The following is a 72,089-nucleotide window of genomic DNA, read 5'->3' as shown; positions in this document are numbered from 1 at the left end:
TGAGTTTGCAATATGTTTTCTAAGTGTTCCCACAATATACAAACTGACCAGTGAGTTTGTATAATGTGACCATTCTTGGGAGAAGAGTATTTCTTGAGCAACAGATGTTCTTTGTCCTTGATATTTCCCAGGGGTAAGTGGATGGTGGTGTCATGCTGAGCATTCCCTGATTGAGCCTTAGGCTTCTGTGAGGACTTGTACCTTGCTGTTACTGCAATGAAACTATAGAAGGTACTTGCCCAGAGCCACAATAGTTGTGACAGCAGCCAAATTAGGAACTCCAGAAGAGATAGTGCTGGGAGGAGGGACTTTCCAAAATACTTAGTCGAAGGATCATTTGATACAGAGCCCAGTTCAGACTGAGCTTGACATTCTGATGACTGGGTAGAGGTCAGAAGTGGCAGGTCCCCTGGATTGGAGACATCTGAGAGAGGAACAGCAGGAGCAGCGTCTGCTGTCCCTGCTCTGGCGTCCTGATGGTTCCCACTCATGTCAGCTCCTGCAGGGCCTGTGTTGATGTTTTGATCCCAGAGCTGAGTACTTTTATCATTGTTATAATCATTTTGCAGGTGGGTTCTGAAAGGGGTTGTGTTGTTATGTTGACCACAGAGCTGGGAGCTTTCACCATTTTCATGGTATTTTATCAGGTGTTCTCTCGTATGCTTAGTTCTTGAACTTTCATACAAAAGCTGTCGGTATTCAGTTTTGTCAGGACCCTTCCGCAGGTTGCTGCAGGGGACAGAAGACACAAGCTGCAGTCTGCAGTGTCGAGTAGCCCAGAAAGGGATGGACTCCTGGTACCCACCTGCAACCCAGGAGTCCCTGGACTGCCCCTGTGGTGACTTTACAAAGCTCCAAGTGTTTTTCCCTCCACACCCTCCCACCACCCAGGCTTTATCTATGCTTTGTTTCCTTGACTTCCCCACCTGAGTCAAACTTGAGGCTCTGGGAGGACATGGGGGAAGTTTCTTACCTGTGTAAAAGGTAGATTGGGTTTCGCGTTTCATTCCGTTCTTGCAGGTGGTCTCTAGATGCTGAGGATTGGGGAAGAACAACAAAGAGATCATCAATACCTCCAGGCAGACATGAAGAATCTGATTCTGTAGAGCCTCAGTGTCAGTGTACCAGGCCACATGGTCCCTGACACTCTCTCTATGGTTCATAGTAGCTCTATTTTGTCATTTCAAAGTGATGCTAATCCATTGCATCCCCAAGGCTTCAAACTGCCCAATGGGAAAGAAATAGTAGGGACTATGCCTCAGGTGAATCTTCACACACTAGGGATTGTGTTCCCATTCTAACCTGGAGGTCCCACCCCTTAGACCAGGCATTGCAGATCCACTCCAGGCACACCTGGAAGCAGTCATCTTCCTTGTAGTGCTCTTTGAACGGAATTAAGAGGTGTCTAGGTTTAGCCTACATTCCACAAGTTTTCCCAGGGATGTTTCCTGAGGATGTCCTACTGCTGGACCCCTTGATTATGGAAAGCCAAACCTCAGGGATAGGGGTGATGGGGTCACTCACGACACTGGCAGCATGGCAAAGCTCACCTCCCACTGTTCCAACTGTCATGGTGCTCTTATTTCTGGTCCTTTGCTCCTTTCCATGCTGAGAGGGGAGGGAAAACACAGTCTGGAACCCATGTCCCAGTTTATTTTCTACAGCAGCTAGAAACTATTAGTGTTCAGAACAACATGATGTTGTTGTCCTGCTATTGGTTCTGCCAGGGAAAAGTGACTCTGCACACCTGAAAGGAAACTGTTGAACCAGTACTTAGAGGATACACTGGCCTCCCTCCTTAAACCCTTCAGTTCTTGGCTGCTGCTCCTTGCCTGGAAATATCTATACATTAGGCACCAAGTCAGAGAGCTTTCAATAGGAATTCTAGTGCCCATTCTCAGCCCTGGTGGGCACCTGGATTGTCCCCAGGAGGTTGAGGTTCTGTTCTTTTCTGAGAATAGAAGTTACATCTCTTCTCAGCAGAGAATCTAGTACATTGAGAAAGGTGAAAGAAAGTAATACTAGAAAAGAGAATTACATCCTGTTGGGTCTGGACCTCGGGGTTCTTACCTTCCTGGAGCGTCTGCCTCTTCTAGGCTGTGGTTCCGAAGGAGCAAATGGGAGATAGGGGAGTATTAGGAAGTAAATTGCCACTCCACAGAGAATGGCAAAGACGACATCCGTCGCCCAGGGAGTATATGCGTAGCTCAGGCAGTATGCACTGAAGCTTTGCAGTGAAAAGGCAGAAATATCCATTTTGATTGACTGTCAAGTCAACGCCAATATTCTAGTTAGCACTAGACCTGGGAATTGCCTACAATGCCAGTACAGTTCTAGCCTCAACAGTCACAAAAACTGTTAAGATGAAAGAACCAGGCAAATAGGTGGCTTCCAGACCAATGTCTAGAACATCAACTGAGAGGTTGGGCCGACCAGGAGGTTCAAGTCCTGCCCTGGCCCTGCATGTCCCTTTGTGAGAGGGCAGCCTCTGTGATGCTGCCCAGGGCTTCAGTCCCCAGGTCTACTCCCTCCTGCTCTGCTGCCTGGAGATAGCCATAAGATTAAGGGCTTGGAGAGATGTCTGAAGGTCAGGGGATTTAGAACACTGCGTTCTGCTTTATTTTCAACTTTTCATCAAAGTTGAGTTTCTGTTATTTATAGTAGCTAGTGGTTTCTTATACACATAATTGCAGCATCACACCCAGCACCAGAGTACTCCCCTTTCTCCTCCAAGGACCCAAATGTCTCTCTCTCCTCATTGTCCCCCTACCCACCAGTTCACCGGTTTTGCTCCTTTTGGCCCTCGTTGCTCCCTTGCTTGGGAACTTTGATTCCCATATATGAGAGAAACCATTCTCTATAATTTTTTCCTGGCTTTAGTTGGCATGATATTCACTATGAAAATTTCATTTTTATTTATATTACATTTATTTTTCTTTTACCGTTTCTTGAGGACTGGGGTTTGAACCCAGGACATCCCATGCAAGGCAGTAGTCTATCAGCAAGCCGCATATTTGGCTATATTTTTTGGTTATTGATGAAAATACTGCAGTTTTCATTTACAGAATATTTGACTCTCTGATTTATTTAAAGGCCCCCTACTATTGCTCTCCAATTTCACTACATGATAACAAATCTTAAATCCCTCACTCCCTTTCACATATAAGTTTTGCATATAAGAAATATGAAGTAGTTTTAAAAAAAAGAGCTCAAGTTTTGGGGGGCAAGTGGGACACACACCCCACAGGATTCAGACCTTGCTCCTTGCTCTGCACTCAGGAATCACTCTTGGTGGGGCTTAAGGGGCCACATAGGATACTGAGGATCAATCAGATGTAACCACACACAAGTCAAGAGCCCTCCTTTTTCAATATCCCTCAATTCATTACTCATTTTAATATATATACATATATATAATCAGTCAGTGGAGAATTCATCAGGCTATATTATAATCAAAACCCTTAGAGAACAAGTATTGTCATTTTGGTACTAGGGCCAGACTTTGTTCCTGTGAGGTTGGGGAATAACATTTTATATATTTGGGGGTGAGAATTTGGGGAAGTACCTGGAGGTGTTCAGTAATTACTCCAGGCTCTGTGTTTGGGTTCAATCCTGGCCAATTTCAGGGCACCTTCCACATGGGCCGGGTTTGAACCTGGCTGATTGCATTCAAGACAAGGGCCCTGACCTACTCTGCTATGACTCCTGGGGGTCCAGAGCAGCAGTGGACTTAGCGAACAGCAGTGGTGGCAGTTTCTCAGCTCTCCCAGTCTCTCTGCTCATATCAGAGCGCAGCTGCTCTCAGAGTTTCTCCTGGGAACCGAGGCCTTGGCCTCTTAGTGCGCTCTAGGTGACAGCTTCACCTAGAAGTGAAGTTGACACCTAGAGAAGTAGACACCTAGACACCTTGACAGTCTCTCTGCTTCAGTCTCTTTCAACTTGCTCTTAGAGGCAGCACTGCCTCACTCTCCCTTGGCTCTTGCTCTCTCAGTGTTGGTGGTGCCACCAACCTCCTTCCATGTCCCCTGCTCCCTGAGCCCATCTCAGTGGCAGCAGCTGTCCTAGCAGTGTCTGGTCCTCACTGCGTCTTTGCAGCTACTTCAGTCAGAGAGCCTTCAATAGGAATTCTAGTGCCCATTCTCAGCACTGGTGGGCACCTGGATTGTCCCCAGGAGGTTGAGGTTCTGTTCTTTTCTGAGAATAGAAGTTACATCTCTTCTCAGCAGAGAATCTAGTACATTGAGAAAGGTGAAAGAAAGTAATACTAGAAAAGAGAATTACATCCTGTTGGGTCTGGACCTCGGGGTTCTTACCTTCCTGGAGCGTCTGCCTCTTCTAGGCTGTGGTTCCGAAGGAGCAAATGGGAGATAGGGAAGTATTAGGAAGTAAATTACCACTCCACAGAGAATGGCAAAGACAGCATCCGTCGCCCAGGGAGTATATGCGTAGCTCAGGCAGTATGCACTGAGGCTTTGCAGTGAAAAGGCAGAAATATCCATTTTGATTGACTGTCAAGTCAACGCCAATATTCTAGTTAGCACTAGACCTGGGAATTGCCTACAATGCCAGTACAGTTCTAGCCTCAACAGTCACAAAAACTGTTAAGATGAAAGAACCAGGCAAATAGGTGGCTTCCAGACCAATGTCTAGAACATCAACTGAGAGGTTGGGCCGACCAAGAGGTTCAAGTCCTGCCCTGGCCCTGCATGTCCCTTTGTGAGAGGGCAGCCTCTGTGATGCTGCCCAGGGCTTCAGTCCCCAGGTCTACTCCCTACTGCTCTGTTGACCAGTGTGTTCAGCTTTATTTTTAATTTTTCAAAAAGCTATTGAGGCTTTGTGATTTATCTATAATAAGAATGGACAGTTTGCTTTTCTCTTCTTAATACCTTTTACATATTCTTTGTGGCAATTTCATTTTGCATAGATCCAGTAAAATGGGGTATCTTACTGAAAGATGGTAAAGGGGTTTCCCTTTGTTGTTCGATTAACAGAGTAACTAAGTGCAACTTGTATATTTGGAAACCTCAAGGGGAGAGTTATGAACCCCAACACTCAAATGTTGAAACTGATCTTAAAGGACCCTGTTTGTTATATTGGCTTGACTTAAGCTTCAGTTGCTAAGATTGGCCTTAAATCCTAACACCGCCAAAATGTGCGTTCCACCGAGGGCCACAGATAGACCTCAGGGCAGGTTTTGTATCTCGCCCGCATGGCAAAGCCTGGCAAGCTACCCAGGCTTGTATTCGATATGCCAAACACAGTATTAATTGTGATAATGGAGATGTTACTGGGCCTGCTTGAGCAAATTGATGAACGGGAGGACAGTGACAATGACAGTGCCTGGCTATGACACGGGAGAACCCAAGAGCTCAAGTACAATGATATGAGGTCAGTGACTTAAAGCGACAGAAGAGAATGGCAGAAATGGAGTCTCTATCACCTTCAGGACCTAGAAGGATGCTCTAGGGTTAGGTGAACTAAAACAGACTGACCTGAGGCCTGCAGTTGGAAAATATGAAAAGATGCTTCATGGGAAAAGCCATCTTGTTCTAATGTAACTGAACCTAATGTTAAAAGCTACTATGCCAGTTCTTACTGTGCCTATGCAAATAATGGCCACTTTCATTTAAAGGCAAATAATCTGTTATGTTAGTTACACAGGTGGAGAGAAAACCATGCTTCATTTCAGGGACATGATTTTTTTTTAATGTAGTAGTACTGCTATTTATTCAGCCATTGATTAAGCTGAGTGAATTAACATGAACTGCGCATTACCTTTTTGTAAATTGAGAATGTTAATTTAATTTTATTATTATTATTATTTTCTCCCTTTTTATTGATTCATCACGAGATACAGTTACAAAGCTTTCATGTTTGAGCTTTGGTCATACAATCATCAAACACCCATTCCTTTATCAGTTCACATTTTCGACCAACAAAATCCCCAGTATTCCCCCCCACCCCCCTCTCAATCCTTCCCCTGCCTGTGAGGCAGACCATTTCCCCCATACTCTCTCTCTACTTTGGTTACATTCAATATTTTGGCATCAGTTCCACCACCACTCAAACATGCAGAAAAGGCAGTGCTAGATGATTTATTTTGTGTTGCTTGTTATGGATAGAATATAATGTCCAAGAAATTTTGTGTCATTCTCTTCCAGGAACTTTAGTTTATAGTCCCTGGGTCTTGGCTGTTGATGAGATTACATGGCGCTGGGGGCAGTTTGTGGGTGTGACTGCCAACCTACTGCAAAACTGGGGATCTGAAGGGAGGAGGCCAAGTCCCGATCCAAGCGGGTTTGGAGATCTCAGTCACGGATTCCTGTTTACCTCCACACTACCAGCCCTAACTGCATCTTTTGATCTCTTTTGAGATTTATGGGTCTCTGAAATAAGGCCAATAAAAGAACATGTATAGCTGAGCCAGAGGTGGTTTGTGGGTGTGTCTCCCACATACCTAACTTTTGGGTGCTTAATTTCTTGGTAAACTTGGCCCCAAGTTGTTGGGGTTTGGCCAAAGGCACAGCAGCAATTTGTGGGTATCTGGAAGTCTGGAGGCACCATCAGGCTGCTGATGCACTAGCCCAGCAGATACAGATTCACCTGCTGGCAACACCAGACCCCCGCAGGGGTATGACTTTGGCATAAAAACCATATTATTTGTCTATGGAGGGAAAATAAGACTTTCAGTTAGAATCCAGAGTAAAATCAGCCACATCTTTTTTTTTAAACCAATTCAGAATAAGTTTAATGTAGAATGATAACATCTGCTATAACCAACTTGCCAAACACTCTTTAAACCTTTCATTTTTACAAAAGGACATCCCACCCTCTTTGTTGCTGAAACTATCTTTATACCCTAACTTGTGTATTTGTGATAACTTTCCAAGAAGCTACACCTCATTTGTCTTTTTTTTTTTAAAAAAAATGGGTTACATAGCATTTCAGCTTTGATATAAAATATATTCATTTCAGCATTTCCTCTCTGCCACTTGAATGCTTCCCCATTTGATTGTCCAAATTGTCTTTAAACAGCATCCTAATAGGATGTATAGATAGTTCTCTGCAGAATAAATTCTTCACAATGAATTGCTAATCGAAAGTCTTTACCCTCCCTCCAGTGTCTTTCTCTTTGCCTCCCTGCATCCTTTGTGGTGAGTATTTGCCATTTACAGGTAATTATTATAGAGAAATATTACTATAAATGTAACTTGGCAGCTTAAAACATCCAAATCAGTCATGCAAATTATTTTCTGAACATCTTTCCCTTTTATCTTATGCTTACAAGAAGAAAGAACAATCTCTTATTTCACTGGAAATCTGGTCTGTTCCTTATCTCTTAGACAGTGCCATTGTCATTAATGCATTCATTGCATCAGGTTTGAGAAAGCTTCCCTTCGCATTCCCTACAGATGTGCTGTATTTGAGTGTTTTCTGTTTTTGAGTATATAGAATTTTGGAGCCAATTTTGTATAGAATTTCCTCTGGTAATCTGGACAGGAAGTTCTCCATTCACCCTTGGTTGGGTATCATTCGGACAGCCACATCTTTAAGGCTCGCAATAAGTTTGGTTCTAGGAATTTAGGCTCTATTCAAAGTTATTTTAATTGGGGTCTTGCTTATCTGTACTTCCTTTACTAGAAAGGACCCTTAAAAAGGGCAAGAATAACCTCAATAACCTTCAGGACCTAGCCTGTGTCCCATTTTTTTTTTTCTAATGAGATATCCATGTGCTTGTCCCACTCTCTAAGGGCATAGATAGGGAACAGGTAGGTTAAGCTCAGAAAATGACCCCTAAGAAAGGGAATCATCAGTATGAAATGTCACAAGGGTGCAGAGGTGAGGCTTAATAATTTAGATACCTAGGCCCAGTTGGGTAACCTATGACCAGACAGCAGAAGATACTGATTTCAGCACCCTCTAACCTATTTTAATGGCTGTGTTTTAGTGCCATACCCTAAAAGGGCGCTCTATACTTGGGAAAAAATTGGTCCTTGATCTTCAAATATTACATGAGGTCATTTCAGCTCATCATGTGTATACTATGCTTGGAAGGAAACATTGTTTCTTAGTGAAAAAGTCTAGATACATCCAAATCAATTTTCAACCTATAAAGAAGTTCTTTCAGTACTGGAAACAGGTTTGTCAGAAATTACTTTCAGGGGCTGGAGCCATAGCACAGCAGGTAGGGCCTTTGCCTTGCACGCAGCCAACATGGCTGACACAGGTTCGATTCCCAGCATCCCATATGGTCCCCAGAGCACCTCCAGGAGAAATTCCTGAGTGCATGAGCCAGGAGTAACCCCTGGGCATCGCCGGTGTGACCCAAAAAGCAAAAAAAAGCAAAAAAAAAAGAAATTTCTTTCATGGAAAATACTTGGTCTTGGGTCACTTGGGTCCTGACCTTAGCAGTCCCTTGGCGGGCTTCTGCTTGTCATAGCTGACAGCACCTGGCTTTATCAGTTTCTTGTCAGGTTTATTTCCTCTAGGCTTGAGTTTGTCACACTACAGATTGTGATCAATGCAGAACCATGAATGCAGGCAACGGAGGTATTGTTACTGTGAACCTCCAGCACCCCTCTTCCTAAGAATCCCTGAATGCATGGGGCCCTTATGTGAGCAACACTCCAAAGTCAGCACTAAGAAGCTCCATAGACTCCATGCCCCACTTCCTGATGCAGTCAGGGCTTCATTTCAGGAGGGGGAATGAAAGAGGAGGCCTCAGTTTACCCTTGCCAGCCTTTGTGAGCCGTCCCCGTTTTTGGACTTTCTGAAAATTCCTGGGATTCTTCTGATAAACAGAAAATTAAAACTAATCCATCATGAAATTCATCCCCAGAGCTTAGGTTCACAGGGAGGCAAGATTATGGGAAATATCTAAGGCAAATGGCCAGACAAGGAGCTGTTAGATTCTTGCACCCTCTGTAACCTTGCCAAGAGCCCAATTTTCATTTAAAGGGGTCTAGAAAATCCTTACCTTTAACTTCCCTTCATTCCCTATAACACCAAGACCCGAATTTCCTATTAAAAATCCCATAAAAGAGCCATAGTTAACTTTGTCTTATACTAAATTCCTCCCGACTTGTGCACTCCTTTTCTTTTCTACTTTCCAATAAATTTTTCTCCTTTCCCATTCTAAGTCTGTGCATCTTTTTTATTCAATACTTTCATTCTTGAAAATATTAAAGAACCTGGGAATTTTGAACAGGAGACCTACCACTGCCACTGGTGCATTATTGGCATAATTATTACATTAATTAACGTTATGTTAACAACATGTAGCATAGTATATTAACATTAACACACTGATTCTTTTATTTTTTTATTTTAACAAATCATCGTGAGATATGGTTACAGACTTACAAACTTTAATGATTGTGTTTCAGTCAATGTTCGAATACCCATCCCTCCACTAGATTTCAGTGGAAGGTCCTACCGATGGCCAATAGTCCCACCTTGTGCCAAAACTTTGTGGCTCAAGCTGTAGATCCCATAAGGTGCCGTTGGTCCGCTATTTATCCTATTTATTTATCATCCACTATATGGATGATACACTCTTGGCAGCTCCTGATGGCTCCCAACTCCTTGCATGCTGCAAGGACTTAGTTCTGAATCTGTCTGCATTTGGCCTTCAAGTTGTGCCTGATAAAATTCAGCTCGAGGTAAAGGTAAAGGCCCTCCCGTTGATCGTCGATTTGCTCGAGCGGGCCCAGTAACGTCTCCATTGGAGACTTTATTGTTACTGTGTCTGGCATATCGAATACTCTCGGTAGCTTGCCAGGCTCTCCGAGAGGGGTGGAGGAATCGAACTTGGGTTGGCCATGTTGGCCGCTTGTAAGGCGAACGCCCTACCGCTAAAGGACCCATATTTTTATTTGGGTTTTGAATTAAGAGGCTCCAAAATTTTCACACAAAAAATGCAACTTCATACTACTCACTTGAAGAAACTTAGTGATTTCCAGAAATTGCTGGGGGACATAAACTGGATTCTCCCTTATTTGCGTTTGACCACTGGGGATCTTAAGCCCCTCTTTGACATCCTTAAAGGAGACCCTGACTCTTCTTCCCCTAGGAAGTTTATGCCCCCTGCCTTGGCCTCCTTGCAGTTGGTCAATTTGGCCATTCAGGACCAAAATTTTTCTTTTGTCTCCCGTGAAAACCCCTCCTGTTTGTTACCTGTGCCACCTCTCATGCACCCACTGGGGTTTTTTGGCAAGAGGCCCCTATTTTTGGGGTACACCTTGCCTCTACTCCAACAAGAGTCCTGAATTCTTATCCATTATTGGTGGCTAAGCTTATACTGCTTAGGAGGATATGCAGCCTTCAGTATTTTGGGAAGGAACCTGATACCCTGATTATCCCTTATACTCAAGAGCAGTTAAACTGGCTTCTACATGCCTCAGATGATTGGTCAATTGCCTGCCTTTCCTTTATGGACACAATAGATAATCATTATCCTGCTAATAAGCTTTTACAGTTTGCTAGGGTACACTCTTTTGTTTTTCCAAAAGTTACCTCCTTCACTCCCATACAGGGTGCTTTAACAGTTTTTACAGACGGATCCTCTGGCCAGCTGCCTATGTGATTAATGGTACCCCCCAGCATAAAAAATACCCCGATACCTCCGCCCAATTGGTTGAATTGTTTTCCATTGTTCAAGTTTTTCAGCAGTTACCCGCCGTGCCCTTTGATTTATATACAGGCAGCTCCTATATCGCCTTTGCCCTTCCTCTCTTGGAAACTGTCCGCCTTGTTAAACCTTCCAAAAATGCCTCCCCTCTTTTTGCTCAGTTGCAAGAATTGATGTACTTATGATGCCAGCCATTTTATGTAGGTCATCTTTGCACTCACTCTAATCTTCCTGGACCTTTAGCTGCAGGGAATGCCTTGGCCGATGCTACCACTCAGTTGACCTTCCGGGTTCTCATTGGGTCAGTTACCAAAGCTCAGCAGGCTCGTGCCCTTCATCATCTGAATGACAATACTCTTAGGCTTCTCTACAAACTTTCCCAGGAGCAAGCCCAGCAGATAGTTAAAAATTGTCCTGGATGCGTTACTATGTTGCCCTCATCACATCTGGGGGTTAACTCCCAAGGATTGGTACCTAATGATATTTGGTAAATGAATGTCACTCAGTGCAATCAGTTTGGGAAACTTAAACATATTCATGTTACTATTGATACTTACAGCAGCTTTATCCATTCCTCATTACAATCTGGGGAGGCTTCCAAGAATGTTATCGCCAATGTCTTAACCTCCCTTGCCCTTATGGGGGAGCCCAGGATAATTAAAACTGACAATGGCCCAGGTTACGTAGGTAAAAAATTTCAGACATTCTATCATCAATTCCAAATAAAACACATAACTGTCATCCCCTACAAGCCACAAGGCCAAGGCATAGTGGAGCATTCTCACCAAACCTTGAAGGCCTACCTTCAAAAACTGAAACAAAGAACTATTTACCCAACGTTGGGCACTCCTAAAACATTTTGAGTCATGCTCTTTTTGTTCTAAATTTTTCAACCTTAGATTTACAAGGACATTCGGCAGCAGACCACCTCTGGCACCCATCTACTCAAAATAACCATGCCCTTGCCATGTAAAAAGACCCTCTTGCCTTTCAATGGAAAGGCCCAGACCACATGCTTATCTGGGGACAGGGGTTCGCTTATATTTTTGACAGCCAAGAAGGAACAGCTCGCTGGCTCCCTGAATGATTGATTAAGCCTGTGAATATATCTCCTAACAAAGAATCCAGGAAGATTCAAATCCCTGAGAATAGCTTCCTTTCTTTTCCCACAGATGGAGATGAAAATCATACTTCCCCTCCTGATGGCGCTGACACAGACAATCTATAGTAGAAAAGAAGACGCTGACTGGGGATTTCAGATTCTTGCTGTTGGGTTTGACCCACCCATGCTTCTTAATAAGTCCTGATATGATCCCCCAGTGGATAACCATGTAGATTTGTACTTTGGTGCCTGTTGCCCTGCAAGGGGTGCTGACTCCTGCGGCTCTTGGGAGAAAACTTATTCCACTGACCAGAAATATATTTGCTGTAAATACCAGCAGTCATCCTGTTCGCATGTCCAGCATGGATTTTGGCTGTATTGGTTTTGTTCTCATGACCATACCGGCTCTTCGGGGAGCGCATTGACACTTCTTTCTCCTCCTAGGAACTGTCAGTCAGGCCAATGTAATCCAGTAAAATATAGAACTTCTGATCCCTCTAATTCCCGTTGGAGCTCCAAGAACTATGCTGGAATCAGAGTGGGTGGAAAAGGGATGGACCCCATGGGTTTAATTATGGTTCAGAAGGTCTGGGTTCAGGCACCCACCCCTTCACCTGTAGAGATTTTTCGTGAACGGTTGACTCGTGCATCCCAGACTTTACAAGCTCTTGTACAACAAGTTAACCCAGTACATTCTTGGACCTTTGCCCTTTTACTTGAATTGTTGAAATACTCCTATCAATTGCTTAATGCTACTCAGATTGGGTGCGCTCAAGGGTGCTGGTTGTGTATGCATCCCTCCTCTGAGGTCCCCCTAGATGCCTCTAGCTTGCTGATTAACGACGATACCCTTAATTCCTCTGAAGTAATTAAGCCCTGTCATGATAACAGATCTTTGTATTATTTTTCCCCATCATGTGCTGTCTACAGTTCCAGAGAATCTTACTTGCTTTAAAAAGTCTAATTTAGCCAGTATTCCTACTCGAAAACTTTCCCTTGATTGTAAAAATTTCCTGGAATCCCCAGTAATGGATGCTGCCCTTAAGTATTGCCCTCCATATAATGCCTTGTTTCTTTGTGACACGGGTATTAACCCCTTTCTGTATGGAAATTGCACTGGAATTTGTGCCATTGTCTTTGTTTTTCCACATGTTAGTATACTCCCAGCATCCAAACCCATCCCAATACTTTTGAAAGAACATACTTGTACACCCTGGTCTCCTATCTTCATTCCTTTTCTTCTTGGCCTGGGAGTCGCAGCTGGGATTGCCATAGGCATAGCGGATATCACCACTGCTGTCTCCTTACATGATTCCTTGCAGAATCAGCTGATACGGGACATCCAAGAGGTATCCCAAATTATTTTGACTGTTCAGGAGCAATTAAATTCTCTTACCCAAGTTGTATTGCAGAATTGACGAGGTCTGGACCTCCTCACTGCCGAACAGTGTGACCTTTGTGTTTTTTTTTTCTTTTTTTGTAAGAAGAATGCTACTTCTTCATCAACCAGAGCAGAGTGGTCCGAGATCGAATAAGGCAGCTCCAAAAAGACCTCGAGAAGTGGAGACGATCCACTGACGCCTCCCAGATGTGGTGGGGGATGGAAGGAATATTACCTTATGTGCTTCCCCTGCTTGGTCCCCTTTTTGGTATTCTGATTGTAATATCCCTGGCTCTATTTTTTGTTTAATAGAGTTTTGGCTTTTATAAAAAGGCAGATTGACTCCCAGGCATCAAAACCCATTCAAATTCATTGCCATTGATTGGATATTTATGATCAAGGGTTAGACGTGCCTGGATCGACCTGTACACCTGCTCCTTGTGCAGCTACTGGCTCCTTGCACCCGAACTAGCACAGCTGCATCTCAGGGCAGTTGTGATGATGCTATGAGCACCTCCGGGAGGCAGAACCAGGCAATATCTGCCGATGAGGAGCCTTCAGAGGCCATCCTGAGCTCGTAGAAGCACACCTATCTGCATAGAGGTTGGATCTGAACAATATTCCTCTCCCCACTAAAAGGATCCTTAATAGTGACTGGGGGATAGGCCCCTACTTCCCCCGCTGGTTAATGCCATTATTTCCATGAAGGAGATCTTGCCTTCTGTGATATGGGTTGAGCTATCTCTAGAGCTGCAAGAACAGGCCCTATACTGTCGATACTTAATTGCCTATTTAAAAAAATAAAAATCAAGGCTCTCTATAAGTTACGTAATTGCCTATTTTAAAAATAAAAAGGGAGGAGATGCCGGGTGCCAAAATGTCAGTACAGCCTGACCTGCAATTTAGGAACTAACCTCTTCTTGGAAAAATGTTAAAATACATTGTGTAAGTTTCTGAGCTACACCCGAGATAACTGTCATGAGCCCGGCGTTAGGGCTCATACCCTGATTCACTGAATAGCTGCATGCATTGTTAATTCCCCATTTTGCCCAATAATCAATTATAAAAAGCTAGCTTGGGAGAAATAAATTGGGAGCTTGATCAGAGTCTTGTCTTGCTCCCATTCTTCTGTATCTCTTCTTTCCACTCACGCACCCTCTCCTGGTTATCCACGTTGACTAGTCCCATGGGCAGGGGCAACCTTAGTGCTCCTTTCTCCATCCAAGCTGCCTTTCCTCACTGCAGGTGAGATCTGCTTCCAAGCCATGGAGTGATCCTCCTCACCGTTATCTAAACTGCCTTAGATAATACACTGATTCTAATATTAAAAAATACCTGGAATTGGTGGTTTTTGTTTTTTAATTTATTTTAAATTGGAAATTGTCATTCTTGGCCAGAAGACATAAGGCTAACTGCTATCCTTTTTGGGTCACACCTGTTGATGCACGGGTTTACTCCTGGCTCATGCACTCAGGAATTACTCCTGGCGGTGCTCAGGGGACCATATGGGATGCTGGGAATTTAACCTGGGTCGGCTGCATGCAAGGCAAACACTCTACCCACTGTACTATTGCTCCAGCCCTGGCTAACTGCGATCTTAAATTTGGAGAGAGAGGACAGTTGAAGTGATTCAGAAAGAGATGTCTACTTTCCACAACACACATTGGTAAGAAGACTCACATGGATATTTGGACAAATTGCTGGAGGCTGAGTCACTATTTAAGAGTGACAAAATCCTGGACCAGAGTCTCAGGGACATTTCTCCCCCTGAAATTTTCGCAGGTCTTCTTGGTGGTTCAAGGTGATTAGGGGAGAAAGGGTGACAATCAGGGACAGGAAATTGAGTCCTTCTGAAACAGGACCAGAGCTTTGCAGATCACTGAAGTCTTTTTTCTCCAAGAGAAAGGACTTGACTATAGTACAATGCAGCTATTAAGTTGTCACAGGGGAAATAAAATTTTCCTCCTTTATGCTCGTTACATTCTTCCTTTCTCATATGTGGAGTGGAGTTATTCTCAGCAAAGGGGTAGTGTAGGATAATACTGTTCTGTCCTTCCTGCATAACCTCAGGAATAGTTGATAGTTTATTGGACTGAAGAAAAGAGAAAAGCACCTTAAGAGGTATCTTGCCCTTGAGCAGTCAGGAAGGGCTTTCTTATGTTGATTTGGCTACCTGACTGGGTGGATTGTCAGCCCAGTCTAGAAGGGAGCAAGAGAATGAAAGAGCAGGGTTGAAAGATGGACTACAGAGAGACTAGCAAGGAGAACTTGTGCTTGAGAGAATCTAGGCCTTTCCATAACATAAATTTCTTCTATGGGATAAACTTCCTTGTAATAAACTGCTACAAAGATCAACCGGTCTGGCCCTCATCTCTTCCTTCATCTGCCCTTGGCCAACAGCCGTCCTGATGCAGGCCACACACAGCGGCTCTAGGGCACCAAACACGGGCGGTGAGATAGAGCCGTCCAGAGAGCCTGCGAACACACAACCTTTTGCGAGTATAGTTTTTTACAGCTGGCGTCCCTTGGGCGGGCTCGAGCTACCAACTAAAGGTAAGAATTGCGTTCGGTGCACCCCCACTGTAGAAAGTGAGTGGGAGAATAGGATTTTTTAGTTTGCTGGGAGTTAGAATCCTAACAGCAATCCCCCACTAAGATGGGACAGATTCTGGGCCTTCCCAAGATCTTTCGTAGTGTCTCGAGCCAGACTGAACAGGCCAAGACATTTATGGATTTGATTCAGCGTCTCTCCCACAAGATAGGGAACCCAGAATTCTACATTTCCAGAGACCAGCTCCGGTCCTGCTTTAAGGTAGTTTATGAAGTTAACCCATGGTTCCCAGATGAAGGGACTCTAGAAACCAAGATTTGGGAAAAAGTTAAGAAAAGTGTCTATAAGGCATCTAAGGAAGGGACTAAGATCCCCCTAGAATTCTGGAATACACGGGGGATTGTTGATTCTATTCTCCTGTTTTGGAAAAGCACAGTTGAGGAGTAGGAGAATATTAGCGATAATACGGCCTCAGCTCCTCCCATACCTAAGTCTCGAAAGGGTTTTCATAGTGAAAATATTTCTCAGGCTGATGAATAGCTCCACTTCCAATGCATCAGATGAATGTGATGTGGATTATGAGTCTGCCAGCACTTACTCGGATTATGAGTCCGAAAGTAGCTCAGCAAAGCGGCCTCCTGACCGCTCGGGACATGCTCCCAATCGCCTAGTCCAGGCTGAGAAGAAGCAGCCTTCATCTTATCGCAGGGTAAGAATGGATTCTCTTGGTCGGTTCAAAAAGGCCTGTGCTTCGTACGGGCCTACATCTCCGTACTGTAGGGAACAATTTACAGACTGGAGTAAGGCGTACTGGGTACCTGAAGATTTTCACATGGTTGCTAAAACATGCTTAAGCCCTTCTCAGTACCTTCAGTGGAGGATGTGGTTCAGTGATGAGGCAAAGGCAAAGCTTCAGAGCCTAGGCCACGCTGGACGAAGATTTTCAGGGATTAAACTGATTTAGGAGATGTTAATAGGTGAAGGGAAATGGCAGGACCCAAAAAGGCAAGTCACCTTGCCTCGTGCTATTTTTGCTCATATCTGTGACATAGCCCTGCGTGCATGGGAGAAGATTGATGCAGATGCAGAATTTAAGGGAAGTTTTACTAAGATTGTCCAGAGGGCCTCAGAACCCTATGCAGATTTCATAGGGAGGTTGATGGAAGTTATTGAAATGCAGGTTAAGTGTAAGGAGGCTCAGGAGCTGTTGACTAAACAATTGGCCTTTGAAAATGCTAATGAAGATTGCAGGGCCATTCTGAGCCCTATCAAAGAGAAGGAAGATATAATGGGGTATTTGAAAGCATGCAGAAATGTTGGTTCTGTTAAATATAAGGTGCAGATGAAGGCTTTTGAGGCCTATACTGTACAGAGACAAGCTCAGAAAAGATGTTTTAATTGTGGAAAACCAGGCCACTTTCGTAAGGACTGCAGGGCACCTCCCAAACATACTATTGTGAGAGCACCTCCTGGGCCCTTTCCCAGGTATGAGAAGGGAAACTACTGGGCCAGAGACTGCAGAGCCAGACTTGCACCTCCCGGGCCCTGTCCCAGGTGTAAGAGAGGAAATCATTGGGCCAGAGATTGTCACTTCAATTTTGATGCAGCTGTTGACCCCAATTCGGGAAACCTGCAAGGGCACCAGCCCCAGGTCCCGCAATATCAGGGGATGTTCCCAGCTGCAGCCCCTCTCCCCAGTGTGGAGTTTCAGAGCTCCAATCAGTATACTCCCTGCAGCCAATAACGGCAGGAAGCGCAGCCCTGGATATTCCCTGCCCTGATACGGTTAATATTCCCCCTACCCAGTTTTACTACAAATTAAATTCTGGTATTAAGGGACCAATCCCACAAGGCACTGTAGGCACTACTTTTGGGGAGAAGCAGTTTGACTTTTAAGAGAATGCTGCGGCTTTAAGCACACCACCTCTCCATATGCAGTGGACATATGGCATGTTTAATAAAAAATAAAAAGAGGTATTTTCTCAACTGAACGTAGCAGGGAAACTCCTCATTTGAGGAAAAGGCTATGCTTTTGTTTCAACAGATGATAACCCCACTGAGAAACTTTGGATCCCATTAGAAGTTGAATTCATCCTCCTGAGTTGGATCTCAGACCGGCAGAGACTCACAACCCTTCAAATTCCAGCCCCAAACCATCTCCAAACTGATTTCAGTTGGAAGTCACAAAAGAAAGAAGAGGAACCTACATCAGAGGACCTCCAGCAAGGCCTCTAGCTCCTTTAACACATCATGAGTTCACATTAAGGCATCTTTTATGCCTTTCTCTTTACAGGTTGAGGATTAGACAATGCCCGGCTTCCATATTTTGAATTAACGACACTTTACTTTTACCCTTTTCTTGGAATTCACAGGTTCCTGAAGGAGAAAGGAATGGCTTTTAAACAGGAACACCTTTTTATTTCTCTCTAGGATTCCATTTGTATTGGAACTTCCCTCTGTCTTTCTCTCTACTCACAGGCACGGAGGCCAAACACTAATGGTTAAAGCCTCTGATAACTTTAAAAAAGTGTTTTTCTCAAACATCAGCTAGGTTGTACATCTATGACTGCTGATGAACCTGACGGGAGAATGGCTGCATTCCCCTACTGAAGTACTCCTGCCAGAAGTTGTGATGCTCCTGTTCCAGTGCTCCCCGGCTGATCCACTGCTTCCTGAAATTTATCGGACTCCTCATAGCTGCTACCCTTGGATTCATTGCTGCAAGCACTCCTGATGCTGTTACAGGAACAACTCTTCAGTTTTGATCCAGACACTTTGTTTCTTCAGAATGGGACTAAATGACTCTCATCATTGGTGATTCCAGTCACCCCTGGACAGTGCAGGACAATTGGACTCTTTACTATAAGCACTGCTCTGGGTCCAGGATTGGACTGAAATCTTGGTACAACTAATGAGACTGTTTTGTATTTGGAATTGTTCCTCTGTTTCAAATTTTGTGTTTTTGTAAAAAAAGGGGGGGGAGATGTAGGGTTCAGGTTTATTGGGTTGCTCCCATTACAGTGCTCCCATTTCTCTGTGTTTATTTGTAACTTTCTTTGTGTTCTGTTGACTTGTAAATTATTGTTTTTCTCTTCTCCCTAAGCTCTTTGCATAGTTTATTCAAAGCAGTGTTCTTTTTGTATGGACACAAGAAGACATGGTTTTGTAATGTGACTCTCAGTGATATTTCATTCCTGGGCATCTGCTTTCTCAACTTAAGCCTCAGTTGCCCTCACTTCCTAGCACCCCTAAAGGCAGGGTCCCGACGAGGGACTGGATGGACCCAGGGCAAGCCGAAAGCTATGTGCTACCCTGGCATCGAGATGGGCCTGGCCAAAGTGCCATAATGCTTAACTATAAGTTAAGAGCTTCGTCATGGACAAATGCTGTCATGATCCAAAAAGTAATAACTAGATTTGGACCCTGCTAGGGCTAGGAATAATTAATCTGACCTGAGCACTGTAGTCTGAGTCTGTGGCAAGATGTTCCCAGGAGAGCTGCCCTACAAGTCTCAATGTTATCTCTTACTGTGTCCACACAAAAATAGCTAATAATTTTTCCTGTTTCAAATTTTGTGTTTTTTGTAAAAAGAAAAAGGGGGAGATGTAGGATAATACTGTTCTGTCCTTCCTGCATAACCTCAGGAATAGTTGATAGTTTATTGGACTGAGGAAAAGAGAAAAGCACCTTAAGAGGTATCTTGCCCTTGAGCAGTCAGGAAGGGCTTTCTTATGTTGATTTGGCTACCTGACTGGGTGGATTGTCAGCCCAGTCTAGAAGGGAGCAAGAGAATGAAAGAGCAGGGTTGAAAGATGGACTACAGAGAGACTAGCAAGGAGAACTTGTGCTTGAGAGAATCTAGGCCTTTCCATAACATAAATTTCTTCTATGGGATAAACTTCCTTGTAATAAACTGCTACAAAGATCAACCGGTCTGGCCCTCATCTCTTCCTTCATCTGCCCTTGGCCAACAGCCGTCCTGATGCAGGCCACACACAGCGGCTCTAGGGCGGTGAGATAGAGCTGTCCAGAGAGCCCGCGAACACACAACCTTCTGCGAGTACAGTTTTTTACAGGGTAGGGCTTGAAAGAAATAGACTGGGAGCTCTGCCTTGAAAAAAGGAGGGTCAGGGGAGAGGCTGGTCTCAGGAGGGAGGTGAGAAACACTTTGAGAATCCCTTTGATGTCTCTACACAGAGACCACTAAAGAGGATTGGGTGACATATTGCAGACTGAATTAACACTGTTCCTGCTCCATAATCTTGTCACTGCTTGTTATCCTTTATCATTTTGGTGCGGGTCAGTGCCCAGGGTTATTTTCTCCCCTCTTCTGCACCCAACTGCTCTAGTTCTTGGGTGAGAAGAAAAAGTTCCTTTTGTTATTTATATATTATTTTGGTTTTGGGGGGACACACTCCACTGTACTCAGGACTTCTTCCTGCCTCTCTACTCAGGGATTATTCCTGGTAGTGCTTGGGGTGCCATAGGTGCAAAACACCTTACCTACATTACTGTTTTTCCATCTTCAAGGACTTTTTTTTTTTTATCCTGGCCACTCCTCCTGTACTCAGAGCCGGAAATTGAACTAGAAATGTTTGATCTTTAAGGTTCTTGCTTCCTCCCAGCTCACCCTCAAAGATCCAGGTGGCAGACAGAAGCAATTCAGATAATAATTAAGAGAGCAAGTAAGCATCAAGGACTTGGGGAAGTGGTTGAAGTAACAGAGCCTGTGCCTCGCATGAATGGGACCCTGGATTTGCCCTTCAGCATTGTGTGGCCCCTCTGGTTAAAGGCCTGTCCGTCCCTGCTTACCCCCCAAGCATTCTACAGCAAAATAAGTGAAAGTATTGGCTGCCGACCCAACCCCTGGCCAACCAAAGTACTGTTTCCTCTACAACACTGTTTATATCTCCCAATATATAGAACAGGGACCTTCTTGCCTGCCAACTCACCAACTAACAGTATTTGTCTTCAGCAGTTAAAAGGAAAGGTGGTTTGCCGTAAGCAGATGTTGCTGCTTAAATGCGGAAACAAACCAAAACACAGCAACAAATTGTCTTTTTGTTAGTTATCTTAATTAACAAATTAAGAAAAAAATTATCTTTTCACAAGAGCTGGAAATAACCTGCCCTGTTGCGTCCTGTGTCCCAGCTTCCTATTCGCTCCCATGCTCTGTGCTTCTGCCTGAATTCAGGTAGATCTTCCCTGGTCGTTCATGTGAAATAGCCCCTTCAGCCTGTCTCCTTGACCTGCATAATTTTTTTGGCATTCAAATTTAATTGTTGCTGTTGTTACTGTTTACGGCATATCGAATACAACACGGCTAGCTTGCCAAGCTTTGCTGTGAGGGCAGAATACTCTCTGTAGCTTGTTGGGCTCTCCAAGAGGGACAGAGGAATCGAACCCAGTAACAACAAGTCTCACAATGGAGACATTACTGGTGCCCGCTCAAGAAAATCGATGGACAATGGGAAAATAGTGCTACGGTGCATATTTAATATCATTATGGTTCTTGTTTGTTGCCTTAATAATTAAGGATATTCATATCTAAAACTAATCAGGTACATCTTCCAAACAACAAATTACACACTTAAACCACTTACATTATAAACTGTCAGTGATGTGGGACTGCAGAATATTTTCCCCCTATTTTCCCCCTTTTTAAAAAATTGAATCACTGTGAGCTACACTTACAAAACTTTCATGTTTGAGTTTCAGCCATACAAGGATCGAACCTCTGTCCCTCCACCAATGTACATTTTCTACCACCAATTCCCCAGAATCCCTCCACCTCCCTGTCCCACCCCTCTCCCTGCTTCTATAACAGACAGTTTCCCTCTTACAAATTCTATTTATGGGCATTATGGTTTGCAAGACAGAAAGTGAGAAGCCATCATGTTTGATTCTTTATTTACTTGCAGCACACATCTCCCAACCCAAACAATCTCTCCAACCGTCATTGGCTTAGTGATCCCTTCTCTATCCCAGCTGCCTTCTCCCCCTGCTCATGAGGAAGGCTACCAACCATGGAGTAATATTCCTGGACCTGTCTCGATTGTTGTTGGGTGTTAGTCACATATTATGTTATTTTATATTCCACAAATGAGTGCAGTCATTCTATGTCTGTCCCTCTCTGACTCATTTCACTTAGCATGATACGCTCCATGACCATTCACCTATAAGCAAATTTCATGACTTCATCTTTCTTAACAGCTCCATAGCATTCCATTGGGTAGATGTACCAAAGTTTCTTTAACCAGTTTTCTGTTCTTGGGCACTCAGGTTGTTTCCAGATTCTGGCTATGGTGAATAGTGCTGCAATGAATGTAGGGGTGCAAATGGTGTTTCTGTGGTGTGTTTTGGGGTGTTTTGGGGTGCATTTCCAGAGGTGGTATTACTGTGTCAAATGAGAGCTCAATTTCTATTTTTTTGAGAAATATCCATATGTTGCTAAAATAAACACCGAAACGAACCAAAAACACAACAACAAACCCAGAAAAAAATTATTTTCGATAGAGCTGGAAATAACCTGCCCTCTTACAACTCATGTCCGAGCTTTCTATTCCAAAATGTCTGGACCAGTTGGTATTCCTACCAATAGTGAAGGAGTCCTTTTCTCCCTACATCCATGCCAGCACTGGTTATTCTTGGTGTTTTTTTTTTTTTGATGTGTGCCAGTCACTGTGGTGTGAGATGGTATCTTATTGTTGTTTTGATTTGCATCTCCTGATAATTAGCAATCTGGAGCATTTTTTATGTGCCTTCTCACCATTTGTATTTCTTTTTTGAGAAAGTTTCGGTTCATTTCTTCTCACTATTTTTTGATAGGGTTGGAGGTTTTTTCTTGTACAATTCTACTTGTGTCTTGCATATCCTGGATATTAACACCTTATCAGAGGGGTATTGGGTAAATATTCTTTCCCATTCCGTGGGGACTCTCTATATTTTGCACTGTTTCATTTGAGGTGCAGAAGCTTAGTTTAATGTAGTCCCATTTTTTATGTTTGATTCCCCTTGCTTGGTCAGTGGTGTTTCATCCTTAAAGATACCTTTAGCTTCAATGGCATGGAGGGTTCTGCCTGCATTTCCCCCCATGTACCTATGGATTTAGGTCTGATATTGAGGTCTTTAATCCACTTCAATCTGACTTTTTACTTTTTGTCTGACATTAGACAGGGGCCTGAGTTCTTTCTTTTCTTTTATTTCTTTTTTTTTTGTGCTGGTCATTGTCCAGTTTTCCCAGCACCACTTGTTGAAGAGGCTTTCCTGGTTCCACTTCACATTTTTTGTTTCTTGATCAAAGATTAGATGATCATATATTGGAGGGGACTCCAGAATATTATTTTTATTTTCATAAGGTTGTTCACATTAATTGATTACACTCAATATTTCAACACTAATCCCACTACCATTACACCTTCCTACCACCATTATTTAAAAATTTCCCACCACCATTCAAGTTTGCCTGCCACAGGCAGATGCTAGATAATTTATTTTCTATTGCTTATTATGAGTATTATGAGACGTTGAGTGGCCACTTTTGCAGCCGCTTGGTTCTGGAATTCTAAAATTATAAATCACTGGGGTCCAGAGACATCTCTATAGGGGACTAATCCATCTTGGATAATCAAGAAAAGACATGATTCCATTTCTGTGAAGTACCTCCTATGGGTTCACTCTATAGTCTCCTCACTGAGGAAATGGTGGTTCAGGAGTAGTGATCTCTCAGGAACCTCTTTATAAAACAGAAATTACAAACATGAGTGTTCAGATCTCAGGACTAAAGTGGTTCCCTGGGGACCAAGTTCCTATCATCTTTCACAGTTACAATTTCAGCATGTGAGTTTGGGAGGGGGGTAGAGACATTGTAAGTATAAACATATAAACTATACCTAAAACTGGACAGGAATTGGGTTGAGCTAAGAAAATGACCCCATAGGTATCTATGGTGGAGAATAAAACTGGAGGATCAAAGTCTTGGGGCCAAGTCAGTTCTTAACTAGCTTCTTCAGATGCCTCTAACGAGGTCTGTAAACACAGTTTATGCAGTGTGCTCTGACTCCTCTCCCATCCCTATTGGATCTGTGGATTCTATTTCAGCATCTAGAGAGGAAATTATTTTTATCATTTTTTTAATTAGTGAAACACCATGAGGTACAGTTATAGACTTATAAATTTTTGTGCTTGGGTTTCAGTTATACAATGATCAAGTACCCATCCCTCCGCCAGTGCCCATCCTCCCCCACCACGGGTCCCAACATCCCTCCCACCCCCAAGCCCCCTCCGGCCCACCCTGCCTCTGTGGCAGGGCATTCCCCCTTGTTCTCTCTCTCTTCTTTTGGGTACTGTGTTTTGCAAGAGAGGCATTGAGTGGCAATCATGTTTGGTCTATAGACTACTTTTAGCATGTCTCTCCCACCCTGGGAGGGTCCTCACAACATCCTTTATTTGGTGCTCTAGAGAGGAATTTTTTTTATTAGTGAAACACCATGAGGTACAGTTGTAGACCCACAATTTTCTGTGCTTGGGTTTTGATTATACAATGATCAGATACCCATCCCTCCACCAGTGCCCATCCTCCACCACCATGGATAATATCCCACCCACCCCCATCCCCCCATCCCCCCCTGCCTCTGTGGCAGGGCAATCCCCTGTGTTGAGAGGAAATTTTTAATTACAGGTTTTCACAGAAACATCCACAGTTATGTAAACCATTTCTCTTTCTTTAACAAATAAATATAAAGAACGAAAATGGCCCATTGAAAGTTAAAATGTCATTTTTTTGTTTTTAAATTTTTTTTTTGTTAGTGAAACACCATGAGGTAGAGTTGTAGACTTACAAACTTTCATGCTGGGGTTTCAGTTATGCAATGATCGAGTACCCATCCCTTCACCAGTACCCATTCTCCACCACCAGTGAACCCAGTAGCCCTCCCACCCTCCCCACCTCATCCCCCCACCCCACCCCAACTCTGTGGCAGGGCATTCCTTTTTGCTCTCTCTTTTCTTTAGGGTGTTGTGGTTTGCAATAGAGGTATTGAGTGGCCATCATGTTCGGTCTATAGTTTACTTTCAGCACACGTCTCACATCCCGAGTGAGTCCTCTAAACACCCTTTACTTGGTGTGCCCTTTCTATCTGAGCTGCCTTTTACCCCAGGATCTGTTGCCAGTTTCCAAGCCGTGGAACAGACCTCCTGGTACTTATCTTAACTATTCTTGGGTGTTTGTCTCCCATTCTGTTACTTTATATTACCCAGATGAGTGCAGACTTTCTACATCTGTCCCTCTTTCTGACTCATTTCACTTAGCAAGATACTTTCCATGTAGAACCACTTGTATGCAGATTTTATGACTTCATCTCTTCTAACAGCTGCATAGTATTCCATTGTGTAGATGTACCAAACTTTCTTTAACTAGTCATTTGTTCTCAGGTACTTGGGTTTTTTCCAGATTTTGGCTATTGTGAACAGTGCAGCAATGAATGTACAAGTGCAGATGTCATTTCGACTATACTTTTTTTGCCTCTCCAGGATATATTCCCAGGAGTGGTATTGCTGGGTCAAATGGGAGCTCAATTTCGAATCTTTTGAGAATCATCCATACTATTTTCCAAAAAGGCTGAACCAGTCGGCATCCCCACCAGCAGTGAAGGAGGGTCCCTTTCTCACCACATCCACGCCAACACCAGTTGCTTTTGTTCTTTTGGATGTGGGCCAGTCTCTGTGGTGTGAGATGATAGCTCATATCTCATTGTTGTTTTGATTTGCATCTCCCTGATGATTAGTGATGTAGAGCATTTTCTCATGTGCCTTTTAGCCATTTGGATTTCTTCTTTGGGAAAATTTCTGTTCATTTCATCACCTCATTTTTTGATGGGGTTAGATGTTTTACTCTTGTAGAGTTCAACCAGTGCTTTGTATGTCCTTGATATCAACCCCTTATCAGATGGGTATTGGGTGAATATCTTTTCCCATTCTATAGATTATCTTTGTATTTTTGTCACTGTATCTTTTGCGGTGCAGAATCTTCTTAGTTTAAGATAATCCCATTTTAAAAATCTGTTTCTACTTGGTTGGTCAGTGGCATGTCATCTTTGAAGATACCGTTAGCTTCAATATTGTGGAGGGTTTTGCCGATCTTGTCTTCAATGTACCTTATAGTTTCTGGTCTGATGTTGAGGTCTTTAATCCATTTTTATCTGACTTTTGTGCATGGTGTTAAGTCGAGGTCTAAGCCCTAAAATGGTATTTGTTCATATTTGTCACTATCCCGTGTGTGAACGAGATCATTCTCTGTGATCTCTCTCCCTCTGAGTGACTTTACTCAGATAATGCTTTCTAGATTTATGCATGTGGCCACAAAGTGCATTATTTTACATTATGGCTCAGTAATAATCAATTTTTGTATGTACCATAGTTTCTTTATCCAACCATCTCTTGGACACTTGGTCTGTTTCCAGATTTTGGCTATTGTGGGTAGTGCTGCAAGTAATATAGAGGTGCAAATTTATTTTCTCCATTTTTTCCCTTTGAGATGATTTCAAGAAGTAGAATTAATGGGTCAAATGGAAGCACAATTTCTAGTTTCCTGGAGAAAACAAACAAGAATATGAGAACTGATCTTCAGTAGCAAACATGCTCCTTAGAAGGGGTGGAGGGATGGGGAAAATAACAGGGAGGGGTAGAACTATTGTGAAGGAGAGTGTCAAAAGGGAGGGATGGGTACTTGATCATTGTATAATTGAAACCCAAGCACAAAAATTTGTAAGTCTACAACTGTACCTCATGGTGTTTCACTAATAAAAATTTAAAAAAAAAGACATATGCCTTAACCTCCGTTAAAAAAAAGGGAGGTGTACTGGTTGTTCAAAGATGGTTAAGCATTATACATTAAGTCCTTTCTGTAACAGCACTGTTAATTCCAGTGAAAAAATTATTTTTTTTAAAAAAGTGCCTCTCTTAGAGGCAGACTTGGAGAAAAGATGCAAACAAAATTAGATGGGAGGAGCATGGGGGAGGAAATTGGACACGAGGCAGGGATTAGCATTGAACCATTGTATGCCTGAAACCAAACCCTGAATAACATTGCAATTTCATAGACTAAAATTTATAAAATTAAAAATAAATAAAATGGATTTTACCATTGTAGTGTATCAATGTTACATTGTATTCTGGTTTCTTTTACCTTTAACTTCATATGGAGTGTCGTGAACTCTGCAGGAAATAAAAAAGAGTCATCAGGGTGCATCCTTGGGAAATACAGTGATCATGCCGGCACCAATGATATCACACAACCAAAAATAAAAGTGCTGAATAGAGATACAAGTGGAATTAGTATGGGAGAAATAAAGTTAATCTTTTCCCATGAGAGGACTCAGGACAGGATTCCTGGAGGAGATACCATGAAGATGAAAATACCCTTAGCCTGGTAGTCCTGGAGTATAGCAGGGCCTAGAAGTCATTCTGTCCATCCCAAGTCTGTGGCTTCCCTACACTACTTCATTTCTAGAATGAGCCAGTGAATAGGGTTAGCAAGTAATATGAAGAGATATAAAGCACAATGCCATCAGTAGCAAGAAATTAACGGTCTATGAACCATGCTTCTGAAAAATCATTCTAAATCTGAAAAAAAAACCAAATAACTTATATAACTCATTCAGATCTACAAAAATCAGATCAGCCAGCCAGCCTTATGAGAGTTTGTATTTACAAGCTGTATTGCTGTTGTAATATATACTTCTCTCACCCCCTGAAGTATGAGATCAACATCTTCTCTGTTATAATGTGAGTATTGAACATACTTTATGTTAAGAGGTACATAGGACCTGAAGGAGGATGAACTTCGGACAAGCATTGCACAAAGTAGCTCTTTGGAGAGCAACAGGTATTTTTGTATATATTATCTTACAGATATCATTCATAGAATCACACACCTATTTATTTTAATTTTTGTTTAGTTATTGACTTTCCAAATTGTTATAAAAGTGTTAGTTTATTGCATTGCTGCACACAGTTACTGTAACCACAACTTTCAATGTGTCCATCATCCTTCACCAAGTCTCCATATGTTACCTGTAGCCTGTTCATTTTCGCCTCCAACTGTCTCCAAATTGATTGTTCACAAGTTCTGTGACCAAAAGGAGGAGTCACTGTGCAATTCTATCTATTCCTTTGTTTTGTCTCTCTGTATTTCACAGTTGAGCAAGATCGTTTGATGTTTGTCCTAATTCTGATTTATTTCTCTAAACATGATACCTTCCAGTTCTATCCGCATTGCTGGAAGCAATGCGGATAGAACTGGAAGGTATCACGTTTTATCATTTCTTGAAGATATACAGTATTCCATCTTGTATATATACCACAATCTCTTTAGAGGGGTTGAGTCACTATGTGTATTCCACATCTTATATTGATTACAGAGATGTTTTAGAAACTGTATTTAAGTGGCTTCTCTGATTTAATTTTCTTCTAGATGATTATTTGCACATGGAAATCAAAGTTATTTGCATTCATTCACTTTTTAGCCTGCTACCTTGCTATAATTATTTATCATTACTAAGTATTTTTAGACTGAGTCTTTAGGGTTTTCTCTGTACATCTTTATATAAACTACAAATAGTGATAGTGTAACTTCTTTCCTCTGGATTTTTTTCCCTTCCCTAACCGTTGTAGTAAGGATTTCCAAAACTATACTGAGCAGCAGTGGAAAAAGAACATATTTTTGCTTATAACTCCTCTCACAGAGGAGGCTCTCACTTATATACCTTTGAGTATGATGTTAGCTGTGATAGATGGTCTGTATTATCTTGAAATATCCTTCAACCACTATTAGGTTCAGGGTTTTTTGTTGTTGTTTTTTTGGGTCACACCCAGCGATTCTCAGGGGTTACTCCTGATTCTGCACTCAGGAATTACTCCTGGCGGTGCTCGGGGGACCATATGAGATGCTGGAAATCGAACCCAGGTCGACTGTGTGCAAGGCAAATACCCTACCCGCCGTGCTATTGCTCCAGCCCCGTCAGGTTTGTTTTTTACCATAAATGAATATTGAATCTTTCTGAGTATCTATCTTATCAATGCATTGCTGAATTTTGTTTCAAAACTAGGCTAAAGCTAAGATCTTGTTGAGGATTGAGGAATATTCCCTACGATGTTATTCTGTAATTTCCATTTTTAGTGTTATCTCTGTTTTTGTTAGTAGGGTGATGTTGGTATCATGGAAGATAGTAGAAAGGGTCCAGTCCAGCCAAGTTAACTGGTATATAATGCAAATCAAAGCAAAAGAAAACAAAAATAGTCTGTGTCAATTCCTATAAGGACAAATACAGAACATTGTCAATATATGTTGATATTAAAATGCAGGTGCTTGAGGCCTAAGGGCTCCAGGTTTAGGGGAAGGAATTAGGGGGAAAGGAGGGGGAAAGAAGACGCTAACTAAAAGTAACATGGGAACCGAGGTGGAAGATCCCAAGAAGATGGGTGATGATAAGGAGGTAACAATCTGTACCTACCCTGTAAATGCCAATCAATAAATAAGGAGCAAGGGGCAGGAGGAACAACATTGGAACACAGATGATGGGGGAGAGGGACAGGGGTGTTCAGTGGCAGAAACATGCATTATCTTGGTACGTATCAGAATCATGAACACTGCAGATAATTTCATTGAATGCCTTTTCTAAAAACATTTCAGGAATCAACTAAGAAAATAAAAGACATATATTGAAAACTCTAAGTCACTATTGAAAGAAATAGAATAAAACACCAGGTAAAAAGACAATATCCATGTTATTGGAGTGGAAGAATTATCATATTGAAAACAACCATTCTACCAAAATCCCTTTCAGAAATTCTATACAATCTCCTACAAATCCCAGTAACATTATTCAAGGCCCTATCACTAACTCCACTGAAATTTTATATATACACAAAACTTTAAAAACATAAAAGCATTCCTATCATAAAGGATTAAACATATAAAAAAAGTTTAAGACTGAAGTAAATATAGACACTGAGGTCAATGAAACAGTATTAAAAGACCAGGACTAAGGACAGCTAATGAATGAGAAAGACTGGGTAGAGGAAATTGAATAATTCATTGCATTTTTTGTGGACTGTGAAATTGGGGACAGTACATTCTACAGTGTTGGATACAATAGACAGCACAAGTGAAAAATATAAGCTAGGCGCATATCTCACACTTTTCACAATAGTTTAACTTGAAGTGGATTAAAAACTTTGAGATATACCAGAATTAATCTAACCTATTGAAAAAAATGTATATAAAAGTCTCCAGATAGCCTCAGAGTTGTGTTCAATAATTTATTTTCAGAGGCAAAAATAACAAGCATAACAAGTAAATAACAAGGTAAAAAAACAAATACAAACAAAGGCAACTATGCATCCAAATAAAAAAGATTTTGCCTGGTGAAAGAAACTAGAACTAAAGTAAACAGACTCACTGCTAAGGCGGAGAAACCATTTGCACAAGATACATCTGATAAAGGCTTAATACACAAGATTTGTAAATCATTCACAAAGCTCTGAGCAAAATTTCCATTAATCACATCTAAAAATGAGAAGAGTTGTTGAATGGACACTTCCCCAGAGGTATATGGGGATGGCTAATAGGCATATTAGTTAAACACAAGTCTAAACAAGATATCTCAAACCAGTAGATGAGAATGGCGAGAATGCTGATAAACACTGTAAGGTACCATTGCTTATGGGGATGTGGTGAAAAAGGAACCCGCATTCTCTCTTGCTGGAAAAGTTTAGACTAAGGAAATGTCTATGGCTATGTCTATTTCTGACTCACTGACCCTGTTCACTGCACTTGGGGCCTGGCCTTAGGAGTTGGGAACCCATGCCTCAGGAGGGAGAAATTGGTTCCTCTTTTCTTTTAAATTTAATTAAATTTCATTTAATTTTTTAAGTTGAATCATTGTGACATAGACCCTTACAAAACTGTTCATGATTAAGTTTCAGTCACACAGTGTTCCAACACCCATCTCTCCACTAGTGTATATTTCCTAGCACATGTGGGACAAAATGATTTCTAGGTCCTCCCTTAATCCATTGGTACCAGTCTAAGGCTGTTTCCATCTTCCGTGATAAATGACCTGGAAACATTCTTTCAATAGAAAGTCTCAGAGGAAAAAAAAAGCAAAAAGAAAGAAACATTATTCTCCTAGATTTAAGCTGAACCAGGAAAAGGTTAGAACGGATCTTCAGATTTCTGTCTGAAGATCTCAGAACAGTTATAGAAATGTCCAAGTATGGTAGAAGGCTCCAGGGCAAAGCCAGGGTTCAATCACTGACTATTGGGATCTCTGCAGGAAGACAGGTCTCTGAGGGCTGCCTCATTGCCTCCCTTCTTTTTCTGTGGCTGGTGTGTCAGGATCAAGTTTTCCTGTGCAGAGCTGATCAAAGCGCAGTTATGGCCTCTCATAGTCTATGGAAAAGCTCTGGCCTCAGAAAAGCAGCGTCCTGACATTTCAGACAAACCTACAGTTCTAATGATATGTGTGTTCACTGAGTAGCGGAAGGAATAGTGAGGGAAGAATTTCCTAAAGATTCACACATAGAAAAATCGTCTATTTTTTCTTTTCTTTTTCTGGGTGGCCACATCTGACTAGTCTCAGGGTTTACTCCTGGCTCTGAGCTTAACTTCACTCCTGGCTGGTCAGGGGACTATATGAGACACCAGGGACTGAGCCAGGTCGACCATGTGAAAAGCAAATGTCATACCTGCTGTACTATCTTTCTGGCCAGAAAAATCATTCTGTTAAGTCTTCAAGCAAAAAAATTTTTTAACTCACTTTCAGGAGAATAAAAGAGGAAAACATAAAACTTCATTCATGAAAGGTAGTTAGATTATTAAAGAATAATAACATCTTGACCTTGCCTGGAGGAGAGCAAGATTGTGTCCTGGATTGTTTTCCTCATCTTTCTTTCTTTTTTCTTTCTTTTTTTTTAATGTAGGAGTATTGCTATTTATTCAGCCATTGATTAGGCTGACTGAATTGGACATGAACTCCACCTAACTTTTTTTTTTTTGCTAGATCTCCAGCGACACCCACAGCGACTCTGACAGACCACACTTTACATCAGCTCTCTACCTTCCCATCAGGCCCCCAACAGAGGCAGACTCTTGTACTTTAGATCCATCCCAGAGGGATTCTCAGCCACCACCTGTGCTTCCATTGAGATGCCTTTCACATCAACAACTCATGCTCTCTCCTCCCTCAATACACCTGCCTCCCCCATCCTCAGGCTAATTCTGCACCATCATGGCTGAGATCAACTCAGAGTCCTGTCCACTGTCACTCATTGGCATTTCCACTGGACACTGAGCTACACAGCTCCTACTCCATATATTCCGTTTGGCCAGCATCTCAGGCCCAAATTATGTCAGGCATTTGCCACTCAGTCTACCCGATGTTAACCATTTCCTTGTGCCAGGAAGCAGCCCAAACCTTGTGCCTCTCCACACCTTCACCCCATGAATCTCAAAGGGAACATACTTCCTGTCCCGCACTTGGAGGGTTGTTTGAGGGAGAGTTGAAACAGGCAGAAAGACTATAATAGTCATTCTATAATCACATTGGGTAAATTGGGATCAAATGAAAGCAAGATATCAAGATTTTCGAAGAAATTGTAGTAAAGTTAGAACAAATGATTCCAGGCTACCACTTTCATTCTCTGGGGATTACGTTGAAATTACTGAGTGGTGAAAAGACCAAAGCTCCATAACATCCTGGAGAACCAAAGGCCAGTCAGAACAACTTCCCAGCTCTCAACAATTTTCAGATCACAAGAACTTAGGAGACAACATACACCAGTAATATAAAGAGCTTTTCTGGGGTCTTCAATCTGCACGCAAATCGCCACTGGCTATTGCCTGGACGTCTAAGAATTCTTCAACATTACATTCTTCCACACTCATATTCAATGGCTTAGGGGGTACCTCCCCAGAGGAAGTGCACCCGAATATATCCCCATTGCTTTCCAAGGCACAACTCCTATCCCCTCTATTGAGTCAATTACAATACTTAAATACAAATGTAAGTCAACACCAGCCTCCTCCTATAGTTCAGACTAAGGCCAAACCTGCTCTCCAAACTGTACCACCTTCTTCTCCACCCGAGGGCAGTGTGTGAAGGTGCTGTTTCTTCAGCATAAAATAAACTTCAATTCCTGAGTCAGTTTAAGAGTCCACAGCCATAATGACCCCTGATGCAGAAGCAGTGTGTAGTCTTTATATCACTCGACAGAAAGATCTCAGCAAGTTTTTAATGTCTGCAGTTCCAGCTGTCCTATGGACAGTTTGGCCTCCATTCTTCCCGAATATTTTCCAGTCAGTCCTGAACTCCGGCATCAACTGGAGAAACATCTCCAGGAGAGGCTCATCCAACACGAGTGGGAGCTGCCCTGAAAGGACCCAAGAGAGCCTGGAACTAAAACAGCAGCAGGGAAACAGCCCAGACAGGCCAGGTAGAGGGTAAGGCTGGAAACTCAAAAGCCTCTGCACGAACTAGGGAAACCAGCAGCAATGCACAGCACAGCAAGGACCTGGCACAGGGTCCAGGGTCTAAAGAGTCAGGAAGTTCCCAGAGCAGATTCTGGAGGTGAATTGTGAGGATTCAGACTGTGACTCAGGTCTCTCAAGCAGTGAATCTGGAAGTGACATATTAAGGATCCTTAGTCAAAATGTAGAGCGAACCCTGAGAAGCCATCTGGGTGGGAATTTTGGGAAGATCTATGAGGGTTTCATTCCTGTGAGTGTAGCTCGATCCTTGCTTATGAATGTAGCTTGATCCTCACCCCACTCTCCATTATCAAAGATTGTATGTTCATATATTTGAGGGTATGTGTTAGGATGTTCAACCCTATACCATTGTAAAAGCTCCTGATCAATTTCAGGAGTATTTGATCAATTTCATGCATTCCAGCCACATGAAAAAGAAAACACTCCAAGACCTAAAAGCAATGTGAAAACTGTGGAAATATTTCCGGGAATGTTTAGTTCCTGGATTCATTAGCAAGATTGCTCCTAGAAGAACGTATTTTGAAGTTTTGGGTGAAACACAGGTGGGAGCTACCACTCAAGGTAATCAAGACTGTCAATCTTTTAAAGTTACAGAAGGTTCAGCTTCACCCATCCTGAAATTTGCATCTCCCCACTCATCCACCCTTGCATCTGGGACCTCTTCAAGGGTCAACTGTGTCAAGTTTCAGGGAGAATATCCACAATAACCTGTAGGAGAAAAGCTAAAATATAAACAAGTTTCCACCCCAGAGAGACCAGCTCAGGCACCCTCTCCTGTGTCTGAGAAAATCCAGAAGTTGTGCAGAGAGATCTTGTTTGCTGGCAATCATGGCTCCACAGGGATGTCTCTGTCTGGGTCCACTGAAGACAGTCAGTCTACTGATTCCTTCCTTCCAGACTCAGGGCCAGAAGCTGGTAGAGTGGATCTGTAGAAAGTGCTGAGAAGGGAAGCTCAGAATTGAGTCCAAGTTCCAGGAATGGATCAAAAGTGGAGAGTATCAGTTGGGTGTCACAGGATCTTTGCCACAGGGAACAAACGGTGGAGATGAAGTTCAAACTTTGAGGGCCAAGGAGACCACAGTGAGAGTAGGGCCCAAGAGTCATCTGTTCCTCAAACAAGTAGAGTAAAGCCACACTCAATTTATGTTTGGAGGAAAAAAGCAATATTACAAATATGGCCAAGAAGGCTAATCAATATCTAGAAACCAGTCCCGACATGTTCTAGCCTCTTGAAGATCCATGCCTTAACACAGACATTCCATGTGCATTCAAATTCATATCGGATAATCAGCCCAGGAACCATCCCAAACAGGTGCTCCAGAGTGCACACGACTTGCCTTCTTGTGTTCCCCATAATCATATCCCAAGATATCCCACTGCAGACCAGTTAGCTCACCCAGTGCTCTGGGACTACAAAACAGACCAAGGAACACTCTAGAACACAGGAGCCCCAAGGACTTTACATATTAATTGTCCCAGTTGAAATCCACAAAGATTTGAAGATGAGCACACCTCTCAAGTGAGAAACAGGAGTCACCTCTCTCCAGCTCAGGGAACAGGGAATTCTCTTGAGAGAAAAAGCTTACAAAATGAGGTTTCACCACATTTTTTTACATTAGGTTATTTTTAGTGCGTTTTTTAAAAAAATATATATTTATATAAAAGGCTTTCATGTAAAATGGATCGCTTTTTGCTTTTTTTAAATTAAATTCTTTTTATTTTAATGAATCATTATGAGATACATTTACAGACTTAAGACTTTTATGATTGCATTTCAGTCAATGTTCAAGTACCCATTTCTCCACCAGTGCCCATTTTCCACCCCTAATGTTCCTAGTATCCCTCCCCCCCACCCCTTCCCACATCCTGCCTCTGTGGCAGGCAATATTCCCCATACTGTAATATGAGGAATACATCTAGTTTTGGGCATTAATAGATTTCTTCCTGTATTTTCTCAACTATCCGATCCACTGTTTCTTTCATGTCTTCCTTTACTTTCTGGATGTTTGCACCATTGATTGAGTTCCTTGAACATCCCCAGTATTTCATCTCGGAATTCTTTATCAAAGAGATCATATTTGTGGGTAACCCCTGTTTGCTGGGACTCTTCTTTGTCCTTTCCTTGTAGTGGAGTTTTGTGCTGTTTCTTCATGTTGTTGTGGTACAGAGGTAAAACCTTCAAGTTCACTATTACTGTTCCCGCTTATTGAGGTAAAATGTTATGAATGAGCTCAGCCGATGGTGGTCACCCATCTCCCCTTCTAGAATACTTCTTCCTCTCAAACATTATTCTGTGACTTATGATCGGCATCTAGAGAAGCGTTGGAGGATGTGCTCTTTTATATAGGTCCTGTACAGGTTAATTGTGTACACTGGTCTTTTAATGGAGTTGGTGTAAGCCAGTGGATTGTTTTAGGTGTGTTTTAGGTGGTCAGGATGTTTTGCACGGAATTAGGTGATATAGGCTAGCATATGAGTTGAGGGTGCTGGGAATGGGGAAAATAACTGAGGCCACACAGAAGGCCACGCCTCTTACAGTGGAGGCCACACCCCCAGCCAGTCCCAGCTGGTAGTCCCGGGTCCTGTCTGGCTTCCCTGTGGTGGGGACACTGTGTGAGAAGGGGTTCATAGGGCGCACGGGGCAGGGATGTGCTGAGCGACAAACTTGCAGAGAAGGACAGCGTGGCAAAGTGTTCCCCAAAGTCTCCTCTGGCTGCCAGGCAGTGGAGACATGAAGGGGGGGTGGGGAACGTGCCTGGGGCAGGGACGTGCTGACCCATGAACCTGCAGAGAGGTGAATGAGAAATTTTTTAAAGAAAATAATTTGATCATTATTTTGGGGTACAGTTGTATAGAGAGCTGCATAACACATGCAGATGGCAGAGGAACGAGAGATTCATGTATTCTTATTCATCTTGGATCTGGGTTCCTGGAAGAGCCCCCCCCCCCCACCCCCAACCCTCTGACATTCCTAAGTGATAAAAGCCCGGGGGAGCATCTTCCACAAAAGGGGATCACGGGTAAATCCTGGACGAGGGATGGTGAGCAGAATCCAGACCATAATCAGAAGCTTGAGATTTTTACCTGCTTCTCTAGAGGAAGCTACTGACCCCCTAGCACAAGCTCACAGGCCAAGCGCACAGTCCAGGGCCCCTTAAGCAGCAAGAGCTGCTGCTGCTGCTGCTGGGCTCCTTCCGGCCGGCCCCAGGACCCTAGTGCTGGGCATTCTGGGAGTTCTGCTCTTCCCCTCCCCCCGCCCCCCACCGCTTGGGTAACTGCCTAGCCTTCACGTGGACCCTGAGAGCGGGGCATTCTGGGAGTTCTGCTCTTCCCCTCCCCCCCCCCCGCCCCGCCCCCCGCCCCCCACTGCGCGGGGAACTGCCTGAGAGCGGGGCATTCTGGGAGTTCTTCTCTTCCCCCCCCCAACTGCCTAGCCTTCACATGGGCCCTGAGAGCGGGGCATTCTGGGAGTTCTGCTCTCCCCCTCCCGCCCCCCACCGCGTGGGGAACTGCCTAGCCTTCACGTGGGCCCTGAGAGCGCTTCCGGCTGCCCCTTCGCAGGCTGCGGCTTCCTGAGGAAGACCCTGCGCGGTCAGGCCTGGCTGCTCACAGGAGGCTGCTCAGCACCAACTGTGCGTCTCACTGCCCAGAGGTGGGAACCTTAAGGACAGGGTCTGTTTTTGGGGGGGGTTGAGGACTGCTCTGCGCCTTGTGACACTGACGCCTCAGTCTCGGGAGTGGGGGTGGGGGGTGGGGGGTGCTCTACACCTCGTCTCACTGAGGACGCCTCACGCCTCCTGGGGCTCTGAGCCTCATCACACTGACGCCTCAGTATGGGGGGGGCTCTGCAACTCGTCACACTGACGCCTCAGTTCGGGGGCTTCTGCGCCTAGTCACACTGACGCCTCTGTATGGGGGGTGGTGCTCTGTGCCTCATCTCTCTGATGCCTCACGCCTCATGGGGCTCTGAGCCTCAGTGGTGGGGGGGCGGGCTCTGAGCCTTGTCGCACTGACACCTCAGTAAGGGGGGGCGGGGCTCTGAGCCTAGTCACACTGACGCCTTCAGTGGGGGGGGGGGCGGGGGAGCGCTCTCTAACCTTGTCACACCATTGTTCTCAGTTCTTGAGTGGTACCGTCAGTCTTGTCATACTGATACTGAAGTCCTTAGGGAAATGTTCTCGTGTATGAAGGCATGCACACGAAAGGGCTTTCAATAGCTCTATATATCTATATAAATCAATGGAAGAATGACCCTGTCCAAATTGCTTTTTGTATATTTTAAAAAACGCCGGTTTGATTCCTCCACCCCTCTCGGAGAGCCCGGCAAGCTACCTAGAGTATCTCGCCCGCACTGCAAAGCCTGGCAAGCTCCCCGTGAGGTATTGGATATGCCAAACACAGTAACAACAAGTGTCACAATGGAGATGTTACTGGGCCCGCTCGAGCAAATCGATGAACAATGGCAGGACAGTGCTACAGTGCTACAGTGCTATTCTGGTCTACAACTAGTGGTGCACAGAGCTTACTGCTGGCACTATGCTCAGAGATCACTCCTGACAGACTTGGGGAACGTTAAGGGTTGTGGGGAATCGAACCAGATTTGGCTGAATGCAAGTCTTTCCTGCTATATTATAACAAAGCCTTGATCAAATTGCTTTATATGTTGACTTTGTAAGTAATTCCTGCCTGACAGAGCTCACATGAGTATGCATGTGTTTCTTGAGCTGCAGAGCAGGGAGGGAGGGAATTCATGAGAGTCTCATGTAGTCTCTCTCTGGTGTTTCATCTCTAGAAATAAGTAAAAGGGAGGAAAACCACAGTCTTTTGTTCTGCATTCTCAGGGTCCTATAAAAGGAACAAGAGAAAGACCAGGGAAATGGTGAAGGATAAGTTGCAGCCACAGCAAGCACCTTCCCCCCTGTTCCTGGAGGTTTGACTTCTTGTCCCCAAAGTGATCAGAGGCAAAGTCATCTCAGGAAATTCAGACCTAGGAAGGTTCCTGAACAGAAAAACGAACCTTGACACATTCCTGATTTCCAGGCAGAAACAGGCCTAGAGAAGCTTGGGAATAACACTGCCCAAGGGACTGTAAGGCTGGAGTGCACCCATACATCAAAAGAGAAGAGAAAAGCTTGTTTTCTTGAGTTTCCTATGGTTTCTTACCTCCTGGATATTTCTAGGTGTTTCAGGTGATGGTAAAAGGGCAGTATTACAAAGAAGATGCTCACTGCACCAAAGATGAGAAAGATTGTGTTAGGCACCCAGTAAGGAGAATTCGAATTTAACCAAATAAGAAGACTTCAGAGTAAAGAAATAATTCTCTACCTCAATTACTTGTCTTCCAGTAGGGGAATGAGCCCTGGGCTTCAGTTTGGAGACTTAAAACACTAACTCTCATCAGCTGCCCTGTGGCTTTTAAACAAAGGACACCTGCCAACAACAGTGGCTATAGCAAGAGGAGTTAGATAATTACAACCTCTTCCTCAGCTCCTGCGCCTTTCCTTGATCTTCAGTTTTCCTAGATTTATCCAGGTAGCAAAAAGATTTAAAACATGAAATTGTTCAAAAGATATTGAAAGATTAAAAAGACAAATACAACTAGAATAATATAGGCACTTTCCTTAGGGTTGCCACTTCTAGTACTTGAGAAACTGAAATTCCAGAACTCAGAGCCTGGGAAAAGGTACATCTCGGGCTTCTGAGATGCTGCAATATGGGGCAGGTTTATAGAGAGCAGAAGGCAGTAGCAGGAACCAGTTACTCTCTACAGGGAACTCTACAGTTCCTGTGCACTGGGAAGCAATAAACATCTATTTTTCTTTTTTATTTTTATTTATTGATAGAATGGTGATAGAAGTGTGCAGAGGAACTGACAACAACTAGATGGAGTGAAAATAGATATACCAACACTTAGCTCTGAGGAGGAATAAATGAGTGTAGTTTGTTTCAAGGGCCTCCTAGCAGTGTTTATGGAACTGGGAGCTACTCCCTGTTGTTGTGGTTCCATGGTGCCTCCAGGATGGATCGGTGTTTGGGCCCAATCTGTGGTGCTCACAGTACTGCATCAGGGATACATCTGGCAGTGGTCAGGAAGTTGTCAGTGACAGGGATTAAACTCGGAGCCATGTGCTCCAGACTTATTATCTCCTTGCCCCAAACATTGTTATTAATATTTACTTTTGTAAAGTTCTGTATAGTGCCAGAAGGAAATATAATTTTTTAGTATAACTTCAGGTAACTCATACTAAATATTTCATTATTTAGTATTTATGTATTTTTGTATGTATTTATAAATAGTATTTAGTATTTATGTATGCATTTGCGAATCTAGTATGTATGTATGTATTTTAGTCAAATTTAGATTTGTGGAATTAACTGTAATTGTTCATTTATAAGATCCAGGGAAACAAAAGAAATAGAGGATAAATAAGTTCAATGGAAGACATAGTAAGCAGAGACAGCATAATCCAATTGAATAAGAAAGCAGAGGAATATTATTAATAAGGAATACTATTAATAGGAGCAAAATTAAGATTTTAGCAATGAATCTCAATAAACCTTAATAACTAAATTGATTGCAATGAAAGAAACTTATTTAGAAAAAAATTCTCAGATAAAAATGAAACCTAAACTCATGCCTATACTAAGTTGTTCCTATATGGGGAGTTTCTTTTCTCTTCTCTTATACTTTGTAATAAACTTCAATTTTCTTAAAAAGCAAATAAGAAAACATTTAAAAAATCTAATATGAATTGTTTATAAGAAAAAACTCCAAAATGGAACTATACAATAAACATTAAGATTCACAAAACATTAAATAAAAGGATTAAGATCTTTTTAAGGAAAATTAATATCTTTTTTAAGAAAATCAAAATAGAAGCCAAAGCAAAATAATTGGAGGTACTTTAATTATATGTTAAAATGTTACTTTTTCCTGGAAGTATGGTTTCAAATATTTGTGAATCAAAGTATGTGGTCTATGTATATGTCCTACATATACATTTGTAGAACAATAAATTCACTAGAATAGAGGAACGAGTCTCACAATGGAGACATTACTGGGCCCGCTTGAGCAAATCGATGAACAACGGGAGGACCGTGCTACAGTGCTACAATTGAAAAAATGACTAACAAATCTGAACTCATAGACAAATATAATTTTTAGTATAACTACAGGTAACTCATGCTGAATGTATCTTTGTTTGTTTTAAGTTTTTGCACCCCACCCTCTGGTGAAGGGCTTTGCACTCTAGGATCACTCCTAGTGGCATTTGGAGGAACATTTGGGGTGATGGAGATTGAACCTGGCTTTGCTTCGTTTAAGGTCAGTACCTTTCCCGTGGTGCCAGCTCCTGAATGTCTTTTAAAACTATGCAAATAACCACCGCCCCCCACACTCACACACACAAACACTGAAAAATGAGCAGACAATCCATTAACTCTCAACAAACGTTGATCTGAATTATTGGAGAATATGTTCTCTGTTATGAGACAGCCAAGTTAGAAATACATATTTCAAAATGTGTGTTAAAATATTGCATTAGTTAAGAAATAAGTTCTAAACTATGAGTTGAAGAAGAATTTCTAATGGATACTAGGTAACCTTAGAATCAAATATTGTGCAGTGCAGTTCAAGCATTATTTAGATTAAGTGATTCCCGTATGTAGATACAACAAAAAGAAGTCTCCAGAGGTCTCCACGAGCTAAGCATTTGTTATAAGAAGTTTCAGAAAGAACAATAGTTAAGTTCAAATGACAGAGAATGAAAGATTTTAACTTTAGATATACAATTTATTGTTTTGTCTTTTTGTTGTTGTTTTTGGTTTTTGGGTCACAACTCATGGTACTCAGGTCTTACTCCTGACTCTCTTCTTAGGAAACACTCTTAGTAGTGTTGTAGACCATTTGAGTGCTGGAGTTCAGTCCCAGGTTGTTCATATACACCCCATCTTTCCAACTCCACAAGATTTAGTTTTATAAAACAACTTGAAACTGGAACACTAAATCCCCTCACTTTGATTTTGATGAAGTAAATTTAGAAAAAAAAAAGAAGAAAATGTAAGGAAAGATAGAGCTGTGGAGATAGCCAATGGGCTGGGCTGGAGCACATGCCTGGGATGCACAGGGCCCTGAGTTCAGTATTATCAGTGATAGCCCTGAAAAGCCTCAGCACTGCAAAAAGTCAGAGCAGAAATGGACCACCACAGATAAAAAGGATAAAGAAAAAAACCAGGAAAATAATATAAGAAAAATTTAAAGGTGGATTTATGTTTGGACAGTTACAGATATCAAATACATTTGGACCACTTTCAAATATGAAAAATATTATTTGAAAAAATTTCTAGGTAGTATCATTGATAAAAATGAACTTAAAGTCTTTAATATTTTATAATTATTAATAGATTGTCTTCTATGAAATATCTTCCTATAAATAGATCTCTAGACCCGTTTAACTTCTGTCTAACATTCAAGAACAAATAATTTCAATCTTATACAAATTCTTCAAGAAAATAGGAAAAACAAAAACACTATTGTGGTCCTCAATTTTGTGTATCATCTTGTATAATCTTTGCCCAGACATTTGACCAGTTATTATTTTTTGTCATTAATTTATTTTAAGTAAAGGTAAGGCCCTCCCGTTGTTCATCGATTTGCTCGAGCGGGCCCAGTAACGTCTCCATTGGAGACTTTATTTTAAAAATTATTTTTCCCAACTATTAATTTAGATGTATCTGTGAAAGTATTTTGGTAAGATCAATATTTAAATTCATATGAACACTAGAGGTACGCGGGCTTCGTCAGGCCCGCGGGAGAGCGCCGAGGGGGTCCCGGCGAGGTGAGGGCGGCCCCGAGCGCCCACCCACCTGCCGCCTGCGGGATAGCTGCGCAGCCTGGTCGGGCTGGGGTGGGGCGGGCGGCGGGGCTGGGGGGGGCGCCTGCAGGTAGCCACGGCCCCGCCCGCCCCCGATCCCCGCTCCCCACTCCCCGCGGCCCGCCTGCACCCCGAGGCCTGTGCGCGCGGGCCGGGCTGCGGGGATCCCGGGGAGGGGGTGCGGGGCAAGGTCACGGCCGCAGAGTTGGGGCTCGGGGGCGCCGGGGCTGCGTGCGAGAGCGGCGGGACGTGCGTGAGCGGCGGGGTTGGGATTAGTCCCGGGAACCTTGGGCGCCGTGCCCCAGAGCTGCAGGGGGGCTGCTTAACGCAGGAAGTCCTTGCAGCGCCTAGTGTTCCTCAGATGAGTTCAGGAAGGAGCCTTTTGCAGAAGCTGCTGGGAGAAGACTTCCTAGGTGGAATATTCGCATATCAATGGGTTCCCGCCTCCAACGATGACAGATCACAAATACACAGGAAGTTTTCGGAAGCATCATTTATTAGACGCATCATCAATCAACTTAAAGTGATACATGATTCCCGTTTCAGTAAGGTGCTGTGTAATGTGTTAAGAGCATATTATAAGGAATGATTTTGTCAAATTTTCATGAGTTATGGTTGCTGAAAGATCAGTTCTGTCTTGTGGGAAAAGAACTGGATGACAGAAACCTTACTTGAAGCAAACCAGTATTCTTGTTGAAAATGTATAGCAGCATCAGTTAAAGTTCATTCTTAAGACCTGCTTCTCAGTAATAATACTAGGTATTCAGCATTCCCACCTTCAAGGTCACGAAAATTCTCTCAAAACTACTCAGAAAAGGGGGACAAAGGAATGATGTCCATGCAGGAGAAATCAAAAGAAAATTCCTCCAATGTCACTAAGAAAAGAGAAGATAGAAATTTAGAAACAAAAATTGAAGAGTCTCAGAAAAATCTAGCCAAAAAATCAGGACCAAAGGAAGTTTTAAAATCACCAGTTAATTCTTCCAGTGAAAATAAAATAAATCGGCCCGAATTTGGAACATGCATGAGTACAAGGTCAGCAAAGGCAGCTTCCAGTGACAAAAAAGCTAACAACTCCATTAATAAAAATGTAACTGTAAATTCACAACAAGAATCTATGAAAAAGAAGAAGTCATCTCAGAAAAAATCAGTGAATGAAACCTCCACATCGAATGAGCAGCTTAACCGAAGATCACAAAGACTACAACAATTAGCAGAGGTTTCAACAAGGACTCTGCGGAGTAGAGAAATTCAGGGCCCCGTACAAGCAGTTAAACAGAATTTTCCACTAACAAGAAAAGAGTACTGTAGTAATACTCAGAGTAAGACTAGTAAAGTAAAAACAAGTACAAACCATGTGAAAAGGAAAGTACAGGAGAAGTCTGACTTTAAAGAGGATGGAAATCCAGTTCTCAATGAAATAAATTCACCAAAAGGAAAAAAACGCAAAGTAGAGCACCAGGCAGCTGATACCAGCAGTTCTCAGTGCTTAAAAGGATCTGATGAAAAATGTCATCAGAAGAATTCTAGAAAAGAGGAAACAAAACCTGTGCCTGTAGCTTCTGAGATAAAAAGATCAAAAGTGGCTACTTCACTGATCTCTACAAAGAGTGAAATGAAGAAGTCTGTTCATACACAAGTGATTACTACTGCAAAATCCCCAAAACGTCCACAGCCATTAGTGCCTGAACAAAATGTCGATAACGAACTGGAGTAAGAAGGAAAGAACAAGCGAGGTAGCATTCTTCAACTATGTGAAGAAATTGCTGGTGAAATTGAGTCAGATACTGTAGAGGTGAGAAAGGAATCTTCACAAGTAGAAAGTGTAAATGAGGACCAGTGTACGGAAGTGAAATTGGAAGAGACCAATGTTGAAGGGCAAACACTTCATCACCAGAAAACAAATCAGGATGTTCAGTGTAATCGTTTCTTTCCCAGTAGAAAAACAAAGCCTGTGAAATGTATACTAAATGGAATAAACAGCTTAACTAAAAAGAACTCTAACTGGACTAAAATTAAGCTATCAAAGTTTAATTCTGTGCAACAAAATAAGTTGGATTCTCAAGTTTCTCCCAAATTGGACTTATTACGAACCAGTTTTTCACTACCAGCTTTAGAAGTGCATCATCCAGTGACTCAGAGTACATTTTTAGGGTTAAAACCACATCTTGAAAAAAACATGGCTTGTCAGCAGGAAGAAATGAAAAAACTTAATTCTGAAGAAGCTAAAATTCATGACACTGAAGTTGAAATTAATAAAACCACAAAAAGTGCTTCTGAAAATTGTGATTTGGATAATCAGATAAAACTTCCTGTCCCATCATTGGATAACCAGATGAAACATTCTTCTGAATCAACACCAGATAAGAATTTCAGCCCGCATTTGGAATCTAAGCTTGAAAAGAGTACAGTGGAAAATTCCACCACAGTTGCAGCACTGCTCAGTCAAGCAAAAATTGATTCAGGAGACAGTACATTTGCAGGTTCAGTTCCCCAACAGCATAGTAGTATACTCAGTAACCAAACATCTAAGATCAGTGACAACAGAGAGAAGACACAAAATCATTCTTGGTCTGAGTGTAATTCCCGTTTGGAGTTAACAATTCCAAAGGAGTTGAAGCTAAAAGAAACAGAAAAAGTTGATGAGAAACAGTTGATCATAGATGCTGGACAAAAAAGATTTGGAGCAGTATCTTGTAATGTTTGTGGCATGCTTTACACAGCTTCAAATCCTGAAGATGAAACACAACATCTGCTCTTCCATAATCAGTTTATTAGTGCTGTAAAATATGTGGGCTGGAAAAAAGAAAGAATTCTGGCTGAATACCCAGATGGCAGGATAATAATGGTCCTTCCTGAAGACCCAAAGTATGCTTTGAAAAATGGTCGACGAAATTAGAGAGATGGTTGATAATGATTTAGGTTTCCAACAGGTTCCACTAATGTGCTATTCTAGAACTAAAACACTTCTCTTTATTTCTAATGACAAAAAAGTAGTTGGCTGTCTAATTGCGGAACATATCCAGTGGGGCTACAGAGTCATAGAAGAGAAACTTCCAGTTATAAGATCAGAAGAAGAAAAAGTCAGATTTGAAAGGCAAAAGGCCTGGTGCTGCTCAACATTGCCAGAACCTGCAATCTGTGGTATCAGCCGTATATGGGTATTCAGCATGATGCGACGCAAGAAAATTGCTTCTCGAATGATTGAATGCCTAAGGAGCAATTTTATATACGGCTCATACTTGAGTAAAGAAGAAATTGCTTTCTCAGATCCCACGCCTGATGGAAAACTGTTTGCAACACAGTACTGTGGCACTGGTCAGTTTTTGGTATATAATTTTATTAATGGACAAAATAATACCTAAAACAGATTCTTGCCTACAGTACTAGAAGATCTACTGAAGAGAAATGAGAGAAATGGGATTGGTTGCTGACTTTAACCAGGAACTAGGGCCATTTTTATTATAATGAACTCAGGATTGGCAACAGCCATAAGGTTGTTCCATTTTCATAAATTGGAAACAGTGCAATAATAGCTTATTGTTTTGTTTTTTAAAGAAGATATTTTATTATTAATTTATTTTTATTATAAATTTATGATTGATGTATTTTATCTATACTTATTTAGACATGTTTACATGCAGTGGATAATTGTTCATAGTGGACTGAAAACTAATGCAAGGACTATGGTCTCAGTTGATAAGTATATTTTGAAGTTCTTAATATGGAAATATACCAGTGTAGCTTGGTGTACTGTATTTTTTATATGAATCTGCTGATACCAGTTAGTTTTAAAAATGTATTTTCACAGAGCAGAAACCAGTGTTTTTGTTATTATTTAAGAAGAGACTCTGAAAGATACTTTGATGATGACCCTTTAAAAAAAAAGCAGAGTTCCAGGGACCAGAGAGATAGTACAGCAGGTAGGGTGTTTGCCTTGCACATGACCACCCTGGGTTCAATCCCTGGCATCCCACCAAGTACCGTCAGGATTGATTCCTGGGTGCAGAGCCAGGAGTAACTCCTGAGCATTGCTAGGTATGGCCCCCAAACCTCCCTACCACCCTCCCCCCCCAAAAAAAGCACCACCCTGGGTACATGAAGAATTTGGGTATTGATTTTTTCTTTCATCTCTTTTTTTAGGGACCTACTAATGGAGAGCTAGTGTTAAGTATCCCTTGAAGTTTATTATTTTAGTGTCATTTTTCTTTAAATGGCAACTTTGGCACACTTAGGCTATTTATATTTAGGCTATAAACCCCAAAGAGGTTTATAAACATATGGAATAGTCACAGCTAAACCTGAATAACTTGGTATCTGCGTTGTTATTGCTCAGAAATACTACACTGAGTATATACCCTTGTTACGGAACTTCATTTTGATACTTGTCTATCCTTCATAGTGCCCTCTACTTTTAAAGCGTTTATATGTTGAAAAACTGCTGTGGCCTTTTATGATATGTATATAATGTAGAATAAAATAATAAAATAATTAATAGCTTTTAAAAAAGTGAAAAAAAAATTCATATGAACACTAGCACTAGCACTATCTTCTCATTGTTCCCCGATTTACTCGAGCGGGCACCAGTAACGTTTCCATTGTGAGACTTGTTGTTACTGTTTCTGGCATATCGAATATGTCACGGTAGCTTGCCAGGCTTTGCTGTGTGAGTGGGATACTCTCGGCAGCTTGCCGGGCTCTCCGAGAGGGGTGGAGGAATCAAACCCTGGGTCTGCTGCATGCAAGGCAAACGCCCTACCTGCTGTGCTATTGCTCCAGCCCATAATAGTAAAGGTAAAGGTAAAGGCCCTCCCGTTGATCGTCGATTTGCTCGAGCGGGCCCAGTAACGTCTCCATTGGAGACTTTGTTGTTACTGTGTCTGGCATATCGAATACTCTCAGTAGCTTGCCAGGCTCTCCAAGAGGGGCGGAGGAATCGAACTCGGGTCAGCCATGTTGGCCGCTTGTAAGGCGAACGCCCTACCCGCTGTGCTATCGCTCCAGCCCATAATAGTAACATATATAAATTATAGTACCACTTTTATTATTCTCTATGTGGTTTATTGTAAATAGTACTGCTATATTTTTAAAAAATTTACATAGACTTGAGAATATTCATTATATGTTTGTATGCAAGTGTGTGTGTGCACACCCTCGTGCACACATACGTGTGTATTGAACTCAGGCCTCACCAATGCATGTGAATAGTTCTACCTCTAGCTATATTCTTGATGTCCAGTGGTTCTATATTTAATTTGTTAAAGAAAAATTATTTTGGCACTGTAACTTATAATACTGCTAATACTGCTACAAGTAATGATTCAGGTATACATTCTTCCTATACCACATGTAGCACTAGAGTTCAAGCTTCCCTCCACCAGTCTCTCTCGGCTTCCTCTCACCACTGTATAATCCCCTTAATCAAACTCAGTTCTGTGAGCCAACTCTCAGAGTTGGATTTTTTCTACTCTCTTATAATTTGCATTATACTCTGTATATGAGACGAGAGAGAACATTTGTTATCTGTCCTCCTTTGACTCAGTTCACTCTGAATAATACCCTCCAGTTCCATCTGTGTCATTGCAGTGAGTTATAGGAGTTAATGTTTCCTTAGAGCTGAGCAGTATTCTATTGTTTATGTATTTATCTACTCATGGATTATTGTGCACTCAGTTTCCAGATATTATTGTGAATAGTGCTGCAATAAACAAAGTGGTTCCACTTCTTGGCATCTACCCCAAGAGTACCCAAATGTTAATATTTCAAGGAGCGTTCATAGATCCACATGGTGACTGCATCAATTTACATTCCCGCCAACAGTATACATGGAGCCCCTTTCTCCACATCCTCACCAGAACTCATCACCTGTGTTTTGGGTGACAGTTCATTAATAAGAGTGGAAGGGGATATCTCATTTGGTTGATATATCATCTGATACATGTCTAGGAGAGGAGAACTCTAAAAGAGGTAGAAAAGATAAGGCTTGGATACTTCTTCTTAATTATAGTAAAATGCAAAAAATTGTATTTAAAAATATGACTCGAAGAAATAATTATTAAGCAGGACCTAGAAATATAGAAAAGCAGCATATCTCTATGGCAAAAAATAAATGTTATTTTCAGAAGAGAACCCTGTAGCTGAGTTATCATTTCATAGAGACCATAAGTATGGTTCATGGACTTAATCAGTAATCTTAGCCATGGCTAGGGTGAGAGATGGAATTAAACCTATGAAGACTCTACCAGTTTGAAGTAAAGGGATAGAAGGAAGGTAGAGGCTCTTAGATTTCTTGGATTTGCTCAGTCTGAGCCATATATGACTGAATATGCTGTTTTCTTCCATGAAGGGATGGAACATCCTTGAAAGGATTCAGAGACAAGGGTATGCCCAATGCATCCCACAAAGGAGGAAGCATCTTTTCTGCATGGGTTCCACAGCAGAGTAGGTGTAGAGCGTCACTTGGGTGACCCTCATCTACTGATCTGGAAGGGCACAGGCACCTCTCAGGACCCTGGGTGTGATGTTCCTAATCCAGTGAATCTGGACAGTGAAACAAGGAGGCAAAGAAGATTGCTATTGAGTACTGAGATTTCATGAAATTTTCTGTCAGGTTACAGATTTGCTTGGAATCCTTCATCCCTGCCTTCACCTTTATTTCCCCATTTTGGAACAAAATATGTAATCTCTGACAGTTCTACCATTATATTATCTCAGTATATGAATTGTTTTATTTCATAGCTTCAGTGTTAGGAATTTTGTCCAAGCATGCAGTATGATTTTTACCCCTTCCTACTTTAGAGCTTATTTTTCTTACCAGGTTTATACCTTAGTGTTGATGCTGGAAAGAGTTAAGACTTTCATGGATGGTTGGTTGGATAAATGTAATCTGTATGGGAGAAGAACACAATTTTGAGGCTAGGAGTAGAAAACCATGTAGTGGTTTGCATCCACTCCAAATACTTACCAGCCAGAACTTTAAACTATGTTAACTGAACCTTAGAATTTTGTTATATTCTAGTGATATGCATAATACCATTTGAAATTATTTAATTTTTTAATTTTATCAAAAAGTAAAATAAACAGTATAATTAAACATTGTAGATCAATAAATAGAAATTTGCTAGAGAATGAACTGAAATATCAGAAATGATTTCTTTGTGAGAAAGTTTTATATGATTGAAAATGTGGTTTGTTTCATTTAAAATATGGTAAATCTCAAAACCAAGCCTCTGTAATTCTGTGTAAAATGTTGAGTTAGATGTAGAGTTTTCCAGTTTTGTGAATTTAACTTTTCATTTTGGGTTTTATTTGCTGTAATATCCCTTTGTCATTTTTCAAAGTAGTTATTTTGAACTTATTTTGTTCATCTCCAATTAAATATGTAAAAAGTGATACCTGATGGCTTTCAACTAAACAATAAATTTCAATAAGTGAAATATTTTTCATTAGATAATGGCAATTTGGGCCATAATTAGTACTTCTTTAAAAAGTGTGTCAGAGCTCAAGGTAATACCAACTCCATCAAGGAAAGAATTTTCAGGTTTGCACTAAGAACTGTAATTTTTTGAAAAGAAGCAGTGATACTGTAGTACTAGAACAAAATACATAAACATTTTATCTAGGGGCTTAGCTAGTGATACTCCTGCTCTCTGTTTACTGTGACATAAAAATCGATTCAGTCCTCTCAGTGACTATGCAAAGCACTGCACTGAGGGGCTCACTGTGATGTATTTGTAGTTTCTGTGGGGCACGGGGAAGACAGTGTGTGGACTGTGTAGATCTGTGTGTGGGTTTGTGTTGGTCTGTGATCTTGGAGAGATGTATCTGTGTGAGTCTCCTGTGGGAGAAACATTGCACTGTCTATGCACAAAATTTCTGACTAGCCGAGGTCTTTGTGGGACTGTGGGAGATCTCTGTATGGAAATCTGTATGAGTAATCTTTATGGTGCTGAGTCAGAAATCTATGCCTGTGTCTGTGAGTCTGAATTGGGAATCTCAGTGGGATTTGCTAGTGGTTTCAGCCTGAGGCTGTCAGGGGTCTCTTCCTGGGAATGTTGGAGGGTCAGACAGTCTCCTATAGGGGGATTCCACAGCTCTGGTCAGCCAGGGATGTGGGGCCAATATAGGATTCGCTAGATGTGAGATATAGAACTGCTCCCACACTTGGACTGATCCCTCAGCTAGTGATACTTGCTCAATTATCTGCTGAAATATCACATGCAGGAACTTTCAGAAGAAAAATATATTCTTTTTATATATATAAAAAAATTATGCCTCCCTGTATTATCTGTGGACATCTGAACAAAGCAAACCTGGGTCAGCAATAGTGCTGTATGCCATTCAGCCCTGTCCCATCATTGAACAGGTCACTTCTAGCCTGTTTGCAAAAAATCCGCTCTGAGGTCTTCTTTCTTCTATGTTTGGGGTGAACAGTATGGAAATCATGCAAGACCAACATGAACCTACAGGCCTGTTTGATGTCCTTTGAGTCCTACTGCCCCTGGGAGTCACTTTTGAGGTTCAATAAAAGTCATTAAGAATGGAAGTTCTTCCTTGTCTTCCCATTACTCTCTGGCTTAATTGTGATACCCAGAGACATACAGTATAATCCTCCCAGCTTGAAGGTTTTTCTTGTGGGGCCTTTGTGAGGAGCTGAGTAGCTAATCATGTCTGAGTTCTGGATGTGGACAGGGAGAAGCATCTAGGGACCTTTCTGAGCCTCTGGGACCTTAAAATTGTCTTTCTTTGTCAAAGAAACATGACAGAACTGGGTTCATCTTTTTTCACTACTTTGGGCACCTGCGTCACTTTGCCTCCTTCCTCCACTTCTCACTAGACCCAGTGACCCAAGATACCTGTGAACAGCACCCAGTCACTATTCCCCTTCATTCTCCAGAAAGGACGGTCATTCCTCCAAGATGGGTGAAGAAAACACCTAGATCCTCCCTATACTTCCAATGCTGCATGCCCTTAGACAAAAATAAATACACACACACACACACACACACACACACTCTTACACACATGTATACACACATATACACACATTCTTTCATTGACAGGTGAAAAAGTGCCCCTGCAGCCTGTGTCATCTTTTCTTCCCAGTGAAGTCGGGTCAGATTGTTCTACCTCTGGCCACTGGGTCACTGGGTCTACTTGTGTGACAAGTACAACTATCTCATAATTTTGGAGTCTCTGGGATATTTTTTGAATGCAAACCCTAGAGACGGAGAAGATTATGATAGAGCCTGAGGAAAGATGAACCGTTTCCTGGAGGGTTCTTTTGACTTTTGCTCAGGGTGACAAGTCCTCATGCCATCCTTCGTTTATGTAGGGACAGTGTGAAGGTGCCGTGAGGGAGTAGGATGAGGTTGGTTTGCTGATATCAGCATCTCCCCAGGATTCGAGACATTTGAAGTCAAAAAAAGATAGCTGGGAATAAAAGACAAAAACTACCAACTCTCAAAAACAGAACAAAGCTTAACACAAAAAAACAAGTTTATTTTAGGAAGCAGTATTCTGGGATGACTGTTAGAACAGGCAAGATGTATTAATGTAGGAATATACTGCTTTCTCTGAACATACTGAACGGCTTCCTGGCAAAGTAGCTTTCTCTTGGCCAATGCGGGAGGATGATGATCTTGTTGAACAAGTCATATTTTTCTTAACATAGCTCTTTGAGAGATTCATAGACCGGTCAGAAGTTCCAGAATTCCTGGAAATTTGCTGGCTGTGTCCAGCTGTGGATCCTAGCTCCCAGGGTGGCAGGACCCCATCACTGCTTTTTTTGTTGTTGATCATATATTTATGCCTCTGAGAAAGGACCTGCTGAGAGGAGAGCATATCTCTTCTCAAATGCTTTTGTTCTGGGTAAGTAAGGTTCCTTTGACTAGAAGAACTGCTGCCTGGAGGGATCTGAAGTTTTTGACTCTGCAGGTTTGCCCCTGAGGCGCTCACTCTGTGCTGAAGTCCCAATTTATCCACCAATATTTGTTCCACAACTGATGTGATTGTGTGTGCCACAAGCATCTCTTTGTTCTCAATCTGCCTGCTTTGGACTGGACCTTGACTCTGAGAAATGACTGATGCGGAACTGATGTTTTCACCTGGATCTTTCAATCCTTGCCCTGTCTTACTGAAGTTCCGATAATGTGGAGAGTGCCCCATCCTCTCTCTCATGTGACCTCCCATGATTTCAGGCTCATTTTCTGGCATGAGCTGCGTGGATTTCCTCCTGAATATGTCTCCTCTCTGCCCCTTCAAAAGAGTGGAGCTCTTCGCACTGGTTGGGGAATCCTTCCATCGTGGAAACTCAGTCTTTGCACCTTCTTGGGCCCATCTGTCATCCTTTCTTTTATCAAACATAGCCATATCCCTCTCATAAACAATTGACTCATCCTTCTCCATAGCCTCGCTCTTCAATATTGTTCTCTCAACTGTAGCAGAATCTTTACTCACATAAGGTGAGCTTAAAAGATTCTCTACTAGCCTAGTTGGGATAGTCTTACACTTCTTACCCATGTGGGTAGTGCTGTCTTCTCTCACTACAATAGAAACATCGTTCGGTTTGCCTGTTGGTGTAAGTATTTGGCTGTCTGAGTTATCTTGGTCCTCACCTTTTTGTATACTGGGCTCCTGCTGCTTCTGGCTCCTTTCCCCATGAAATATGTGGTCTAAAAACAGTTGGATAGTGTTTTCCCCACATTGTTTCTCTGGGGAATCAGACTGTGCCCTCTGACAAGCCAAGATGTCTACAGCAAGGGGGACTTTTGTCTGCAAGTCTTGAAGGAGCACGTTGTTGCAAGTGTCTTGGATCAACATACCTGTTGCAATGTCTTGAAGGAGCATGTCAGTGTGAGATTCCTTAGGGATCAATTTGATGGGCTGGCACTGCGAATATTGATCTGAGTCTCCATTTGTTTTGAGTTTAAATTGATTAGCAACCTTTGTTGCTAGATATGGCTTATTTGGATCTTGTGCAGTCACCTTTTTGAACATTGAACTAAAAGGAGTCAGATTCGGATTAGCGGTCTGGGACCTGGCCTTAACACTAGGGTCCAAGATGACATCCCAAGCTGGGCCATTCTTACTCTTGACTTGTTTTCTGGCCTCTGTGGTGACCATCACTGTGGTGGTCATTTTCATATACACCTCACTCATGGCCTTTTTGCCGCTCAATGATTTTTTTTCTAAATTCTTTTGCAGTACAGCTACCTTTTGGGCATGGTCGACTGGAGCTGGACCTACACACTTCTTTGGTTTACTTATGAAATTTAGAGACCCCTGAGGGTTGCCTCTTCTGACACTCGAGCCTCTCTCTCCCTGCCAGGGTCTTACCTGAACTCTGGATGGAATGGTCTGAGAAGGCATCCTGCTCCCCTTCCCAGTCCCTAGTGCCTTGGAGGAGTGTTGGCAGACCTCAGTTTTGGTCCTTCCCAGGGCCTTAGTCGTTTCCTCAGGCTCAGGTAAAGGGACAGTGAGGGGACTCCCAGCCCTGATGGCAGATGTAGTTTTCATCACTTGCTCTCTCTTTTGGGCCTGATGGACTTTCCAACCCTTGGAGGATGATATTTTATTGGTTTCCACAGCTGCATTGTAGTTGCAGAAGACTGTGATCCAGGACCGACGCACACGCACGGGGAACAAGCCATGTTTGATTTGACTCTTCTTTTTTGATAAATGAGCATCCAACTTTTCTTTTAGGTGTCCCGGCAATAAAAACATTAACCAATGAGTCTGAAAAACATTGCCATACTTGGGAGAAGAGTGTTTCTTGAAGAACAGATATTCTTTGTCTTTGATGTTCCCCAGGGGTAAGTGGATGGTGGTGTCATGCTGAGCACCCCCTGATTGAGCCTTAGGCTTCTGTGGGTACTTGTACCTTGCTGTGGTTGTAATAAAACACCAGATGGTACTCGCCCACAGCCACAAAGCTAGTGACAGCAACCAACTTAGACACTCCAGAACAGATAGTGCTGGGAGAAGAGATTTTCGAAAAGACTTAATAGGAGGATCATTTGATAGAGAGCCCAGTTCAGACTGAGCTTGACATTCTGATGACTGGGCAGAGGCCAGAAGTAGCAGGTCCCCTGGACTGGAGACATCTGAGAGAGAAACAGTAGGAGCAGCATCTGCTGTCCCTGGTCTGGGGTCCTGATCTAAGTGTTGATGGTTATCACTCATTTCAGCTCTGGCAGGGCCTGTGTTGATATGTTTACGCCTGAGCTGAGAACTTTTACCATTGTCATGATATATTTTCAGGCAGTTTCTGGCAGGGGCTGTGTTGTTATGTTGACCCCAGAGCTGGGAGCTTTCACCATTTTCATGGTATTTTTTCAGGTGGGTTCTGGTATGCCTTGTTCTTGAACTTTCATACAAAAGCTGTTGGTACTCATTTTTGTCAGGACCTTTCCTCAGGTTGCTGCAGGGGACAGAAAATAGAAGCTGCAGTCTGTGGGGTGGAGTGGCCCAAAATGGGTTGGACTCCTGGTACCCACCTGCAGCCCAGGAGTCCCTGCACTGCCCCTGTGATGACGTCACAAAGCTCCGAGTGTTCTTCCCTCTGCTCCCTCCCACCACCTACGCTTTGTTTCTGTGGCTTCCTTGCCAGAGTAGAATCTGAGGTTCTGGGAGGACACAGGGGGAAGTTTATTTACCTGTACAAAAGATAGTTTGAGTTTGGTGTCTCATCAGGTTCTTGCTGGCCGTCTCTAAATGCTGAGAATCAGGAGAGAGGGTTATGAAGAACAAAGAGATAAGTCATGACTTCCAGGTAGACATTAGGGAATTTACTTCTCTAGAACCTCAGTGTCAGTGTATCAGACCACATGATCACTGACACTCTCACCCTGGTTCATAATAGCTGTTTTGTCATTTCAAAGTGATCCTAGTCCATTGCATTTTCAAGGCTTTAGACTGCCCAATGGGAAAGAAAGTACAGGAACCACCCCCAGATGAATCTGCACACAGTAAAGAAATGTGTCCCCAGTCTGACCTGGTGGTCCGACCCCTTAGACCAGGCATTGCAGGTCAACTCCAGGCACACCTGGAAGCACCCATTTTCCTTGTAGTGCTCTGAGAATGGAATTAAGGGGTGTCTAGGTTTAGCCTACATTCCACATGTCTTCCCAGGGCTGTTTACTGAGGATGTTCTACTGCTGGACCCCTTGGTTACAGGAAGCCAAGCCTCAGGGATGGGAGAGATGGGGTGACTCACGCGACTACATAGAAAAGCTCACCTTCCCCTGTTCCAACTGTCATGCTGCTCCTATTTCTTGTCCTTTGCTTCTTTTCATTCTGAGAGGGGAGAGAAAATACAGGTCTGTACCCATTTCCCAGTTTTCTCTCTAGACCAGCTAGAGACTATCAGTGTTCAGCAACAACATGATGTCTTTCTGCTTTTAACTCAGGGAGGTAGTAGCTTTCTTTCCATTGATTCATTTCTCCAAAGGGAAAAGACATTTGTTGGGTGTGATATTTCTTCAAAGTACACAAAGGGTCTTATGAGACTGACCATAATTTTCCCCTCATGGTCCTCTGCTGAAAAAACACAAAGTTCAGGTTGGAGCAGTAGTACAATAGGTAAGGCGTTTACTCTGCACACCATCAGTTTTATCCCCTGGCACCCCAGTTGGTATCCTGAGCCCACCAAGAGTGACTCTTCAGCACAGAGGCAGGAGCAACCCCTGAGTATCCCTGGGTATGCCCCCCATCCCCAAACAAAACGAACAAAAAAGCAAAAATGTCCTTAGACTTCAGGTAACAAGTGCTGTCAGGGTTACCCTCTTCTGGTACACACTGGGCATTGAGGGGCTCAGAAACCCTCCTCCTGCTATTGGATCTGCATGGAAAAAGTGACCCTCCACACCTGGAAGGAGACTGTTGAAACAGCAGTTAGAGGGTTGACTGGCCTCCCTCCCACAGCATTTTAGCATTCAGCTGCTGGTCTAGCCGAACCTCTCTAAATTAGGCTCCAGCTTGGAGCTTTGAACAGGAATCCTAATGCCCATCCTCAGCCGAGATGGGCACCTGGATTGTCCCCAGGAGGATGAGGTTCTATTATTTTTCTGAGAACAGAAGTTGCATTGCTTCTCAGCAGAGCATGTAGTACGTTGAGAAAGGTGAAAGTAAAACCAGAAAAGAGGAGAAAATGACATCCTGTTGGTTCTGGACGTAGGGTTTCTTACCATCCTGGGGTGTCTGCCTTCTCTAGGCTGTAGTTCCGATGGACCATTTGGAAGATAGGAAAGTATTAGGAGTAAAATCCCCACTCCACAGAGAATGGGAAAGATGATGTTCAACCAGGAAGTGGTTGTGATGCTCAGCCAGGATGAAGTGACACTATTCAATGAGTAAGCAGAATTCTCCATTTTGAACCCATTGGTACAATTCTAGCCCTACAGTCATGAAGGGACCAGGAAAATATGTGGCTTCTGCGCTAGTGTCTAGAACATCAACTGAGGGTCAGAGGAACCAGCAAGTTCAAGTCCTGCCTTGGCCCCACCTATCCCTTTGTGAGAGGCCAGCCTCTGTGATGCTGCCCAGGGTTTCAGTCCCCAGGTCTACTCCCTACTACTCTATTAATAAATGTGTTCAACTTTATTTTAAAATTTTCAAAGTTATTGAGGCTCTGTAATTTATAGTAGTTAGTAGTTTCTCATGCACATAATTCAAAACTGATATCCATCACCATTGTACCCACTTCCTCCCTCCTCTAAGAGCCCAAGTGCCTCTCTCTCCCTTTCTGCCCTCTCAACCCCCGAATGACTCAGTTGTGTGCATTAGTTCAACAGTTGTGCTTCCTTTAGTCCTTGCTTCTCCCTTGCTTAGAAACTTTGATTCTCACATATAAAAGAAATCATTCTCTATCAATTTTTTCTGGCTTCATTCAGCATAAATATTCACAATGAAAATTTTAGTTTTATTTGTATTATTTTTCATTGATTTTCTTTTTTACATCTTCTGAAGGACTTGAGTTTGAACGCAGGGCATCCCATGCAAGGCAGTAGTCTCAGCAAGCCACATTTCTGGCTACATTTTTTTGGTTATTGATGAAAATACTGAAGTTTTCATTTACAGGACTTTTTGTCTTTCTGGTTTATTTATGCTATTGTTCTCCAATTTTAACACATGATTATAAAACTCAGCTCCTATACTCCCTCTATAAATAAGTTTTTGCATTTCAGAAACCTAAAAGTAGTTTTAAAAAAACTCATTTAATTTTTTTCTTTGGTGGGGGTGGACACTCAGACCCAATGGTGTTCAGAGCTTGCTCCTTTCTCTGCTCTCAGAGATCACTCCTCGAAGGGTTCAGGGGAGAATATGGATGCTGGGGATCAAATCAGGCTTAACCACATGCAAGTCAAAGGCCCTCCCTGTTTTAATATCCCTCCATTTCTTACTCATTTTACTCTTAACATAGATTATCAGTTAGTGGAGAATTCATCAGGCTGCAATCTAATCAATTAGAAGCCCATGCTTGTTCTTCTAAGGTTTGGAATAACATTTTATATAGTTGGGGGTGAGGATTTGGGGAAGTTCCTGGAGGTGCTCAGGAATTACTCCTGGCTCTGTGTTTGGGCTCAATCCTGGCCAATTTCAGGCACCTTCCACATGGGCCGGGTTTGAACCTGGCTGGCTGCATTCAAGACAAGGGCCCTGACCTACTCTGCTATGACTCCTGGGGGCCCAGGGCAGCAGTGGCCTTAGCGAACAGCAGTGGTGGCAGTTTCTCAGCGCTCCCAGTCTCTCTGCTCATATCAGAGCGCAGCTGCTCTCAGAGTTTCTCCTGGGAACCGTGGCCTTGGCCTCTTAGTGCGCTCTAGGTGACAGCTCCACTGGTCCCTCTCTGCTGCAGCACTGAACCTGCTCTCACAGTCTCTCTGCTTCAGTCTCTCTCAACTTGCTCTTAGAGGCAGCACTGCTTCACTCTCCCTCGGCTCTTGCTCTCTCAGGGTTGGTGGTGGCACCAACCTCCTTCCATGTCCCCTGCTCCCTGAGCCCATCTCAGTAGTAGCAGCTGTCCTAGCAGTGTCTGGTCCTCACCGCGTCTTTGCAGCTACTTCAGTCTCCCTCACAGGGGCACTGCCATTAGCAGATCTCTCAAGGCCCTCCGCCAGTTTGGAGACTCCTCTTAAGGGCCCTCCCGTTGATCGTCGATTTGCTCGAGCGGGTCCAGTAACGTCTCCATTGGAGACTTTGTTGTTACTGTGTCTGGCATATCGATCAGGAAAAAGTCTGAGCAAGGCCAAGGGCATTCCTCTGTGCATGTTCTTAGGGAGTCACATAGACAGAGGAGGATCTAAGGCTCCACTGTTTCCCTGAAGTGAGCATTCCCTCTTCTCCTGTGTCCAGTGAATCATATGTGAAGCATCATATACTCAAGAACTCTTTCCTACCTTGGGCTCCCAAATGACATTGCCCTTTAAGGCCTAAAGCCAACCTGTGTGCATTTGGAGAAAAGCCTCAGACTTCTCCAACTAGCTCAGGAGAATTAGCAGGGGTCCCAGTCTGGAAGCCAAGATTCACTGGGGAACATTAAAATTCCCAATGCAAATTATATAAAAAATTAATAGCAGAGGAATTCATGTTCACATTATGTTACTGAAAGATGAATCCTCAGATTACCCTTGCCAGCTGTTGTGACCTGTTTCATTTTTTTAACTCCCTGCAAATTCCTAAGCCTTTTTTTTTGATAAACTTAGAGTTAATAATTGTCCATCATAAAATTCTTCCCCAGAGCTTAGACCTCACATATAAGCTAAGATAATGGGAAATACACATGGAAAATGGCCAGACAAGAAGCCAAGAAGCTGTGAGATCCTTATACCCTCTGTAACATTTACCAAGAGCCAATTCTCATTTTAAAGAGTCTGCCAGCAGACCCTTGTCTTTAAATTCCAATACTGGCTGTAACACAAAGACCAGGGTTTCCTACTGGTGGAGGGATGGGTATTTGATCATTGAATAATTGAAACCCAAGCACAAAAATTTGTAAGTCTACAACTGTACCTAATGATGTCTCACTAATAAAAAGAAAAAGAAAAACAAAAAAACCCACAAAAAACAAATAAATAAAAAACACCCCACAAAAAGATCCATAGCTAAACTTAGTCTTATACTAAGTTCTTCCCTCCTTTTCTTTTCTTTTCTACTTTCCAGTAATCTTTTCTACTTTCCCATTCTCAGTCTGAGCATCTTTATGTAATATGTTCTCTCTTGAAAATATTAAAGAACCTGGGAATTGTGAACAGAGACCCACTATTGCCACTCCAGCAACATCCACATTATATGGGAGCTGGTCTGGGATCACACTCGCAGAATAGTGGTAAGTTTTGCCAGACTCTATATTACCTGTTCCTTTGTTTTCCTATGCCTAGTCCTATAGCCATATTGGGGGCAGGGGTGGGGGTGGGGAATGGTCATCCACCCACCAGGTAGAAGGTGACTAGCACAGCATTGCCGGTCTTATGGTGGCTGAAATGTTTGTCTGGCTTCCCGTCTCTGTGATCTGCACTTTACCCGGAGAGTGGAATGCCATCGTTTAGGGAGTCAGGTCCTTTTCTGGCGTCTTCAAAGGGCAGTCTTAACTCTTGAGAGTGGTGTGAGTCCTGACTGCAGAGCATAAGATCTGCGGCCCCTCACTTAGAGGTTCACATCCAGCCCTCCAGTGTGCACCCTGAGAAATCTTTTTCTTTTCCTTCTGTCTCATGAGCCCAAGTCCTAACTGCAGCTTGAGCAACCTGTAAAGAACCTTACCTTGGCTTAGATGTTTGCATCTAGACCTCCAGTAGGTGCCCTGAGACATCTTTTTCTTGGTCTGCATCTTCCAATTACTCATAAGTACTCTGCCCCTAGACTCTAGATTTGTTCCTCCACTCTGGGAGAACCAAAGGCATTTTCCTTAGGACTCACCCTGAAAAAGCTTGTTTCCCTGGGGCATCTCAGCCTGCTCTCTGCCTGATGGCTTCTTGTGTCACAGGCAGTGCAGCATGTAGTGTGAAGGCAGCAGAAACTATAAAGGCAGACAAAGTAAGGGTGGCATGTGACATAGGGGCTACTGAGGTAGAACTCCAAACTCTGTCTCACAGCTCTGGGTCATTCTTATTCAACTGCCTTAATCTCCTTCCTTCCTTAGGCAATTCACAGATCTTTTGTTGGAGCTTAACCATGGGGGCTGACTGAAAACCCCTCTACTTTGGGGCTAGTGCCTGTTTCTATGCGCTCTGGGCCCTGAGCTCATCTGCCCATCTAGAACCCCTACAGAGGTCTGACACCTATGGCTAACAGTGGTCCTTCTTTACTGACTGAGTGGGAATCCATAAGTGGAGATTCATAAGATCTCCATATGTGGGGAGCACAATGTTATTTTTATTGCTGGATTTTCTGAAGGCAGTTTGGCCTAGTGACACAGGACGCTTATGGAAAGGGCAAAATGATCTGTAAGGGGCAGCTAAGTTCCACAAGGCCATTTGAATCTGTGCTGCAAGGTTTAAACCTGTATGCAGAAGGGAGGACACTCCATTGGCTAACGAATAGAGACCCTGGGCATTTTCAGGACGCTTATTTCTTATTTTTAATTGAATCACTGTGAAATACAGTTACAAAGAACCAAATGTGATATCCACTCAGTATCTGTATTGCAAACCATAATGCCCCAAAATAGAGAGAGACTATGGGGTAAATTGTCTGCCATAGAGGCAAGGGGAAGATTGAGATGGTGTGTATGTGGGGTGGGGGGAGTTTGGATAATGGGGACATTGGTGGTGTAAGACGTGCACTGCTGGAGGGATGGGTCTTTGATCATTGTATGACTGACACTCAAACATGAAAGCTTTGTATCTTGTATCAGTGATTCAACAACAACAACAACAACAACTACATATATATTTATATATTACTCCATTAAAAAGAAATAATTATGGTTCAGTAAAACAGGTTCAAAGATTAATGGTTTAGTATAAAATGTGGGTTTCTAGAGTTATATAATGGTTGCTAAACTTTTATCCTACCAATGTTTAGAAGGTATCAGGCTTTTTACTGGATCTCCAGACCAGATTCAGGACTTCTTACTGAAGGAAAAAGTGAGCCACTTTAATATTCAAGGGGCTAAGGACAGCCCTTTAGCTTTAATGGCTTCTGGATATGGAGAACTGGGTGAAAATGTGGGCAATGACAGTAACCAGCCTTTTTCAGAATATGTTCCTGACTGCCCAGTATCTGAAAACACATCTTATTACTGAGAAAGTATAAGTACTTGTTCATCATGTTAGAACTTCATGGGAAACGTCGTCGCATAAAATGAAATGTTCAACCTTATGTGAATAACATGGGTATTCTAGAACCAGACAAACATGATATTGTTGATTTAAATTGTATATTCTACCTCTGTAAGTTTTTGCAGCCCCTCTTTTGGTAATGGGTAAACAACATCTATGGTAAGAATAGACAGCTTGCTTTTCTCTTATTAACACCTTTTACATGTTTAATTCTTTGTGGTAATATCATTTTGCAGAGATCTAGTAAACTGGGATGTCTTACTGAAAGATAGTAAAGGGGATTCCCTTTGTTGCTCTATTAACAGAGTAACTAAGTACAACTTGTATACTGGGAAACCTCAAGGGAAGAGCTATGAACCCCAACACTTAAATGTTGAAGCTGGTCTTACAGGACCCTGACCATTTGTTATATTGGCTTGACTTAAGCTTCAGTTGCTAAGATTGGACTTAAATCTTAACACTCCCAAAATGTGAGTTCTACTGAGGGCCACAGATGGACCTCAGGGCAGGTTTTGTGCCACCCTGCCTGGCTATGACTTGGGAGAGCCCAAGAGCTCAAAAAGTACATTGATATGAGATCAATGTCAGACATTCAGACAGAAGAGAATGGAAGAAATGGAGTATCTATCACCTTCAAGACTAGAAGAAGGATGCTCTGGGGTTAGGTGAACTAAAACAGACTGGCCTGAGGCCTGCAGGTGGAAAATATGACAAGATGCTTCGTGGGAAAAGCCATCTTGTTCTAATGTAACTGAACCTAACGTTAAAAGTTACTATCCCAGTTTTTACTGTGCCTATGCAAAATAATAGCCACTTTCATTAAAGGCAAATAATCTGTTATGTTAGTTTATACAGATGGAGAGAAAGCCATGCTTCATTTCAGGGACATGATTTTGGTGTAAAAACCATATTAGTTGTCCATGGAGGGATGATAAGACTTTCAGTTAGAATCCAGAGTAAAATCAGTCATACCCATTAAGGCTTGCTATGAGTTTGGCTCTAGGAATTTAGCTCTGTTCAAAGTTATTTTAGTTGGGGTCTTGCTAATCTGTAATTGCTTTACTAGAAAGAACCCCTTCAAAAGGACAAGTATAACCTCAAATAACCTTGCCTGTGTCCCAGTTTTTTTTCTAATGAGCTATCCATGCACTTGTCCCCCTCTCTAAGCAGTAGGAAAAGGCAGGGTAAGCTCAGGTCCTTCAAGATTTCTTTTAAAATCCTGGTCACTCTTTCCGAACTCAGAGCAGCAACCTGAACTGTAGCACTATAGCACTGTCATCCCATTGTTCATTGATTCGCTCGAGCGGGCACCAGTAACATCTCCATTGTGAGGCTTGTTGCTACTGTTTTTGGCATATCAAATACACCACGGGTAGCTTGCCAAGCTCTGCTGTATGGGTGGGATACTCTCGGTAGCTTGCCGAGCTCTCTGAGAGGGGTGGAGGAATTGAACCCAGGTCGGCAGGGTTGGCCACGTGCAAGGCAAATGCCCTACCTGCTGTGCTATTGCTCCAGTCCAGCAACCTGAACTAGGAATGTTTTATCTTTAAGGTTCGTGTTTTCTCCCAGCTCACTCCCAAAGGTCCAGGTGGCAAACAGAAGCAATTCAGATAATAATTAAGAGAGCAAATAAACATCAAGGACTTGAGGAAGTAGTTGAAGTAATAGAGCATGTGCCTTGCATGTGTGAGACCCTGGATTTGCCCTTCAGCATCGTGTGGCCCCTCTGGTTAAAGGCCCTGTCCATCCCTGCTTATACCCAAACATTCTACAGAAAAATAAGTAACAGTTTTGGCTGCCGACCCAACCCCTTGCAAACCAAAGTACTTTTTCCTCTACAACACTGTTTATATCTCCCAATATATAGAACAGGTACCTTCTTGTCTGTTAACTCACCAACAAGCAATACTTTTCTTCAGCAGTTAAAAGGAAAGATGGTTTGCCATAAAAAAGTATTGCTTAATAAGCACTGAAACTAACCAAAAAAAAAACCCCAATAAAACGAAAAAAAATCTTTTTGCAAGAGTTGGAAATAACCTGCCCTGTTGCATCTCATGCTCCAGCTTTCTCTTTGTTCCGTCCTTTGTGTTCTCACCCAGTCTGAGTTCAAGCAGATCTTCCTGATTGTTCATGTGAAACAGCTTCTTCAGCCTGTCTCCTTGACCTGCATTTTTTCTTGGCATTCACTTCTTACTAGCATTATGGTTCTTGTTTGTTGCTTTAATGATCAAGGACATTCATATCTAAGCACAATGAGGTATGTCTCCTAAATGACAAATTACAGACACTTAAACCACTTACATTATAAACTGTCAGTGATGTGGGACTCCAGAATCTTTAATGGCTCCTAGACATAGACACAGGGCCTGGAACCATAGTACAATTATTAGGGCACTTGCTCTGCATGTGGCGAACTGAGGTTCAACCCTGTCTGGTCCCTCAATCCCACCAAGAGTGATCTCTGAGTGCAGAGACAGGAGCAAGCACTGAGCAATGCCAAAACCAAATGAATATACCCCCAAACCACAACTCCTCCACCAAAAAAAGACTGCAAACAAACAAAAAGTGATGTTCTTTAGTAGCACCATGATAAGAAAACAGTTGATCATGATAGACTTGAACAGTGTAACATTTGACGTGGCATATCAGGTGTGTGTAAACTAAGAAAGACTTCTTAAACTCTTTCCTCTAACTGCCACTTTTTTCCCAAGGAATTTTTATTTGACCCTTGGTATATAAAAGAGTGATATAACTTCAATATCTACTTATAATCATAAATATGTTTATTATTTTATTTATTTTACATTTTGGGACCATACTCAGCAGTGTTCAAGTCCCAAAATATCAGACACAGTCTATAATCATTCTGGCCCTTATACATTTGTTTTAAAATAAAAGTTCTCAGCTCCACAGTCACTCCACAGTAACCTACAAGCCTATAAAATAAATATTCATACTTTTAAAAAGTTAGGGCTGGAGCGATAGCACAGCGGGTAGGGTGTTCGCCTTACAAGCGGCCAACATGGCTGACCCGAGTTCGATTCCTCCGCCCCTCTCGGAGAGCCCGGCAAGCTACCGAGAGTATTCGATATGCCAGACACAGTAACAACCAAGTCTCCAATGGAGACGTTACTGGGCCCGCTCGAGCAAATTGACGATCAACGGGAGGGCCTTTACCTTTTACCTTTACCTTTACTTTAAAAAGTTATGACACAAAATCTATGGAAAACAGCTGTAATCTAGTACACTAGAGTGCATTAATCTGCTTATCAGAGTTTTATGATGGGAAATAAAAGCAACCTTCATAAGGATGAATATTACAGGGATCAACAGGTTGCAGTGCATGATTTACCTGTGGGAGAGGAGGGAATAATTTCCAGCACTCTGATTCCCCAAGCTCCCCCAGGAGTGATCTCAGGGCAACAGAGGGAGTAGCCACTGAGATTCACTATTTCCAGACAGAGCAGTTAAAGAAATATATGAAGTAAACAAGTAAACAACACACACACACGTGGCAGAACATACATAGCATGGTTCACCTCATTTGAAGCTCCAATATATGCAAAACAAATTCTTATTAATATCAGTTAAAATAAAAACAGGAGCGATAGCACAGCGGTAGGGCGTTTGCCTTGCACGCAGCCAACATGGCCAACCCGAGTTCGATTCCTCTGCCCCTCTCGGAGAGCCCAGCAAGCTACCGAGAGTATCTCGCCCACATGGCAGAGCCTGGCAAGCTCCCCGTGACGTATTGCCAAACACAGTAACAACAAAGTCTCCAATGGAGACATTACTGGGCCCGCTCGAGCAAATCCACGAACAACGGGAGGTCCTTTACCTTTATATGATAAGGGTGGTATTGGAGAAAGATCCATGAGGTCTTCAAATATAGGGATAAGTCTGTCTTAGGTTCTTGGAGTGATTATGTGTTTTCTTTTAAAGTCACATATTCTGCATAACTACAATGCAGAATACGCAAGATGTTTTGTATACATCACTGTCACTGTCACTGTCCTCCCGTTGTTCATTGATTTGCTCGAGCGGGCCCAGTAACATCTCCATTGGAGACTTTGTTGTTACTGTGTTTGGCATATCAAATACGTCACGGGTAGCTTGTCAGGCTCTGCCGTGAGGGTGAGATACTCTTGGTAGCTTGCCGGGCTCTCCGAGAGGGGCGGAGGAATCTAACTCAGGCCGGCCATGTTGGCTGTGTGCAAGCCAAACGCCCTACCACTGTGCTATTGCTCCAGCCCGTTTTGTATACGTAGCGCACAAAATATTTTACAAGATTTAAAATAAAGTAAAAGTAAAGGCCCTCCCGTTGATCGTCGATTTGCTCGAGCGGGCCCAGTAACGTCTCCATTGGAGACTTTGTTGTTACTGTGTCTGGCATATCGAATACTCTCGGTAGCTTGCTGGGCTCTCCGAGAGGGGCAGAGGAATCGAACTCGGGTCGGCCATGTTGGCCGCTTGTAAGGCGAATGCCCTACCGCTGTGCTATTGCTCCAGTATGATGCCCTGGTTATAAGACAGGTTCAAATGAAACACTTCAATGGTTTTTAAATCTAATGGTTTTTAAATCTAAGAGGTGTATAGAATTTCTTTTCTCTTTGAAACATCACACACTAATGTCTTTTCTAAAAAAGTTTAGTTCTTTAACCTTGATTGTTTTTTACAGCTGTGTGTCTCATGCTGTGGGATGGCCTCCCCTAGTCCCTGCCTCACCACTACAAACTTTCTTAGAATCTGATAGCGCTGCAAGGCAGAGATGCAAATCCACAGTAGCTGAAAGACAATGATGCGCTGGATCCAACACGCATAACTTTAGGTCCACAGATATCTAGGTTAACCAGTGCACATATCTAGGTTAGAAACTTAGGGTCATATGGTGGATATCTAGGTATTTGTTGACCTATGGCTAACCTAGATACCATATGACCACAGATATCTAGGTTAACCAGCCTATAAATGTACTGTTTTAGTTGTTAAGATATGATCAAATGAACAGGTTAAGAATTAATATTCCTAGCTTCATAAGATTTTAGATATTATTTTAATACACTTAGTCCTCTTGCATATGTTGCTATGATAAAATTCCCAAATATGCCTAGGTTTAAAATGTATTTTTTGTAAGACAGCTAAGAAATTTGAACTCATATTGAGTTTTCAAAATGTCAGCAATTTATAAGTAACACTAACATTCTTACCCATATACTACATGATCAGAGAAATGAATTGATTCATTTTCAGTTGGTGATAGAAGTAGAAATTTGTATCGTGTTTGTTTTTGTTCTTTACTCCATGGCACTTTGAAAAGGTTTAGAACTCAGCACTATAATTTATTCCATTCCATATCATCTTTTTATCAATGAGTAGTGAGCTATGTGTTGTTTGCTATTGAATGGTCTAGGATTGTAGTTTCCCCAAGATTGTAGTTTCTGTGACATTCCTTTGTATTATTTCCTTAAATCTGCAGGATTGTAAGCTCAGAACCTTCTGTCAACATGTACTATAGTAAAAGAAATTCCAGGCAGTATAAAGGCCCTAGAATAGAGAAGTCATTATGATTTATACTAGATTGTAGTAATCTTGTTGGATTCCATGCAACCTTAATATTCATAATTTCTTTTCCTAAAATTTTACTTTATGAAAACACCATGATTTACAAAGTTACCGATAGATGGATTTTAGTCTGATAGTGTTCCATCACTGATTATTACACCAGTTTCATTTTTTCCTTCATCAGTGTTCCCAGGTATCCTCTCCTACCCCTTCCCACACCCAGGCCTGCCATCTTGACAGGCTCGGTTTTAAGTTTGTTTATTCCAGTTTGGGTTCCATGATTTCAGTGTTGTTGACTCAGTGGTTTGGATATTTAAAATTTCTTAACACCATAGATATACATTGACTCTTTTCCCCTGTTGCCTCTCATATGTGTCTTCTCCTCCCACCCTCCAGTCATTTCTTTTCTCTTTCCTATACTTTGGGACCAGGGGTGATCTAGGCATCTTCCCTTTAAACTATTGCTTATGCAGTTATCTAAATACCACATACAAGTGATATAATCCTGTTTAACTTTCTTCTTTTGGCTTACTTTAACATGATATCTTCTAGTTCCATTCATGTTGCAGCAAATTGCATGATTTAATCATTTCTTATTGTTTCATAGTATTCCATTATATACATATATACACATACACACACACACACACACACACACACACATACACACCACATCTTCATGACCCATTGATCTGCTGGTATACTGCTAGGTTGGTTCTAAATCTAGATGTTGTATGGAGTGCTGCAATAAATAATGATGTATATATGTCCTTTTGAATGAATGTTTTTCTGACCTGTGAGTAAATGCCCCAAAGTGGAATTTCTGGGTCTTACGGAAGCTCAATTTTAAGTGTACAAGAACCCCCCTGCTGTTTTCCAGAGGGGTTGGAGCAGATAGCATTTCCACCAGCAGTGGATGAGAATTCCTTTTTCACCACATCCCTGCCAATTCAGATCGTACCCATTATTTTTGATATGTTCCATTCTCCTTGGTGTGAGATGTATCCCATTGTTGTCTTGATTTGAATTTCCTTAATAATAAGTGTTGCTGAGCATATTTTGTGTGTGCCTATTGGCCATCCATTGGTCTTTCTCAGAGAAGCAACTGTTCGTTTCCTCTTTCATTTATTTTTCATTTTAAAAAAAGTTTTATTGAATCATTGTGAGACACACAGTTACAAAGTTTTTCATGGTTGGGTTCCAACATCTGTCCTACACCAGTGTGAGTTTCCCAACAGCAGTATCCCGGTTTTCCCTCCACTCACTGCTAGCCTACCTCTATAGGGTACTTTCTCTCTCTCTCTCTCTCTCTCTCTCTCTCTCTCTCTCTCTCTCTCTTTCCCTCTCTCTCACTCCTTTTGGAATTATGGTTTGCATACAGATACTGAAAGGTTATCATATTTGTCCCTTTATCTACTTTCAACTCAGTTTTGTCAAGAGTGATCATTCCCAACTATAATTGTTGTAGTGGTCCTTACTCTGTCCTTCCTTCCTCCCCACTCTTCCCCCTCCCCCACCCCCACCCTTTATGACAAGCTTCCAACCATGGCCAGTCCTCCTGGCCCTTGTTTCTACTGTCCTTGATTATTAGTCTTATATTATGTTTTATTTAGATCACACAAATGAGTGCAATATTTCTAATTTAATTTTATTTTTATAAAGTAGTTCACAATATTTGATTACATTTAATTTTTGAACACCAATCCCACACCACTTTCCCACCACCATATTTTGGATATTTCCATTTTGAACCCCAACCCCTGCCCCAAAGCAAAATCAAAATAATTTATTTTGTGTTGTTTGTTATGAATAAAATACTGAAAATGCTTCATAAAACTTTTGTTAGAGGAGAGTGTGTGAACATTGTTGTATTTTATCTAGGGGCCATTAAGCCCTTCTGTAAGAGATTGCTAATAAGTTGTAAAGGGTTGAGCCTTGTATGCTTATATACATATTTATCTGTAAAAATATATTTACCTCTAAGATTGGTTGTCTTTTACTTTAAATCCCATCAAAAATGGCATGCTACTTTTGAAGTATGAGTGGTGTGAGGTATGAGATGTTGTACAGCCACTAATGCAGCCACATGATCCAGGGATAGGTTTGCTTGTGGGTGAGGCTTGGCTGGAGTATGTGGCTGGGAACATGGTGGTGGTTGAGTTCTGGAGGTTTTTAGCTGCTGAGACTGGGTCCTTTGGGGCGGGGAGGGGCCTTACCTGCCCCCTTCTGGGATGCCCCAAAAGAAACAGCCTATTGTGGGGTCCAGCGGCATGGCTATGGCAGTGTTGTTTTCTGCTCTCTTGAGTGCAATCTTTCTAAGTGTGTCCCTCTCCCTCTGACTTATTTAACTTAGCATGATGCTCTCTATGTCCACCCACTTATAAGTGAATTTCTTAATTTCATCTTTTCTGGTTTTCCCTATTTGATATTTTTTTATTTTTTTAAAAAAATTTTTTGTTGTTAATCCTTCTGAATAGTTTACACATTCTGTATATCAAGCCTTTATCTAATGTGTTGACACAAATACTTTCTCCTTTCAGTTATCTGTCTTTTAATTTTGTACATGTTTCTTTTGCCAAGCAGAAACTATTTAATTTGTTTTGTTTTCCTCAATGAGCTTTGTAGATTCTCTTTTGCTCTCAACTCCTTTGATCCTCTTTGAATTTACTTTTGTTTAAGGTATGAGATACAGATCCAGTTTCAGTTTTCAAACACTGTTCTCCATTTTTTCCAGCATCATTTGTTGAAATGGCTGTCTTTGCTCCATTTTATCCTCTCAGATCCTTTCTCAAATATTAACTAAACATGTATGTGGGCACTTGTTCTTAGTCTATCCTGATTCATTGGCCGTTGAGTTTGTCCTTATTCCTATACCATGCTATATTGATCACTATGACGTTATAGTATAGTTCCAAGTTGGATAATGAAATACCCCCCAGTTTCTTATTTTTCAGTATAGTGTTGGCTATTTGGGCATTGTATGATTCCATACAAACTTTACTATGTACTATTTTGAGTCATTGATGAAGATCATTTAAATTTGAATAGGAATTGCATTGAATCTACATAGTAGTTTAGGAGGATCGTCAATTTGACAATATTGATTATTCCAATCTAGAGCTGGAAAGTTTTACCATTTCCTACAGTCTTCTATTTTTTAGTGTTTTTGAAGTTTTCATGGCGTAGATCTCCCAGTTCTTTTGTTAAGTTGATTCTTAGGTAGTTGATGTTCTTGGACACTTTTTTGAATGGGATAAATTTTTTTAAATCTCTTTCTCCTCTGGGCTGGAGCGATAGCACAGCGGTGGGGCACTTGCCTTGCATGTGGCCAGCTCGGCTGAGTCGGGTTCAATTCCTTTGCCCATCTCGGAGAGCCCGGCAAGCTACCGAGAGTATTTCGCCTGCATGGCAAAGCTTGGCAAGCTACCCATGGCGTATTCGATATGCCAAGCACAGTAACAACAAGTCTCACAATGGAGATGGGACTGGGCCTGCTCAAGCAAATCGATGAACAACGGGAGGACAGTGCTACAGTGCTACAGGGCTTTCTCCTCTGATTCATGATCTGTATATAAGAATGAGTTATGAGTATATATCAGTCCAAATAATGTTTCATATCTAAATTCTTGATTTAGAGTAAGTGCTCTATTAGACTCAAAGGGGGAAAAAGAACTAAAGCGAAAGTAAAGTACAAATTCCACTGGGTATTTTGAGATCTACCACTGGAGAATTAGTCCTCAAGATTAGTTGCATCTTCATGTGGCAAGCTCTCCTGGGCTATTGTGTCTTCAGATATGCAGAAAAGCAGCACAGATTTTTTTAAGTATTATTACCTCAATGTTATTTCTGCAGTTTATATCAAGATCTTCATTTCCAGCCCACATACTCTTCAGAAACATTTTAGTCAATAATTAGTGAAAGTCAGTTCAAAAAATGAGACCTGAAAACTTTATTTGAAACTCATAACCAGATATCAGGATTATTCATGATCCATTTCCATAAATAAAATGAATATGTAGATAAAAAGTTAAATATTATCCATAGGTAAAAAGAAAAAGCTTAAAATATTTCTAGGAAGTCTAGAATCTGAGTTTCTTGAAAGTTTATTTTATCAAAATACCTTTTTCTTTCCATTTTCACCTCTATTGTGCAAAATAATTATAAACTAAAGTTAGCTTTAGTTCCAGTAAACGTGGCCAGATATTTTGCAAAGCAGAGCAAGAACAAGTAAAATCTTAAGTTGTTGTGCTATAGCTCATGACAATAATGCTTCACTTAATAGCGTGGCCTTACTAGCGAGAAATTGTCATAAAATCCAATCTGTAGGCTTCAGGACATTCTATTTTAATTTTCTTAACCTGAGTGAGTCTTTCTCAGTTTTTTTGAGGGGAGAGGAAGAGCATAATTTCCTCCCTTTTTGTTAAAGTCTGTTTCACAAGACTGTGCTCTTTACTAAGTGCAGTTATATTGTCTTTTAGGGCTTTAGGGTCTCCCCGTGTTGAAGCTAGAATGATACAATGTTATGCTCCTGGCCTATCCAGGTTCTTGGTAGGACTCATACCTGGGTCCAGGAATATGTCCAATGTAAGGAAATTGAAGCACAGGCAGGTCTTTATGTGACAAGGACTCAGTGCTTTATGAAAAAGTACTAACTTACCATTAGACTTTACTGGAGGGCTTGAAGCATTAACACAAAAGGTAGAACTGCTTTGTACACAACCCATCAGGCTTCAATCCTTGGGACCCCATATGATCCCGAGCATGCCAGGAGTGATCCTTGAGCATCCAGAGCCAAGAGTAATCCCTGAACACTGCTGGGTGTGAACTCCAAAACAAACAGACAAAAAAGTGGAATTTACCTGCAACACTTGTAAGTCTTAATTTCTGAAGCATTTGTAGTTTTCAGCATTCCGAAGTCTCAAGAATGCAATCAGTTTTAATCAGCTGGAAGAGAGAAAACCAAACATCTTAGTTTTACTTACAGAAAAATGCAATCTATCACGTTATTGTAGGTCATAGTTTAAAGAGGAAATGTTTCTTGAATATCCTAAACATAAGATTTTGGTCCAAACCAAATTATTTAAAACTATACTCAGCTTTAAAAGCTTGTTGATTTCCATCTAGAAGCTTTAATTATTTGTTGATAATTCTTGAGTTCAGTTTTT

General features: G+C 42.1%; 1 pseudogene; it reads left to right on the top strand.

Moving 5' to 3' along the window:
- The first annotated feature begins 42,914 nt into the window (after positions 1-42,914).
- Positions 42,915-45,597, top strand: LOC130035679 (N-acetyltransferase ESCO1-like; annotated as a pseudogene).
- The last annotated feature ends 26,492 nt before the right edge of the window (positions 45,598-72,089 follow it).

Source organism: Sorex fumeus, unplaced genomic scaffold (genome assembly GCF_029834395.1).
Source record: "Sorex fumeus unplaced genomic scaffold, SorFum_2.1 ptg000063l, whole genome shotgun sequence".
NCBI classification, from domain to species: Eukaryota; Metazoa; Chordata; class Mammalia; order Eulipotyphla; family Soricidae; genus Sorex; species Sorex fumeus.
The sequence above is the reverse complement of the archived record's forward strand: the minus strand, read 5'-3'. Positions and strand labels throughout refer to the sequence as shown.